At 43.4% G+C, this 71,725-nt stretch overlaps 2 protein-coding genes across 4 annotated transcripts; one reads left to right on the forward strand and one right to left on the reverse strand.

Moving 5' to 3' along the window:
* The first annotated feature begins 7,177 nt into the window (after positions 1-7,177).
* LOC309332012 (uncharacterized protein) lies at positions 7,178-43,405 on the forward strand. Of its 3 annotated transcripts, none has more exons than XM_081844650.1 (8): positions 7,178-8,246; positions 9,205-9,360; positions 22,979-23,054; positions 25,741-25,838; positions 33,106-33,198; positions 34,685-34,840; positions 40,086-40,179; positions 42,962-43,405. In XM_081844650.1, the coding sequence occupies exons 1-8, from the start codon at positions 8,111-8,113 to the stop codon at positions 43,104-43,106; spliced, it is 954 nt and encodes a 317-aa protein (XP_081700776.1). In that variant the 5' UTR covers positions 7,178-8,110; the 3' UTR covers positions 43,107-43,405. The 3 variants fall into 3 exon arrangements, with proteins under 3 accessions (XP_081700776.1, XP_081700777.1, XP_081700778.1); XM_081844652.1 differs by having other exon boundaries at positions 8,109-8,246; positions 9,153-9,360; XM_081844651.1 differs by lacking the exon at positions 33,106-33,198.
* Positions 43,406-50,010: 6,605 nt separating this feature from the next.
* Positions 50,011-56,370, reverse strand: LOC309332651 (lysozyme C, milk isozyme-like). The gene is made up of 4 exons (XM_081845778.1): positions 56,103-56,370; positions 52,895-53,050; positions 51,846-51,924; positions 50,011-50,494 (listed from the first exon to the last, which is right to left on the reverse strand). The coding sequence occupies exons 1-4, from the start codon at positions 56,236-56,238 to the stop codon at positions 50,425-50,427; spliced, it is 441 nt and encodes a 146-aa protein (XP_081701904.1). The 5' UTR covers positions 56,239-56,370; the 3' UTR covers positions 50,011-50,424.
* Positions 56,371-71,725: the final 15,355 nt, after the last annotated feature.

Consider the following 71,725-nt stretch of genomic DNA (forward strand, 5'->3'; position numbering starts at 1 on the left):
TCCAAATCTCTTTTGATTTCTGACCAACATTTCTCATAATTATCTTTAAACAAATTCAAATTTTTGGAGGTCAGATACACCCCTAGGTATTTTACTTTTTTAACCACATTTAATTCTGTTTCTTTCAGGAACTCATCTGTTTCTGTAGTTGTCAAATTTTTTGCTAAAACCTTAGTTTTTTGCTTATTCAGCTTAAATCCCGCCACCCGACCAAAGTCAGAAATTAATTCTAGCACTCTTTTAGTACTAGAGACTGGCTCCTGTAATGTTAATACCAAGTCATCTGCAAAAGCTTTCAGTTTGTATTGTTTCACTCCGACCTCTATTCCTTGTACAGACCGGTCCTTTCTAATCATGTTCAATAGCACCTCCAGAACTGAAATGAACAATAGGGGGGATAGGGGGCACCCCTGTCGTGTCCCTTTTTCAATTTTAAACCCCTCTGTCACCACATTGTTTACTATCAGCTTAGCTTTTTGTTCTGAGTAAATTGCCTCTATTCCATTTTCAAACCCCCGCCCCACTCCCATCCCTTCCAAATTTTTCTTCATGAACATCCAAGAAATGTTGTCAAAGGCTTTCTCCGCATCAATAAAAATTAAAACCGCTCTAGTATTAAGATTTGTTTGTAGAAGTTCCAAAATGTCAATAATGTTTCTTGTATTATCAAACAAATGCCTACCGGGGAGAAAGCCAGCCTGGTCCTTATGGATCACTTCATTGAGTACTTTTTTGAACCTACTTGCCAAAATATCCGCAAAAATTTTGTAATCCACGTTTAGGAGTGAGATGGGTCGGTAGTTCTTAAGCTGGGTCTTTTCAGATTCTTGTTTGGGTATCAATGTGATGAAAGCTTCTTTCCACGTCTCCGGTGCCTTCCTCCCCTCCATAATCTGATTGCAGACCTCCAACAGAGGTTGTATCAAATAGTCCCTCAAAACCTTATAGTATTTGGAGGTAAGTCCATCAGGGCCTGGAGATTTGCCTAATTGAAGGTTCTGAATGGCACTTTCTATTTCTTGCGGGGTAATATTACTATTCAGGGTAGTTCTCATTTCCTGGGTTATTTTTTGTAATCCATTAGTTTTAAGGAATTGATCCACCTCAAAGTCTTTCTGTGGCCCTTGTGAATAAAGTTCTTTGAAATATCTCTGGAAACACTTTCTAATTTCCTCGGGTTTCTGAATCATTCTCCCTTCAATCTCTAGATTTGTAACTGTATTAAGTTTTTGTCTCTTTTTCAACTGCCATGCTAGCAGTTTCCCACACTTGTTTGCTGATTCAAAGGATCTTTGTTTCATTTGTTTAATTTTCCATTCCACCTCTTGATTTATCAATTTCGAATATTGTGCCTGGAAAAATTTCACTTCTCTCAGCACTTCCTTCGACTTGGGCCTAGATCTTAATTTTTTCTCTCCTTCTCTTATTTTCTCCAATATCTTCTCCTTCTTTTCATTCCAGAACTTTTTCTTGATCGTATTTTGTTGTATAAGAAACCCTCTCATAACTGCTTTACTTGCGTCCCAGATTGTTCTTTTTTCCACAGTGGTGTTTAAATTTATCTCAAAATAGTCCTTTAAAGTTTTTTGGGCCTTCTTAACAATCTCCTGATCCCTTAATAGGGTGTCATTCATTTTCCATCTATAGGATCCGGTTATGTTTAATCTCAGTTCCACTTTCAATGCGTTATGGTCGGAGCAGGTTTTTGGGCAGATTTCCACTTTTCTAGTCTTAGGTGCCAGTCCTCTAGTTACCCATATTTGGTCGATTCGTGTCCATGTCAGATGAGCTTCAGAAAAGAAAGTTCCTTCTTTTCCCAGGGGGTTCTTAACCCTCCATATGTCAATTAAGTCCATGTTGTCAGTCATTTCAAAAAAAGTTTTAGGTAGTCTGCCATCTTTCGTTATGTTAGCACTTTGCGACTTATCCATGTTTACAGATACGACCCCATTCATATCACCCAACATAATGATGTTGTTATAGTCTAAATAGTCCAGCATAATCTCGTGCAGCTTCCTAAAGAATTCCGATTTTCCTTCATTTGGAGCATATATTCCTAATATCAAAAAATTTTCTCCTTGTGTCTGAATTTCAATCGCCAAAATTCTGCCATGTTCATCTTTAAATAAGAATTTCGGTGACAGGCTCTCCTTTGCATATATCACCACTCCTCTTAACTTTGTCCGAAGAAATAAATTCTTGGCCTAATCTTTTATTAATTAACACTTTTCTGTGGAGCCTTGTCACATGTGTTTCTTGCAAGCAAATAATGTCCAATTGTTCTTTTTTCAAAATATGAAATACTTTTTTTCTTTTTTCCGGAGAGTTTCCGCCATTTATATTCCAGCTGAGAAGCTGCAGAGACATCCTGGTTTAATTGGTGGGTCCTACAATGGGGTGTCTAGGTTTTCCTCCGATCCCAGAGGTGGTGGTGCTGGTCCAGATCCAGACGGTGTAGGTTTTGGTGGTGGTCCCGATGGTGGTGGTGGCCAAGAAGCTGCAGCTCCTTTTTGTAGGTCCTCCTCGTGGTCGTGTAGGAACTTCTGTTGATCCTCAGGTGTTTTGATTCTTACCTTCCTTCCTTTATAGGAAAATGATAGTCCTTGTGGAAACTCCCACCTATAAGGAATTGCGTTGTGTCTTAACAATTTGGTCAGGTCTGTGTAAGTGGTCCTAAGATCCAATAGATGTTTGGGTATGTCTCTGTAGATTTCAGCCTTTTTACCTTCTATCTCCAAAGATTATTTAAAATGTAGGCCTAATATCTTATCTCTTTCCTCTCTTGATCTCAAAATAACCAAACAGTCTCTGGCCTTATCTTTCTTTACCGATCTTCCCAGTCTAAAGGCCGTCACGATTTTGAAATCTTTGTCTTCCTCAATTCCCCAGAATTTGGAAAATAAAAGTGTCAGAAATCCCTCTAAATTACCTACCTCCAATTCTGGGATGGCCCTTAACCTGAGATTATTTTCCTTACTTTTCAATTCAACCAGTGACAGGTAGGCTTGTTGTTCCCCTACCTGTCTTTTCAGAGGCCTTACTTCCCCCTTAATCTCATCAACTTTTTTGTTTGCCTGTTCTGCTTTTTGATTGGCTTCCACAGCTAGTTTATAATTTTCAGCCGTAGCTCCTTGCAAATTCTCTATTGCCTGAGTATGCTGGGAAACCTGATCAGATAATTTACTAATAGAGGATGTAGCTTGGTCAATTTTTAATGATTGATTGTCCACCTTTTGGTTTAAAATTGCCAGTCGCTCCAAAATTTGTTTCAGGACTGTTTCAGATCCTCCAGTTGCCATATCTTCTGTAACAGGCTGCTCAGTTTCCACCTCCTGTGCTGTTAGCACAGTTGGAACAGATGATCTGCGTTGATGAGTTAAAGTTGTTTGAACAAGTTGCACAGATTTCTTTTCTTTTTCTTTTTCTTTAGCTTTGGCTGCTCTTGTTTTCCCTGAGCCGCTCATTCCACACCTGCCTCAGTTCAAGGTCAAATTGTCTTTTATTCCATAAGAGAGACAAGTCCAAAATATAAACAATTAAACCACAAGAAGTCTCAATAAAGTACAGTTCCCAGGCCACTATGTCTCCACAATCCTCTGGGGGGGTATTTCAAAGTTTCAAGGAAGGAGAGAACTCTTTCCCGCCATTAAAGTTCCTATATTCCCCGTATTAAGTCTTTGTAATTTCAGAGTACAAAAGGAAGGTTCCCAAGGCTTTCTATTTCTTGAATAAAAGCCACAAGGTGTCAAGAATGGTCCCAGCAACAATGTTTAAACGTTAGTATCTCAGTCTATGTAACAGTTTAAACTTCAGCAACAGTATCAGCAGTTTGACAGTTCTCTATTGCGCTCTGGCAGCCCGACGACTAGGTTGTCCCTTTTAGCTCCATATAACTCAAAGATAGGAAGAAAGTTCCGAAGATAGAATCCACAGGTTTAACAAAGATTTCCCTTTTGACTTCTAAAAACAGAGTCAATCAATGCGCCTTTGTTCTGCTTTTACGATCCTTTTTGAACGCTACAGCGCTCTTCAGAGCCCTTGCTTTGATCTAGTTAGCAGGATCGGAAGACGGACTTCCTGTTACTCGCCTCCCGTTTTCAGTCAAAATCCTCAAATTTAGTCCAAATTTAGTCCAAAATTTAGTACCCCTTACTCACGGGTATGTAGCTGTCAAATTCAGTGTTTTCAAGAAGAAAGGTCAGCGCTCATCGGCAGCAGCAGCGCGGCTTTGCATCCACGAAAAGAGCGATGAACTCACAGCGCCGCTCCCCCTTTCACGTTCCGGAGCCCCTTACAAGGTTCCTTCTTCGTTTCTGGGGGGGCTTTTGGCGCCCGCCGAGTCCCACGGCCACAGGCTCGCTCTGCCTGTGGTTTTTCTTAGTGGGTCTCCGCTTTGCCGCAGCGGACGACCCTTTTTCGCGGAGCCCCTCTTCACAGAGTAAAGAGGACCGCCATTGCCGTTTTGCGCCGCCTCCGGAAGTCCTTGCCTGTACATTTGAACTTGGCACACGCGCCCAGCCGGTAGCCTTCCTCCTGACCGTTTCCCCGCTTCCTGATGTGGGCGTGACCAAACCTGACTCCTCTCCTCCCGCTGGTGGTGAGAGCACTGGTCCCGATTCCTGGGACTCCCCCTCCCCACTGCGCTCTGGTGGGGAAGCTGGTCCTGATTTCCAACTGCTGCTCAGGGACTCCCCGCTGGCCCCTTCCTCCTGGGGCTTCCCCCCTGGAACCCCCCTCGCTCTGGCCATCGGCGCTCCCTTCTGTGAGTCCTCCGATTCACTGGAGAGGCTTGTGGAATAACTCTTTCCACTGTCACTGCCTGCGCCCCCCTCGGACTCCTCCTCCTCACTCTCCATTTGCTCCCCCTCCTGTGTCTCTCCTTCTGAACCCCTGACAACATCCCAGACATATAACGCCACTCCTCCTCCTTTCTTGTCTGGTCTGTTTCTCTGAAATAGATTGTAACCCTCCATTATTACATTCCAGTTGTTGGGACTTATCCCACCAGGTTTCAGTGATGCCTATTATGTCATATTTAGTTTGCTGTACCAAGAGCTCAAGCTCATCTTGTTTATTACCCATGCTTTGCGCATTAGTGTACAGACATTGAAGTCCATGAATCATTCCCCCGTGTCTCTTATTTAAGGATTTTTTCCTCCCACCACCAAGTCTGCGTGCTGTTTGCTCCATTTGGTCTATGACATTTGGATGATCATCTTCATCAATTGATAGACTCCTACCTTCAGGAGCACTGTCTCCCTCCCCCACATTAGTCAGTTTAAAGCCCTCCTGATGAGGTTTCTGAGATTTTTGGCAAAAACATTCCTCCCAACCGTTGTGAGGTGCAGCCCATCTCTTGCCAGAAGTCCATCTTCAAGAAACTGCAGTCCGTGATCTAAGAATCCAAACCGTTCCTGTTTACACCATTTGCGAAGCCAGCTGTTCACTTCCACTATTTTTCTCTCTCTCCCTGGGCCACGTCGTTCAACTGGGAGGACAGATGAGATGACAATTTGTGCATTTAATTGCTTCAATTTCCTGCCCAGAGCCTCATAGTCTCTTTTGATCTTCTGGAGGCTATTGCTTGCAGTGTCATTGGTTCCCACATGAACCAAGAGGAAGGGGTATTTGTCAGTGGGTTTTATGATTCCTTGCAGTCGTTCAGTTACATCTTGGATCTTAGCCCCGGGGAGACAGCACACTTCCCGAGACATCTTGTCAGGCCCACAGATCACTGCTTCTGTTCCCCTCAGTAGGGAATCCCCTATCACCACTACACGCCTCCTCTTAGGTTTGGTCGGGGTTCTTCCGTGATCTGTCCGTTCCAAGGTCGCCTGCACATTCCCTGAGGACTGACTTTGTTGCTCGTCTTCATATACCTGATCAACTGTAACGAGGGAGAGATCCTCAAATGGAGTCTGCTCTTCGTCTTCCATTCTAGGGGAGAGGACCTCATAGTGGTTCATATTAACATAATTGGGTTTTTTTTACTTTAAACATTAGAGTTTTTCTCGCCAAAGCTCCTGTAGAGAAGCAGTCATGCCAAAAGTCCACGATGTGACTTTTAAGTGATCATTTCAAACCCAGGAACCACAACAGTATTCCATCTGATTGGCAGCACATCCTGTCTATCTTGAGTCTCTGCACAAATTATGCTGCTCTTAACACTAATCAGACAGAACATAAAGTGGCATCTCCTCCCAAATAATGCTGACGGCTCTAGATTAAATACTTCAGCTTAACTGATCTTGATTTGAAGATTCTGAAAAAAGATGAAAGGCCTCCTCTAATGAGAACAACCTGTGGGTCATCCCACAGAATACTCAGATAAATGGTGAAAGTATGCTGATAAGAGAATATGACAGCACCAGCTTGTTATTTTTAAATAGATGAAGTCAGCCGACATGGAGTGGGGAGAGCGAGAGCGAGCCCAAAATTATTGCCTGAAATAGCACAATGACGAAACCCCTTCAGAAAGTCTCCTGAATAAACATCTCAAAAAACTACAGTCTTCCAAATTACAAAACTTGAGAGCTTACCATAGACTCCTAACCTATGTGCTGTTTCTTTTTAAAACAAAACAAAACCAATTTTGCTCCTGATAATTTCAAAGGCTGCTAAGGTTGCTGGAAACTACCTGTTCTTGAGATCTCTCTCTCTCTCTCTCTCTCTCTCTGTGTGTGTGTGTGTGTGTGTGTGTTCTAAGGATGGGTGGATCCGTCTCTTTTGGTTTCTCTCTTTTTGTCATTTTTCCAAGCTTGGGTTCAGTTCTCCACATTTCCATATTAGTTTGCCATTAAAAACAGCCCTCATGATAATATACACATTTTTGCAAACCAATTTCCACTAGAGAAGAAGAAGAAGAGTTTGGATTTGATATCCCGCCTTTCACTCCCTTTTAAGGAGTCTCAAAGCGGCTAACATTCTCCTTTCCCTTCCTCCCCCACAACAAACACTCTGTGAAGTGAGTGGGGCTGAGAGACTTCAGAGAAGTGTGACTGGCCCAAGGTCACCCAGCAGATGCATGTGGAGGAGCGGAGACGCGAACCCGGTTCCCCAGATTACGAGACTACCGCTCTTAACCACTACACCACACTGGCCCTAACATGATGCTTTAAAAAACAAAACTAATTTATGCATTTCTAGGCACACCTTACCTTGGTATATGAATTTTGGTGCCCATTCTTTGGCTGGGAAGCTGCAATTCAGAGAAGGACGAATTTTGAAGGATGGATGTTTCAGTTTCTGTATTGTTTCAGCAAGTGCAGATTTGGTAGGTTTGCCTTTAAATGTGAACTGAACTGAATTTCTCCCCTAATCCCTAGTGTATTCCTAATCTCAATTAATAATAACTTAATGACATAGTCAATCTCTCCCTATAGAGTTGGCAAAGTGGGATATAACTTGAATAAGTGAATGAATGAATCATAGGGGCTGTTTTGGCAAAGAGGATTTGCTTCTTTTATTTCTCTAACTACTGAGAGAAATAAATTAAAAATTTTAAAAAATGTCCAGTAGCACCTTAGAGACCAACTAAGTTTGTTCTGGGTATACCTGAAGAAGGGTCTGGTGACTTCTGTTTCTGTGTATCTGAAGAAGTGTGCATGCACACAAAAACTACTCAGTTGGTCTCTAAGGTGCTACATTATAATTTTTAAATTCTTTTGGAAGGATTCTTTTAAACTTTCTTAGATCATATAACTTTTTTGAAGACTTGATTCTTTTAAGGGAATTTTTAGGTTTTTAAGAAGAGTCTTTTTAACTATCTTTTTAAAGAATTGTTTTAATTTATTTTGACTGTAAATGAGAAACATGCTTTGTCTCTAGTTCCAGGGATGTGACCACAAGGTATCAGATGCCTGAGAAGGGTTGGCTCATTTGTACATACTTTGAGATTTTTTTTTTAATTTGCTCATATTAAAAAGAAAAAAAGAAAAGAATCACAAACATCTGTGAGGGGGCCACTGAAAGTAATGATTTCAGAAGAGCTACTTGAATTAGGACTAACAGGAACCAACTCATGATGCAATTTAACATGGATTGGGCAGCCTACAGTCCAAAGGCAGGGGCCATAAAAAGCTGAGGTTCTGGACTTGAGAGACGTGTGGCAATGAAGACACTTCACCTTCTGTCATTCTGCCTGCTCATGGTAGCAAACGAGACAAGGAAGTTTGAGGATTGTGAATTGTTTTACAAGCTGAGAGATCTTGGGCTGGATGGCTTTCGCGGTATTGACGTAAAACAATGTGAGTCTTGTTTGTTGGACGTACAATGTCCAGCTGCTCTGTTAGGATAAATGTACACCCAATTTGTTGTGGATCCCAACCTCCCTTTGGTTTCTCATTTCTAGATGACATGTGTAGCAATTTATATGGATTTGCTTGGGTTTTTTGTTTACAGTATTATTGTTATTATCTTTGACCATTTTAAAATAATGTGGCATATCTGAAAAATGAGAACTGACAGAGCAGGCAAGATTGAAAATAAAGAGTCTTGTGGCACCTTAAAGGCTGACACATTTATGATATAATAAATTTTCATGAACATCAGTTGCAAGATTAAAGGTAAAGGTAAAGGTAAAGGGACCCCTGACCGTTAGGTCCAGTCGTGACCGACTCTGGGGTTACGGCACTCATCTTGCTTTATTGGCCAAGGCAGCCGACGTACAGCTTCCAGGTCATGTGGCCAGCATGACTAAGCCGCTTCTGGCAAACCAGAGCAGCGCACGGAAACGCCTTTTACCTTCCTGCTGGAGCGATACCTATTTATCTACTTGCACTTTGACGTGCTTTTGAACTGCTAGGTTGGCAGGAGCAGGGACCGAGCAACGGGAGCTCACCCCGTCTCAGGGATTCGAACCGCCGACCTTCTGATCGGCAAGTCGTAGGCTCTGTGGTTTAACCCACAGCGCCACCCGCGTCCCCAAGATTAAAGGTAGCACTGGATAATTCAGAATGTTTTAGGAAAATGTTAAAAGCTGTTAGAAACATTGCTATTTTAAGAATACTGAAATAGAAACAACAGCATTTCAAAACTCAGAATGTCAAAACCAAGAAAGTTTATGTCAATGTTTTGAAAGTGTTTAAACAGCAGGATTTTTGGAGAAGTTTTAAAAATGCTTTTCTGTTTCTGTGTTTGGGAACTGATTTTAGGAAAGAAAGGACACTCTGAGTCCCTGGTTTTTATACTTTGCTTCCCTACCAGATGTCTGTATGGCTGGATTCCCAGCTAATTACAACACTGAATACTACGAGGCAGAAGAGGGTGTTCCACACTACGGGCTATTCCATCTGAGCGGCCAGGAATGGTGCTTTAATGAGAGGCAGCCCTCACAGAACAAATGCAACATTTCCTGTGATTGTGAGTGACCCTTTTTTTCCTGCTTGTGCCATGTACTATATGTCTCAAGATGAGTGGCTTATTTCTAAAAAGAGACAGGCCATGGATATTTCCCCAAATTTTGCAATGCAATACTCCAGCCAGTAAACTTATGCAAAAGTGCATCTATTAGGGAGAAAGCATGCACAAACAGGCATTAATGATGAGCCATGCTAAAGCGGTGTGTGTGTGTGTGTGTGTGTGTGTGCTTGGCCTGAGGAAAGTCTTGAAAGCAGGATAAAGAGAGCTGGATTTGGCCTCTAGGCCCCTGGTTCCACACTTCCTACTCTAAAGCCTATACTCCAAGACAGCTTGGACGTCCTGAGCACATTAACCAACAGGTGCATGATTCACCAGACTGATGCAATCCCCACTTGATAACCTGAGCAGGTTTGAAGTTGCCTGGTGCAATTGGGGGGGGGGGGGAAGAACCTAAGCAGACTTCCAGAAGGGCAGGATGCAGGTTAGAGCATGAACTGTGAAACAAATGGTAATTATGTAATGAGACTTTATAGCCTATTATTTCATACATACATATATGTTGGAGACCTAGGCCAGGTTCTGAGAGGGACCTTCTGCTTCAGTGCCCTGTTCCAAAACTAAAAGCACCCCACCATGCATCCCTAAAGTTTTTTTTTTTTAATGTTATGCAATCTGCATAAAATTTGCATATGGCAGTTTATTTGTATATATGCAAATTTAGATATAATTGTTATGAAATTACTCATATAATTACAAGAAAACAAATTTAATTTAATTAATGTACATTTAATTTAAATTACTATTATTTAAATAGAAAAACATATTGCCACAGTGTGGAATACATCAAGTGACTCGTGCTCAGCAGACGCCAGGTCCTGATGGGCAACTTCAAGACCTCTTCAGTTCTTGCTTCTTAGGGTTGTTTATCTCTAAACTGAACTTAGACCAGGCAACACTTTAAGTACCCCTGGTTAGTGGGGTAGAAGTGGAAGGATCATTAGGCGCAAGTGATCATGCTCTTCTGAAGTTTACTATACAGCGGAAAGGAGCAGCCAAGCATACTAGGACTCAATTTCTTGACTTTAAGAAAGCCGACTTCATAAAACTTAGGGAAGTGCTGTCCTATGGACAGTAATACTAAAAGGAAAGGGAGTTCATGATGGCTGGGAGTTTGTTAAGAGGGAGATAGTAAAAGCACAACTTCAGGCAATACCAATGAGATGGAAACATGGAAGGTGCCTAAAGAAGCCAGGGTGGCTATCTAAAGAACTTTTAACTGAGTTAAGATTAAAAAAGGATGTGTACAAAAAATGGAAAAGGGGGGAAACCACCAAAGAGGAATTCAAACAAATAGCCAGCACGTGTAGACACAAAGTCAGAAATGCTAAAGCACAGAATGAACTCAGGCCTGCTAGAGAGGTTAAAAGCAACAAAAAAGGCTTTTATGGGTATGTTCGTAGCAAAAGGAAGAACAAAGAAACAGTGGGGTCACTCAGAAGAGAAGATGGTGAAATGCAAACAGGGGACACAGAAAGGGCTGAACTCCTCAATGCCTTCTTTGCCTCAGTCTTCTCCGATAAAGAAAACAATGCCCGACCTGAAGAATTTGGAGCAGAGGAAACACAGCCCAGAATAACTAAGGAGATAGTACAAGAATACTTGGCTAGTTTAGATGTATTCAAGTCTCCAGGGCCAGATGAACTGCATCCAAGAGTATTAAAAGAACTGGCAGATGTGATCTCAGAACCACTGGCAGTCATCTTTGAGAATTCCTGGAGAACAGGCGAAGTCCCGGCAGACTGGAGGAGGGCAAATGTTGTCCCTATTTTAAAAAAGGGGAAAAGAGAGGACCCAAATAATTACCGCCCAGTCAGTCTGACATCAATACCAGGGAAGATTCTGGAGCAGATCATTAAGCAAACAGTCTGTGAGCACCTAGAAAGGAATGCTGTGATCACCAATAGTCAGCATGGATTTCTGAAAAATAAGTCATGTCAGACTAACCTGATCTCATTTTTTGACAGAATTACAATCCTGGTAGATGAAGGGAACACAGTGGATGTAGCCTACCTTGATTTCAGCAAGGCATTTGACAAGGTGCCCCATGATATTCTTGTAAAGAAGCTGGTAAAATGCGGTCTTGACTATGCTACCACTCAGTGGATTTGTAACTGGCTGACTGACCAAACCCAAAGGGTGTTCATCAATGGTTCCTCTTCATCCTGGAGAAGAGTGACTAGTAGGGTGCCACAGGGTTCTGTCTTGGGCCCGGTCTTATTCAACATCTTTATCAACCACTTGGATGATGGACTCAAGGGCATCCTGATCAAATTTGCAGATGACACCAAACTGGGAGGGGTGGCTAACACCCCAGACGACAGGATCACACTTCAAAACGACCTTGACAGATTAGAGAACTGGGCCAAAACAAACAAGATGAATTTTAAGAGGGAGAAATGTAAAGTATTGCACTTGGGCAAAAAAAATGAGAGGCACAAATACAAGATGGGTGACACCTGGCTTGAGAGCAGTACATGTGAAAAGGATCTAGGAGTCTTGGTTGACCACAAACTTGACATGAGCCAACAGTGTGGCGCGGCAGCTAAAAAAGCCAATGCAATTCTGGGCTGCATCAATAGGAGTATTGCATCTAGATCAAGGGAAGTAATAGTGCCGCTGTATTCTGCTCTGGTCAGACCCCACCTGGAGTACTGTGTCCAGTTCTGGGCACCACAGTTCAAGAAGGACACAGACAAACTGGAACGTGTCCAGAGGAGGGCAACCAAAATGGTCAAAGGCCTGGAAACGATGCCTTATGAGGAACGGCTAAGGGAGCTGGGCATGTTTAGCCTGGAGAAGAGGAGGTTAAGGGGTGATATGATAGCCATGTTCAAATATATAAAAGGATGTCACATAGAGGAGGGAGAAAGGTTGTTTTCTGCTGCTCCAGAGAAGCGGACACGGAGCAATGGTTGCAAACTACAAGAAAAAAGATTCCACCTAAACATTAGGAAGAACTTCCTGACAGTAAGAGCTGTTTGACAGTGGAATTTGCTGCCAAGGAGTGTGGTGGAGTCTCCTTCTTTGGAGGTCTTTAAGCAGAGGCTTGACAACCATATGTCAGGAGTGCTCTGATGGTGTTTCCTGCTTGGCAGGGGGTTGGACTCGATGGCCCTTGTGGTCTCTTCCAACTCTATGATTCTATGATTCTAACAATGGTTGAATAAGCCAGTCTTTCAGTATCTTATAGTATTTTGCTGATAAACCATCTGGTCCTGGGGTCTTGCCAAGTTGCATTGAGTTTATTGCGTATTCCACTTCCTGTCTTGTAATTAGTCCATTTAGTAGGATCTTTTTACCCTCAGGAATCTTCTGCAAACCATTAGTTTTGATAAATTACTCAATTTTAGCACGATCTTCTTTCTCCTTTTTATACAGTTGTTTATAATACTTATGAAAACATCTTCTTATGCCACAGGGTTCTCCACAGACTTTCCTTCTGTCGCAGTAATTGTGATAGTATTTTGTTTTTGCCTCTTTTTTAATTGCCAAGGTAAAAGTTTCCCAAATTTATTTGCAGATTCAAAGTTCCATTGTCTCATCCTCCTTAGTTTCCATTCTATTTCTTGATTAATAATTTGTGAGTATTGAGTCTGTAAGGCTTTGATTTCCTTTTGTGTCTGCAAATTCTTTGGATTGCCTCTAAGGATCTTTTAGTTGTTCCAGAATTTTATCTTTTTTCTCATTCTGTATCTTTCTCCTAATTGAATTTTGTTGAATGAGAAATCCTCTCATTACTGCTTTGCTGGCGTCCCAAATAACCCTTGTTTCCATTCCCTGGTTCATATTAATTTCAAAATAGGGCTTTTTGGGCTTTATTTACAATTTGGGTACTCCTCAACAAATAACCATTCATTCTCCATCTGAAAGAACCCTGTAAGGACATTTTCAATTCCATAAAAACTGCATTATGATCTGAGCAAGTTTTAGGGCAAATTTCCGTTTTTGATACTTTAGGAACCAGGTCTCTGGATATCCATGAATAATCGATTCAAAAATGACAAATTTGCATCTAAATAGAATGTGAAGTCTTTTTCAGTTGGATTTCTAACTCTCCATATGTCTGACAGGTCGAATTTGTCAGTTATTTCAAATAAAGTTTTAGGTAGTCTGCCAGCATTTAATATTTTCTGCCTCTGAGTTCTGTCCATTAAGGTAGCTGCCACTCCATTCAAATCTCCCATTAAATTTAATTTGTAATCCAAGTGTTCCAAAAGACTTGTTTCCAAGTTTTTTAAGAATTCTGATTTGCCATCATTTGCTGCATAGATTCCCAGTAACAAATATTTTTCGCCTTGTGCTGTAATTTCCACTAGAATGTATCTTCCTTCCTCCTCTTTAAAGATCAATTTTGGGTTCCATTTTTCTTTGATATAGAAAACCACTCCTCTTTTTTTCACTTTATCTGAAGAAATAAATTCTTGATCGAGTTTTTTATTTGATAAAAAATTTCTATGTAGCCTTGTAATGTGTGTTTCCTGTAAACAAATTACATCCAAATTCTGCTTTTCCAAAACATAGTAAACCTGTCTCCTTTTCTGAGGAGATTAAGCCATTAACATTCCAAGAATAAATTCTCAAAGCCATGATGTTAGATTAAGGGGTCACCGCTCCTACCCCTGGCAGCTGCAGGCTTTCCGGTCCAAGCTCCACCGAGTACTTTTGCAGAAATCTGTCCTTCTCTCCAACAGTCTTAATTCTTTGCTTTCTTCCTCCAAATTTGAAGGAAAGACCCTCTGGGAATTCCCACCTGAAGAAGATATTTTTCCTCCTCAAGATGTTTGCCAATTCTGTGAAACTGGATCTCAGGTTCAAGAAGTGTCTAGGAATCTCTTTGAAAAGGACAATGGGTTTATCCTGAATTTTTAAAACTTTTTTGCAGTCCCAAAATGATATCTCTTTGTTCCTTGGTCTTGAAGACCACTATGCAGTCATAAGTTATTTTTGAATCCTTTTTTGGGCCAAACCTATAGGCTTTTTCTATCCACAGTTCAACTTCTTCCTTTTTCAAGTCCCACCACGCCACAAAATGGTCTGTCAAACACTCCTTGAGTGGCTCTTCTTCCAATTGAGGGACCCCTCTCAATCTTAGATGAGATTCCCATTCCTTCATCTGAAGAAATGCAATAGAATTTGAATTTTCATATTGTATTCATTCCAAATCTGAAACTCTAACTGTCTCAAACTGTGCCAACCAGGAGGATTCCCCTTAGTGAGTGCCTGAGGGTCCTGCTCTTGCCACTTACCATCTGGCCTGGGGCGGGGCCTGAAGCCTCATAAGGACTGCATGCGGCTTGCTGCCTGCTGCCCAGGAGGACTCCCCTGAGTGAGTGCCTGAGGGTCCTGCTCTTGCCACTTACCATCTGGCCTGGGGCGGGGCCTGAAGCCTCATAAGGACTGCGTGCTGCTTGCTGCCTGCTGCCCAGGAGGACTCCCCTGAGTGAGTGCCTGAGGGTCCTGCTCTTGCCACTTACCATCTGGCCTGGGGCGGGGCCTGAAGCCTCATAAGGACTGCGTGCTGCTTGCTGCCTGCTGCCCAGGAGGACTCCCCTGAGTGAGTGCCTGAGGGTCCTGCTCCTTCCTGCCACTTACCACCTGGCCTGGGGCGGGGCCTGACAGGCCTCACTAGGACAGTTGTTACTGCAAGAGGGGCACAGAGTGGTTTTAAAATGTTTTTTAAAATTTTCTTTTGGATTTTTTGTATGTGGGGGGTGGGGGTGGGATGGATGTTTGGTTGGTTTTGGGGAATTATTTTTTTATTTTGATGTTTTTGTAATTTATACATTTTTGTTGTTGTATTGTTTTATTGGTTTTGTTTGTTTAAGGTGTTATTTTGTTCTTAGGGGGAGGGGTCAGGGCTGCCGGGGAGTGGGCCCCAGCCCACAAAATGGCTGGGGCATGTTCCACAGGGGGGGATGCACTGGGACAACCGATCTCAGTGATCATGGGTAGGAGGAGGAGTTACGCTAAGACTAGACCATGTCATTACAGAGGGGGCAGGTTTAGTCGTTATCTGAGGACTATTCCTGCCTCCGGATCTGGTCCTGACCGGATGGATACTAGAATCAGCAAGGGATACCCACATGACCTGAAGGTGCTGCTGTGCAATGCCAGGTCAATGATTCATAAGACTACTGCCATCCATGACTTGATCATGGATGGAGGACTTGATCTGGCATGTGTAACAGAGACTTGGTTGGATGAAGCAGATGGGCCTGTCCTTGCCGCTGCTTGTCCACCAGGTTTCTCTTACGCACAGCAACCCAGGTCATGTGGGCGGGGAGGGGGGGTTGCAGTGATTTTTAGGAAGTCATTAGTTTGCACCAGGCGTCCTATTGGGAAGACCCAGTTCTCTGAGTGCATGTTCTGGAAGTTGGGCAATAGGGGCAGTACAGGATTCCTTTTGGTGTACCGACCTCCACGCTGCACCAAGGATTCCCTGCCCGAGCTGCTTCAGGTCGTGGCGGATGTTCTCCTGGAGACACCCAGCTTGGTTGTCCTAGGGGATTTTAACATCCATGCCGACACGACCTTACAAGGGGCCGCTCGGGACTTTGTGGAAAGCATGGCCTCCATGGGGCTGTCCCTGAATAAGTCTGGCCCAACCCATAGCCACGGACATGCCTTGCACCTGGTGTTTACCTCTATGGATGTTGGTGATCTGACACTAACTAAAAGCGAAACAAAAGAAGTGCCATGGTCAGATCACTTCCTGGTGCAACTGGACTTCTCTGCGACCCATCCCCTCTGCAGGGAGGTGGGACCAATTCGGATGGTCCGCCCCCGCCACTTAATGGATCCAAATGGTTTCCAGAGAGTGGTAGGGGATGCTTTATCCCATGTTGATGGCCTTTCAGCTGATTCCCTGGTGGCCCGCTGGAATGTGGAGTTAACCAGGGCTATTGACTGTTTGGCTCCGAAGCGCCCTCTCCGATTGCATGGAGCCCGGACAGCCCCGTGGTTTTCCACGGATCTGAGGGCAATGAAACAATCGTTGAGACGGCTAGAGCGCCGGTGGCGGATAACTCATTCCGAATCTGACCGGACACAGGTTAGAGCTCAACGTCGAGCCTACCAAGTGGCGATAGCGACGGCGAAGAAGAATTTCTTCACCGCCTCTATTGCATCTGCAGAAAACAGCAGCAGGAGACTTTTTCAGGTGGTTCACAATTTAGCGGAACCACCTGCAACATCGGGGCCCAGTACGGGCCACATGTTCTCCTGCAATGATTTTGCAAAGTTTTTTGCAGATAAAATCGCTCAGATTCAGGAAGAAGTAGACTCCACCGTGGGAGCAGGACCGGGGCGGGAGAGTGCTAGAGTTCTGTCTGGTCAAGTTGAGTGGGATCAATTCCAATCTGTTACCTCCAAGGATGTGGACAGGCTGCTTGGACGAGTGAAACCAACCACCTGTCTCCTGGATCCTTGCCCATCCTGGCTTATAAAAGCTAGCCGGGAAGGACTGGGCGATGGGCTTCGTGGGTGGTGAATGCTTCTCTCTGTGAGGGAGCCTTCCCAGACCCACTGAAAGAGGCGGTTATTAAACCGCTTCTTAAAAAACCATCTTTAGATGCGGCCACGATGGCCAACTATCGCCCAGTCTCAAATCTTCCATTCTTGGGCAAGGTGATTGAGTGAGCGGTTGCCGAACAACTCCAGGCACGCCTGGAAGAAGCGGACCATTTGGATCCCTTCCAGTCGGGATTCAGGCCTCATCATGGGACTGAAACTGCCTTGGTCGCACTGGTTGATGATCTCCGGCGGGCTAGGGACAAAGGTGAGAGCTGTTTCCTAGTTCTGCTGGATCTCTCAGCGGCGTTTGATACCATCGACCATAACATCCTTCTGGACCGTCTTGAGGGGCTGGGAGCTGGGGGCACTGTCATACAGTGGTTCCGCTCCTTCCTCCTGGGCCGTGTTCAGAAAGTGGTGGTGGGGGATGAGTGTTCAGACCCCTGGGCTCTCACTTGTGGGGTGCCTCAGGGTTCTGTCCTCTCCCCCATGCTTTTCAACATTTACATGCAGCCGCTGGGAGAGATCATCAGGAGGTTTGGGCTGGGTGTTCATCAGTATGCGGATGATACCCAGCTCCACCTCTCTTTTAAATCAGAACCAGTGAGGGCGGTGAAGGTCCTGTGTGAGTGTCTGGAGGCGGTTGGAGGATGGATGGCGGCTAACGGATTGAGGTTGAATCCTGACAAGACAGAAGTACTGTTTTTGGGGGACAGGAGGCGGGTAGGTGTGGAGGATTCCCTGGTCCTGAATGGGGTAACTGTGCCCCTGAAGGACCAGGTGTGCAGCCTGGGAGTCATTTTGGACTCACAGCTGTCCATGGAGGCACAGGTTAAATCTGTGTCCAGGGCAGCTGTGTACCAGCTCCATCTGGTACGCAGGCTGAGACCCTATCTGCCTGCGGACTGCCTCGCCAGAGTGGTACATGCTCTGGTTATCTCCCGCTTGGACTACTGCAATGCACTCTACGTGGGGCTACCTTTGAAGGTGACTCGGAAACTACAACTAATCCAGAATGCAGCAGCTAGACTGGTGACTGGGAGAGGCCGCCAAGACCATATAACACCGGTCTTGAAAGACCTACATTGGCTCCCAGTATGTTTCCGAGCACAATTCAAAGTGTTGGTGCTGACCTTTAAAGCCCTAAACGGCCTCGGTCCAGTATACCTGAAGGAGCGTCTCCACCCCCATCATTCTGCCCGGACGCTGAGGTCCAGCGCCGAGGGCCTTCTGGCGGTTCCCTCATTGCGAGAAGCAATGCTACAGGGAACCAGGCAGAGGGCCTTCTCGGTAGTGGCGCCCGCCCTGTGGAACGCCCTTCCAGCAGATGTCAAAGCGATAAACAACTACCTGACATTCAGAAGACATCTTAAGGCAGCCCTGTTCAGGGAAGTTTTTAACGTGTGATATTTTACTGTATTTTTGGTTTTTATGGAAGCCGCCCAGAGTGGCTGGGGAGGCCCAGCCAGATGGGCGGGGTATAAATAATAAATTATTATTATTATTATTATTATTATTATTATTATTATTATTATCATGTGTTGTAATCTCATTCTTCGCCTCTTTCAGTTCAACACTTAAATCTTCAAACTTTTTATTCAATTTTTCTATACCCTCTGTATTATGATTTGTATTGTCTCTGATTTTCATTACTGATTCCTCAAAGGCTGCACTTTTAGAGCCATGTCTTCCAGTTCCCTTATCTGGTTAGTCAGCACTCAAGAATTTCAAGTTCAGTCCCACAGTTTAGTGGAGTGAGAGAGAAAAACAGATTCCCACCACCAGTCCCACAGGTGCCAGCCCAGGCAGCCCGCAGCCCCCCTGTTCCTTGTTGTTAAAAGCCAGGCTGTAAAAGAAATTTTCCAAGTCCCTTTTGGAATTTAACAGACAATCCTGGAGGTAACAGATACTTTTAGCTACTTTAAAATGTGTCCAGACAGCAGCAGGATACAAAATAACAGAGTCAATGGAAACGAAAATCAAATGTTTCACCTTCCATTGTGATGTCACAATGGAGTCTAGCCTTTCCATCCCGGGGGTCCGCAGCAGAATGAAGGAGCTTCTTTACTTTAATCACAGTCTCTCAGGGTTTTTAAAACTTAAAGTAATCCCCCCCTTCCCCCTGCAGAAGGGGGGCATTAGATTTGACTTGCAAACTTTCTTCTTCTTTTTTTAATAAATTATTTATTAAGATTTTACATAACAAAACAAGTATCACAATAAAAAAAAAACAAATAAGAAAGACAATCAAAAACAACACAGTCCAAAAACGAAGAAAAAGTAAAAATAATCAGAAAAAGCAAAAAACAGAGAAGAAATAAAAATCTAGTTTCTTGCTTACTGTCTTTATAACCCTCTTTCCTGACTTCCTCACATCTCCCTTTTCTGTGTTCCCCTTTACACAATCAAGTTCAGCAATTCCTTACCCTCTTTCCAATCTTATTCAATATTATACATTTCAACCTATTATGCCTTTGGTTTCCTTTCCTTTTAAGACCATTTATCACATGTTCTTTATGACTTAATCCCTTATATCATTTGTTTAGTTTTGGCATAATAATAATCTGGTCTTACCCTTTTTTTCTTAAAACATTTTTACATATTTCTTTTTACCATGTCACTGATGCCATATTATCTTTATATCCAACATCATTTTAACATTCAAACATTTTACAATGTTTTTGAAGTTATTCTTTAAACTTCTTCCAGTCCTCTTCCACCGACTCTTCTCCCAGGTCTCGTTGACTTGCAAACTTTCAAACAGTCTTTTTACTATTGAGGCTTTGGTCCTCGTTTACCGACTCTACTTTAGTTCAACGAAAGGGATCAACCTCCGTTTTTAAATCCCCTGTTTCCTGCTAATCTTGATCAAATTTAAACTTTATCCTTTACTTACAGTTCCAAATTTTAAGTCCCTTTTTTTTTGGAAGGAATTGGCCACTCACGAACCCCAGACTCGGAGCTTCGCGCTGTGAAGGAAGCAGTCGTTTCCGCTGTGCCGCGTCTCCGACCCCACTCGCTCTTGGGGCTCCTATGAGCTTACCGGGGAGTGGGGGAGTCACCAGAAGGCACCCACCGGATCACCAGGTCCTCAGAATGCCAGATCTGAGGTTTTCCCCAGGGGAACGCTTCGCTCTTGCGGTCTCTCCTTGCTTCACTGCGCTGGGGCTCTTTCAGCCGAAAGAGCTCCCGTCTGCCATTACCGGGCGACCAACCGGAAGTCTAGCTGCCACATTTTGGATTAATTGCAGTTTCTGGGTAACCTTTAAAGGTAGGTAGCCTCACGTAGAGCGCATTGCAGTAGTCGAAGCTTGCAACACTCTGGTGAGACAGTCCTTGGGCAGGTAGGGTCTCAGCCTGTGTACCAGATGGAGCTGGTAAACAGCTGCCCTGGACACAGAATTGACCTGCGTCTCCATGGACAGCTGTGAGTCCAAAATGACTCCCAGGCTGCGCACCTGGTCCTTCAGAGGCACAGTTACCCCATTCATGACCAGGGAGTCGTCCATACCAGCCCACCCCCTGTACCCCAAAAACAGTACTTCTGTCTTGTCAGGATTCAACCTCAATCCATTAGCCGCCATCCATCCTCCAACCGCCTCCAGACACTCACACAGGACCTTCACCGCCTTCACTGGTCTGATTTGAAAGAGAGGTAGAGCTGGGTATCATCCACATATTGATGGACACCCAGCCCAAACCCCCTGATGGTCTCTCCCAGCGGCATCATGTAGATGTTAAAAAGCATGGGGGAGAGGACAGAACCCTGAGGCACCCCACAAGTGAGGGCCCCGGGGTCTGAACACTCATCCCCTCCCATTTCCTGGAGGAAAGAGTGGAACCACTGTAATAACAGTTCCCTCTAGATGGTCCAGAAGGATGTTATGATCGATTGTAACAAAAGCCACTGAGAGATCCAGCAGAACTAGAAAACAGCTTTCACCTTTGTCCATAGCCCACCGGAGATCATCGACCAGCACGACCAAGGCAGTTTCAGTCCCATGGTGAGGCCTGAATCCCGATTGGAAGGGATCCAAATGGTCTGCATTCTCCAGGCGTGCCTGGAGTTGTTCAGCATCCACCCTCTCAATCACCTTCCCAAGAATGGAATATTTGAGACTGGGCGATAGTTGGCCATACTGGCAGGGTCAAAAGATGTTTTTTTAAGAAGCGGTTTAATGACCGCCTCTTTCAGCGGGTCTGGGGAAGCTCCCTCACAGAGGGAAGCATTCACCACCCTGCAGAACCCATCGCCCAGCCCTTCCCAGCTTGCTTTTATCAGCCAGGATGGGCAAGGATCAAGGAGACAGGTGGTTAGTTTCATGCGTCCAAGCACCCTGTACACATCCTCGGGGGTAACGGATTGAAATTGATTCCATGCAACTTGACCAGACAGGGCTCTAGCACTCTCCCGCCCCAGCCCTGCTCCCACGGTGGTATCTAGCTCCTTCCGAATATGAGTGATTTTATCTGCAAAAAACTTTGCAAAATCGTTGCAGGAGATCTTGGGGTCTTTACAAGGCCCCGGTGGTAAAGGTGGTTCTCTTAAATTGTGGACCACCTGAAATAGTCTCCTGCTACTATTTTCTGCAGATGCAATAGAGGCAGTGAAGAAAGTCTTCTTCACCGTGGCTATCGCCGCTTGGTAGGCTCGACGTTGAGCTCTAACCCGTGTCTGGTCTGGTTCAGAATGAGTTCTCTGCCACTGGCGCTCTAGTCATCTCAGCAATTGTTTCCTTGCCCTCATCTCTGGGGGAAACCACAGGGCTGTCCGGGCTCCATGCAATCAGAGAGGGTGCTTGGGAGACAGACAGTCGATAGCCCTAGTTAACTCCACATTCCAGCGGGCCACCAGGGAATCAGATGAAAATTAGTCCCCAACCAGATATCCATCCCACCCACCCCAACAGAGCAAAAAAGGGGAGGGAGAGAAGAAACAACTTAAAGTGCCACCGACTGCTTAAGGACATTTTAAAACACATTAGACACTTGGAACAGGAAAGCAATAGCAGAACAACTCTGCACTTTTGTAGCTGGGAGTGTGAGGGCCTGGGCCCCACCCCCTGGGCCAGTTGGAAAAGGCCTTGGAAGGGAGCAACATTCCTTTGTAAGAAAATATGAAATAAAGTCAAACCATTTTTACAGGCAAAATTAAAATAAAATAAATCAATGTGGGGTGGGGGTGACAAGAAATTTTCCACACTGGGTACCACCTGACCTTCCTACGCCACTGCCCTCATCTTCAAGTAAGAGAATTGTCCTCTAGAATAGGGGTAGGCAACCTAAGCCCGCAGACTGTCCAGCAACCAGCGTGTTTTTACATGAGTAGAATGTGTGCTTTTATTTAAAATGCATCTCTAGGGTATTTGTTGGGCATAGGAATTCGTTCATCCCCCCCCCCCCAAAAAATATAGTCTGGCCCACCACATGGTCTGAGGGATGGTGGACCAGCCCACGGCTGAAAAAGGTTGTTGACCACCCTAGAGGGCCCCTATGTTTGTTGACATGCAAGGTGGTTTCTTGCTGCATATTAATCTGTTTGTCATTCTTATGATATTTGTTCATACCTTGCAAGTGTCCCAGGACATCCCATTTTTTCGCACAAGCATGGCGGCCATTTTGAGTGCTGCAATATCATCCTGAAAAAAGCACTTTTTCGGGGTCACAATCTCTTGCAGCACCATGACACACATGTTTTTGCATGCCAGGAGAGCACAGCACTGGAAAAAATGAGTCTTTTGGGTTCTGTGATCTCGTGCAGGTGATGTAACTGCACGGCCAGGAAGAAACACATCCTGGTTTGGGGGCTCAACATGTTGGAGGTTATGTTCATTGTTATTATGAAGCATCATGCCTTATCATGTCAACCAGGAGGAAACAAACTGGGAGGAGATAAGCCTACCAAGAGCTTTCTCTGAATCACTGCATGTCTATGACCCCCTATCACCAGAGATACAATTCTTGTGCCTTTAAGGCCTCAGTTGGGATATATATCTGGGCTCAGGTTTGGTCTTGGTTAACTTGTCTTCATTATTCTCCTCTACAGATCTCCTCGATGATGATATTGCAGATGATGTAAGGTGCCTTAAGAAGGTTATCACCGAGAAAGGGCTGGAATATTGGTGAGTGACATCAGCTTTCCTGCTTTATCAGAATGAGCAGCTGGGGAAAATGATGTAATCAAGTCAAGGCAGAAAACAAAAAACTGTTTTTAAAGGCCCTTTATTAAGGGATGAAAGTAAGAGACACAAATCATTCTTTTTGTAGTAAGTAAATATAGTTTTAAGACATATATGCAAGATCTTTCATGATAAAGCAAATCTGCAATCTTTTCACTTCAAAATCCTCATATGCTTAAGGAAGGTACACCAACACATAGAAGTTCCTTTGGGTCATTCTGTTATGAAAAGGGTTGCTGAAATACGATACACGATGAATATTAAGGGAATTTCCATACAGGGTAGTTTGTTTTGGAATAGGTGCTGCTCATGCAAGATGAGGGTGTTTATTGTCCGGCCTCAAATACACAGGCAAAGGTTCCTCCATGTAAGTGAGGAAAAGTCAGTTGAAGTCAGGGTGTTCCTCCAGCCCAGGTTTCCTTTCCCCCTGTGTTTCGTCCCTCCTCGGTGTCAGATCCTGCCAACCCAAGCCTGATCCCACTGTGAGGCTTGTGACAATTATTTTGCTAAGTGTAAAATAAATATGGATACTCATTTCTTTGCTATTAAATCTCTTGCACCTGCCTTCTTTGCAGAGTTTTAGTTCTGAGTGCAAAATATAAATTTCCCTCAGTGAGTTTTGGCATACTATCCAGTCAGTAGGTTCAAGCTTTGGGGAGATAATAATTTGAGGTTATTGTTCTGCTAAATTCACCTTTCACATCACCAGGCACTCACAAATCAACCCCAATGTGTTTTGTTCTGCTAGGACAAGCCTGGACCTGTCCTGATTTATGGTTTTACATCAGGGCTGGCCCACAGAAGATAAGAGGACTGTCAATGGCTACTAGTCATGACAACTACAGTATCAGAGGCAGCATGCCTGCACGTGGGGAGCATGTCCCAATTTATTGTTCGACCTCTAGTTTTGTGCTGCAGCACTGAAAAGTTCACAGCCCAGTTTTTACTGCGTCATCAATATTCTTTTCTTGTTTGTAATGTTCCCGTGTGTACATTGGCCACATCCTGCTAATAAAGAATGCTGATGTGCAACCCCTCCCCTCTTTTTCTGTGCCTTTAGGACACATTATCAAGTAAACTGCAGCAGAGGAGCCCTCAGCATTCTGCATCTCTCATGCTCTTATTTTTTGGAATATCAGTCCTGGTTCAAAAACTTAGTATTGTACGGGAAGAAAAAGGAAGTCCACATACATTTTAATTAAAAAACTAACTGGGAATTCTTTCATTGTGTTTTAAGTCTCTTCCAACAAGAAATAAAAGCCAATCAATGATAAAAGTGCTCGATGACTTCTTTCGTCTTTGTAAACTCGGGCTTTTATGCTAAGGATGTCTAGCACAGCTTGACCTCACATCTTCGCTATTCTTCTAAAGATGGAAGCCTCTGTGGTTTCCAGTGCTTTGTGAATAAGATCGAGGCCATTATTAATCAAAATAAATTCCATCCAGCTACTTGTATTTTTTCCTCACAATTGGCAGCTGCAGCATCCTAGGTGGGATAATTTTGCCTCCATGCCTAAGAAGGGATGAAACAGGTACACAAAGATATCCAGCTGTTTTACATTCAATAGTTCATCCAATCAGGGTTGTGTATGCTGGTGCCTGTTTAAGGGGGTCTTGCTTCATTCATGCAGTTCTCAGTCATGACTGGACACCAAAGAGCAGGGCTGTGGTGGTCTGGGGTTGCAGGGGGTCAAAGACTCATTTCTATTTCAGCAGCAGGGATCTAGCAAGGTCCTTGTCTTCAGCATGAGAGGAAAGCTTTCTAGCCACAGAGAAATAAGTCTTCTCACTCTTTGTGCTAGTTGGAGCCAATCAGAGTGAAAGGAAGTGAGTCAGTCACCGAGGATTGGCTCCTAGGGTTACTATGGAGAAGGCCCTTGGGAAGGAACGGAGGATGAGTTGTTTTGTATGCTCCAAAGCTAAGCATTGTAATGGCTTGGCTCTCCCACAGAAGCGAGACACTGGCAGTAATTATCTCAGGTTTATTGCTCAAACACATAAATCACTCCGGAGCTCCTTCACTCCGTGTCTGACTCCAAGTTTGCAGTTGCCGAGTCTAAACTCCGCCCCTTCCTCTTCTTCCAACATGGGAAAAAACCCTTCCACTTCCGCTCTTTCCCCCTCCTCTCACTGACCCTCTCGCGCCTTCGAGTTTTTGGGCTAGCTATTCCTGGCCTCTCCCCTTCTGTCTCTGAGCTAAGATTGGTATCTGCTGCCTGCTCTCTGTTCTCTGAAGCTATGCCACTCGGCTGCCCCTCCTGCCTCTCACATTCCACCTCACATCCCAGTGTCCTTATCTCTCTCTTTTTTTTTTTATAAATATTAATTAAAGTTTTTAAATATAAATGCACAAATAATAAACGATCTTACTTCTATCACAACAATTTCATCACTTCTTTGGACTCCCTCACGTCTCCCGCTCCCATTTACATCGTTAAAAATTTTTTCCAAACAAATTATCAACTTGTTTACAATCTCATGTCCACTCATTCAAATATAATCTAGCACTTCTTCCAAAAATTTTTATATTTTCTTTAGTCTCACTTATCATCAAATTTAAATCTAGTTTAGTGGTGGCCAATTTTTTATAATCTAGCATCCTTCTCTCTCTGCCTGCTTTGATTCCCAGCCGCTGTTTGGGAAAACTGAAAACACAAGATGCTTCCATTTCAACAGAAGGGTGTCCAACATATGTTATGTACAATGGCTCTTTGAAGAAAACAAAACTTAAGTCACTCAGAAAGAAGATAGTAGAGTATACTCCAGATCATTTGCCCATGCACGTGGCGCAGAAAATAGCAGCTGAAAGGCAACACATGGTTATATGCATTGATCATCACATTGCACACTTTATTATTGTATAACTATAAGATTTTGTACCATCCTGGAAGATTGTATAAACTTATGTTCTCTGAGTATATTTCACTTAGAAGGGGTGTTGCTGTGAGGGCACATTGCTGGGACTATCAAGAAGATAGCACTTCTAAATTTGGCACTACACTGCTGCCTAAAAGAAGTGTTGCCCAAATCAGAACTCAATTACAACTACTAAGCTGAAATGCACCCACCACCCATTATTTGAAGGCAATAACATAAGGTTACCAGACGTCCCCATTTCCCGGGTACAGCCCCCAGATTTACAAATCAGTCCCCATACAAAATCCATTGAAGTTGAAAAGTGTCCCCAGATTCATTGAAAAAAATCTGGTATTTATTTATTTATTTAATATAAATAAATAAATAAATAAGCAACTAATTATATGCAGAATTATATGCAATCCCCCATAATCATACACATAATATATGTAAAAGAATCAAGCCCCATCTGGTACTATATTTCTCCAACACAAGGAGGCATAACTAATACATAAGTGTTTCTACAATTATATGCGTTGCTGCACATATCTGTTTATGTTGCTGGTTACATTAGGAAACCTGGAGTGTACATGCATATGTTGTCGTTCTGTCATGTCCGACTCTTCGTGACCCCATGGACCAGAGCATGCCAGGCACTCCTGTCTTCCACTGCCTCCCGCAGTTTGGTCAAACTCATGCTGGTAGCTTCGAGAACACTATCCAACCATCTCGTCCTCTGACGTCCCCTTCTCCTTGTGCCCTCCATCTTTCCCAATATCAAGGTCTTTTCCAGGGAGTCTTCTCTTCTCATGAGGTGGCCAAAGTATTGGAGTCTCAGCTTCAGGATTTGTTCTTCCATTGAGCACTCAGGGCTGATTTCCTTCAGAATGGATGTGTTTGATCTTCTTGCAGTCCATGGGACTCTCAAGAGTCTCCTCCAGCACCATAATTCAAAAACACCAATTCTTCAGCGATCAGCCTTCTTTATGGTCCAGCTGTCCCTTCCACACATCACTACTGGGAAAACCATAGCTTTAACTATACGGACCTTTGTTGGCAAGGTGATGTCTCTGCTTTTTAAGATGCTGTCTAGGTTTGTCATTGCTTTTCTCCCAAGGTACATGCATATAATATTCATGTAATAATGATGTGTACAATATGCAAGAACTGTAAATGAGAAGCTCAACATTTTCAGAAAATTCTATCTGTACTGTGAGCAGCTGCTAGTAGCTTGAAGCATCAGGTAGTACATAAGTCAGAGACGGGCACCTTATGACCGCCCTTCAGATGTTGCTGGATGTTCCGTGTCAGATGTTCTTAGCTCAGAAGGGGAGAGGCCAGGAATAGCTAGCCCAAAAACTCGAAGGCATGAAAAGGTCAGTGAAAGGAGGGGGAAAGAGCGGAAGCGGAAGGGTTTTTTCCCATGTGGGAAGAAGAGTAAGGGGCGGAGTTTAGACTCGGCAACTGCAAACTTGGAGTCAGACACGGAACATCTGACACGGAACATCCAGCAACTCCCATAAACTGTTACCATTATCCACACTGGCTTGAGGTTAATGGGAGTTGGAGTCCAACAACATCCAAGAATCCCTGTGTTCCCCACCCATGAGTTTGGTAATAATGTAAGTTGCAATCTAAGTGCAGTTTTATTTTCTTTTAAGTTTTTTTAAAAACCTCAAAATAGAAATGGATCTGGAATGCAATGAGATGTGTAAAAAAAAGGAGATGGACCAGAAATGGAGTGAAATAGTCTGATCTTTCCATTCCTAGTGTCCAGCAGGTGGTAAACTTGTTTTTCTTTTCTGAATTTCTGCACCAGAAGTCCCTAGTGCCCAGAGGGGCAGCCATTTCATTTTCTATACATTCCTCCTTGAAAAAGAATCTGTGCTGCTGTATCATGAACTACAATTTCCCAAGGGCATTGGAGGATTACATTCATGGTACACTGCAGCTGTGAGCTGCTGGCCTGCCAAAAGTACCACCCCAACATGTCATACAAAATGACTGCACCAAACTGGACCTCTTAAGGCAGTTAATTCTGATCAGCTGTTTGCATGGATTGTTCACTTCTTTTCACCAGGTTTCTGTTGTAAGACCAGATGCTCCAGCTATCCCATCTTAGTGTGAAGGCTTCTAGTATTAGTGTATAAATACTTCTATACAATGCCTCTCTCCAGAGAACTTGTTCTTTGCTGGAGGCAGCAACCTTGAATAGATTGATTGATCTATTCAGTCATTCCCTTTTGTACTATGAATTTGAAAATGAACCAATCAGTCATCCAATATTTTTTTTCACATGGCAGAAATAAAGGTAAAGGACCCCCTGACAATTAAGTCCAGTTGCAGACGACTCTGGGGTTGTGGCGCTCATCTCACTTTACAGGCCAAGGGATCCGGCTTTTGTCCACAGACAGTTTATCTGGGTCATGTGGCCAGGATGACTAAGCCACTTCTAGTGAAACCAGAGCAACAGACGGAAACGCTGTTTACCTTCCCAGTGGAGCAGCACCTATTTATCTACTTGCACTTTTTTTTTTTTTTTTTTTTTTTTTGGCGTGCTTACGAACTGTTAGGTTGGCAGGAGCTGGGACCGAGCAACGGGAGCTCACCCCGTCGCTCGCAGGGATTCGAACCACCAACCTTCTGATCGGGAAGCCCTGGGCTCAGTGGTTTAGACCACAGCACCACCCACATCCCTTATGGCAGAAATACATTGGCACGAAAAAGGGGGGATTTCAAGCTGTCAAACACAAATTCATGTTTACTGCAAATACATTTAAAAATAAAACAAATTCCTTCCAGTAGCACCTTAAAGACCAACTAAGTCAGTTCTTGGTATGAGCTTTCGTGTGCATGCACACTTCTTCAGATACACTGCTTCAGATACACTGTTCAGATACACTTTCGTGTGCATGCACACTTCTTCAGATACACTTCTTCAGATACACTGTCCAGTGTATCTGAAGAAGTGTGCATGCACACGAAAGCTCATACCAAGAACTGACTTAGTTGGTCTTTAAGGTGCTACTGGAAGGAATTTGTTTTATTTAAAAATAAATTAGCTTGAGAGTTATTTCAGCAGATGCACACACGACCATTTTCTTTGTAAAATACACAGTTAAAACATTCCAATAAAAGGGGGGCTTAATCACACATGTGGCATCACACTGAGTGGAGGAACATGCCTGTCAAATGTATAATATGCCCAGAAGAATTTCTACAATCCAAGATAGTAGGTGAAAAATGTCCACAGAGTGCTAAACTGTCCTTCCCTGATGCCTATGTGAAGGAAGTGAGAGAACATGACATGCTTCTACTGGACTGAGAAATCAAGATAGTGAAATAGATGGTTTTGTCTTTAAGGTACCACAAGACTCATTATTTTTGCTACAACTGAAAGGCAGCATTCAGGGAAGGTAACAGCATGTAAATATTTTTTGATGGCTCAGCTATGTGTACGCTATATGTAAAAAAAAGAAGATGCATATATTTCTGTGGACAATGAAATGGAAGAAATACTTGCACAAGTAAATCAATTACATCAGAATTTAAAATAAATAATAATAATAATAATAATATAATTTATTATTTATACCCCGCCCATCTGGCTGGGCCTCCCCAGCCACTCTGGGCAGCTTCCATAGAAAGCAAAAATACAATAAAATATCACACGTTAAAAACTTCCCTGAACAGGGCTGCCTTAAGATGTCTTCTGAATGTCAGGTAGTTGTTTATCGCTTTGACATCTGCTGGAAGGGCGTTCCACAGGGCGGGCGCCACTACCGAGAAGGCCCTCTGCCTGGTTCCCTGTAGCTTTACTTCTCGCAATGAGGGAACCGCCAGAAGGCCCTCAGCGCTGGACCTCAGCGTCCGGGCAGAATGATGGGGGTGGAGACGCTCCTTCAGGTATACTGGACCGAGGCCATTTAGGGCTTTAAAGGTCAGATGAGTATGCAAAGGAATGTTGGCATGTTCACATATCCCTGACTGTAGTCCAGCAGCATCAGAAGTGCTCAGAAGTTTCAACTAGAAAAAGGGAAAACAGCCCGGAGGGAGAGGAGTAAGGCAGTAGGGAGGTTGGAATTGTGCAGATATGCAGGCAGGAGACCAGATGGCATCTACTGCACACCTGCACAGCCCCAACTTCTCTGCCAACTTGCCCCTTTCCCATCCCGTAAATGGTAGCAGTGCTACTCACGAGGAGACCAGGTGTGCAGGAACTGAAAAAAGTGGCAGCAAGGAAGTTAGGTGGAGCCAGAGAAGGTGCAAACAGTATCCCATTTCTGAAGGAATTTGGGAAGAGGGCTAGCTCTATTTTGTTGTGACATTCTCCTTGTTGGTTACTGCTATGTAATTTTTATATATATTGGCTGTGATTTTTTGATTTTTAAAAATTATGTTCGTCATTTTTAATTGCTGTTGTTGCCAACTGCTTTCAAAGCCTGCTAAGCAGAAAGCAGGATACAAATATTTTCAAAACACTGAAGTAAATATGTAAAATTACTATATTTGAGTGACACCAGGGGTACCATCTTAAATAAAATAATGATTCACATGGTGTGGTGCATGCACACCATTTGAATGGCAATGTCTATTAGCTTGGGGGGTGGCTGGCCCACTCAGAATTTTTTATGGGGGGGGGGGGTAAATAACCATCAGCCCCTAGGAGGTGGCTCCTGTGAGTGACATCAAGCAGAGGGTTGAAGATTAAATGCTTCCAGTTAAGAAATAGATTATTTCTTTTTTTTTTAAATAATATTTATTAAGATTTTCAGAAGTACAGAAAGAAAAGATTAAAATACATTCAAAGCCTTATTTTCATACACCCACTTTCCGGGACTCCCTCTTTCCCCCACCCCTACCATATTCCCCTATCATATTGTTGGCTCCACAAGCTCTCAATTCTAATTAAAACTTAGTTTGTTTAAACCATTAATCGAATTTAAATTTAAATTTGTACAATCCTCATCAATACCCTTACTAACAAAACAAAAGTTCTTTCCCCAGGGCCCACCCCCTTTCCATTCCGCAATTTCCCTTTTTTTTTAATGATCAAAAACACCCCACACAATAGAAATATAAGAAAATAAGAAGTAAAAAGTGTAGTAAGTAAAAGAAACCCATTTCAGAAGATAGTTGACAAGCCTTTGGATTCTATTTCTCCCCCCCCCTCCCGTCCCCGGTTTAGTTTCCCCCTGACCACCAATCCATGTTGTCTGCCTGGAATTTTTAAAGTCCATAAATCACATTTTTCCCCCAACTCCTTGCTGGCTTTTCCTTTTTATAATTATTTTTAGAATTATTTTTAAACCATTTAGCATCAAATCTATAATAACGCTCCCCCTATTGTTCTTTCCAAATTGTAGTCCAGTTTCCTCTTGTTCCGCTACTAAAACGTTCTAGTTCAGAAATTTAGTAAGTCTGCAGGGGTTATTGTTGTTCAGGAACAAAAACTTGCGTTCAGTCCCTTCCTTTCTTCAATAGAAAATTCTATTGTCTCCTTTAGCTGAACACCCTGTAGACACAATATTGTTTCCGTTTTGCAGCTTTCCCAGAAGATAACCAGTCCTGTAAAATTCCGATGGTATTTTTCCACTTACGACCTTCTTTGTAATGTCCCGAAGCTCCTCTAGGGGGATTATTGTAACTTTGTTTTCTCTAGTCCAAAAGTCCGATTGTTATCCATGTTTTCGCCATTTTGTATCCAAATTTTAACGGGTTGTAACAAATTATAACAAAATTTAACCAGCAAAGTCCTCGTATTAAAGCCCTCTTTGAATTTCCGACTTTGACAGCTACTTTGACAGCTGTCAAAGTCTCCTTCGCTTTTCGCCAGGCTCTCTCCTCAATCACCCCGGTTCCCGGGGGGGGGGGTTACGTTTTCCTTCTCCCTCAATTCTTCCTCCAGCACAGTTCTTGTAATTTCCCATCGTGGAATTCTTAATTTTTATCAGCAATACAATTCTTTTTGGACCTTGGTTTCCCAGTCCTTGTTTTGGAAGGTTTACAATAGGGAGGGGGACTGACTTCCTTTTTGGATCCCCCCCGCTCGTATCAAATCCGAAAAAAATTTCTTGTTTTTCCTTTTAAACCCGGTTTCCAAATTACTCACGGGTTGTTGTTGAAAGTCCGAATTCTCAATGGAAGAAGTCAGCGCTCTCCGCCGGATGGCATGCGGCTTCGCTCGGCAGGGATAGCAGAGGACTCAAAGCACCACGCTTCTCCCCGGCACCCGATCCGTAGCCTTTAAAAAGGCTCCTTCACGAGTCGGGAGGGCGCTAGCGGTGCCAGCCGAGTCTCCATGTCCACGGCCTCCGTGGCCGTGGTTTTTAAGGGTCCCCGCATCGCCGGTGCGGTAGGACCCAGCCCCTGCCGAGCCGGCTCCCTCCGGAGCTCGGAGGGAGTCCGCCATTCAGCGATGGCGCCAACCCGGAAGTAAGAAATAGATTATTTCTTGATGCCAAAAGGCATTAAGAAAGGCATCATACTACCATTGCTGAAATGAACACCAGGCTTGCCTTGTGGTGTCCCTCAGAAAATATATCATGTCTGCTTCCCACTCACTGTCACACACGCATTGAATGCCCATGTACAGCTATTTTGGAACGAGGCTCAGCTAAGTTTCCCAGACCTGTAGGACCAGTTGCATGAGTATTTTGAAGGTGGGTGTAGGCACGGGTCTGATGGCAGCTGTAAACCCAGTGCTTCCTTTAACAGTTTTTAGAAGTGGAATTGGCTCCAGGTAATGTGGGAAAGGCTAGGCTGTTGCTACAGCCATTAGCTGCCCGATAAGAGCGGGCCATATAGCTCAGCATCAGGGCATCTGCCTTGCATGCCAAAGGGCCCAGATTCAATCCCCAGCATCTCCAGGAAGGACTGGAACCCTGTCTGCAACCCTGGAGAGCCACTGCCAGTCACTGTAAGCAGTACTGAGCTGGATGGGCCCATGCACCTGACTCCATATAAGGCAGATTTTGATGTTCCAATGAGATGGCACAAGAAGAAGAACACTTGCAGATGGAATGGACAGCCTACAGCCAGGGACTATAAAACCTGGGCTCTGGAGGACACACTGTTCTGCAAAGATCAGCAGCAATGAAGGCCTTTCTCCTTTCCGTATTCTACCTGCTCATTGTAGGCCATGAGACCAAAGTGTTTGATGCCTGTGAACTGTTTTATCTACTGAGAAGTTATGGAATGGACTCCTCTACATGGACTGGTTTACATCAATGTGAGTTCATGGGGTATACAACTTCCACCCTACTGGTATGATTAACTTAGATGCATTTTGCAGTATGTGATTTCACTTTCCTCCCGTTTCGCTTTTCTGAAGAAAGTGTGTGTCATGCATTGCCATGCATATATTTTTTTTGTTTAAAAGTAATTATCCTTATTAACACTTACGATCCTTGGCAGGGGGTTGGACTCGATGGCCCTTGTGGTCTCTTCCAACTCTATGATTCTATGATTCTATGAAATAGTGTGGTGAAATTGGAAATTGGAAACTAATAACCTATAGAACTTGCAAGAACCATGAGAAAGAAATTTGTAATATCATAGCAAAGTCTTAAAAGCCGTTAGAAATGTTGTGGTGTGTACTCCCTATTATTTTACAAGGTTACAACAGGAAATGCAGAATTTTGAATTGCTAGCTCTCAAAACTGTGAATTGTCAACTAGCAAGATTCAAAGGAGGCATCACGACATTTGAAAAGTTTTAGAAGTTGTTAGAAATGTTTATAGTCACCCTGTGAGCCCTTTGAAAGGCAGAATATAAACCAAATAGAATAAAATGATATATACTACTTGCTATTTTATAATGTTACAACAAGAAAGATTGAATGAATCACATATGTTAAGGCAGAATTGTTAATATCTGTCAGGGGCTCAGGAGCAGAGGCACAGGGGAGAGAGGAAATGGAGAACGAAGGGGAAGAATCTGAGGGCAGCGTAGGGGAGTATGACAGTGGCCCGAGAGATTCCATGAGCTTCTCCAGCGAATCAGAAGATTCCCAGAGGGGGGCGCCGATGGCCAGGGCAAGGGGGGTCCCAGGGGGGACGCACCAGAAGCAAGGGGCCAACGGGGACTCCCAAAGCAGCAGCGGGGGATCAGGACCAGCTCCCCCACCAGAGCATAGTGGGGGGGAAGAGTCCCATGTATCAGGGCCAGCGTCTCCTCCAGCAGGGAGAGAAGATGAGTCAGGGCTGACCACGCCTCTATTGGAGAGTGAGGGAACGGAGGGGGAGTCAGGTCCAGCTAGCCCCCCCGAAGGGGGAAGCAGTGACAGGAGCAGTGTAACGGTCAGGAGGAAGGTTGCCGGCTGGGCGCGCGCGCCAAGTTCGAATGTACAGGCGCGCGGGAGAGCAGAAAACCCGGATTGGGAACCAGGTCCTAAAGCCCGCCGGAGGCAGGGGGAAGACTCAGGGGACTCAGCGGTCTAGAGTTTGAGACGTAGAGCTGCGCGCCGCGGCTTTAAAATCGAAACTGGACTTCAATAAAGACTTTTGTATATAACAACGAACTGGTGTTGGTCCTTTGTGAGCTGGGACCTCGGGCAGCTCTGACAATATCAGTTATTTTAAAGCTTTTAAACTGAATCTGGAGCTGAAATTGGAGTTATTTTTAAAACCCCATCCTATATCAATGTTTTGGAGCTGGTTTTATTATTTAAAATATATTCCACATTTCTGATTTTTATACCATGCTTCTATAACCAGTTGTCTGTTTGGCTACATTTGCAAGTAACTTGACTACCACCTACTTTACAAGTGAAGGCGACCATCCATACTATGGATTATTCCGACTGAATGGTGCCAAATGGTGCAGTAATGGGAAGCAAGCCTCGAAGAACAAATGCAGCATTGCCTGCGATAGTAAGTGACTCGTTATAAACCTTTGCCATGTGTGACTCAAGATCACCAGGTTATTTCTTATTATTAAGAAGTGTTAAAGGCTTAAGCTAGTTGGAATGTAACCAGAATGGACCCTATGGGAGGAATTTAACATAGTGCAATTGTTCCATCAGTGCATGCATTTCAGCTTGCCAGGGGGAATGATTCCCCTTCTCCTAACCTCATGCATTGTCCTGGGGTTTCTCCTGATCTCTTCAAGCCAATTCGGGAGCACACAGGGGGGAGCCGGTTGTGCTGGTGGGACTCATTAGCTTTTGGTGTTGTTGTTGTTTAGTCGTTTAGTCGTGTCCGACTCTTCGTGACCCCATGGACCAGAGCATACCAGGCACTCCTGTCTTCCACTGCCTCCCGCAATTTGGTCAGACTCATGTTTGTAGCTTCGAGAACACTGTCTAACCATCTCGTCCTCTGTCGTCCCCTTCTCCTTGTGCCCTCCATCTTTCCCAATATCAGGGTCTTTTCCAGGGAGTCTTCTCTTCCCATGAGGTGGCCAAAGTATTGGAGTCTCAGCTTCAGGATCTGTCCTTCCAGTGAGCACTCAGGGTTGATTTCCTTCAGAATGGAGAGATTTGATCTTCTTGCAGTCCATGGGACTCTCAAGAGTCTCCTCCAGCACCATAATTCAAAAGCATCAATTCTTTGGTGATCAGCCTTCTTTATGGTCCAGCTCTCACTTCCATACATCACTACTGGGAAAACCATGGCTTTAACTATACGGACCTTTGTTGGCAAGGTGATGTCTCTGCTTTTTAAGATGCTGTCTAGGTTTGCCATCGCCTTTCTCCCAAGGAGCAGGCGTCTTTTAATTTTGTGACTGCTGTCACCCTCTGCAGTGATCATGGAGCCCAAGAAAGTAAAATCTCTCACTGCCTCCATTTCCTCCCCTTCTATTTGCCAGGAGGTGATGGGCCCAGTGGCCATGATCTTCGTTTTTTTGAGCTTCAGACCATATTTTGCGCTCTCCTCTTTCACCCTCATTAAAAGGTTCTTTAATTCCTCCTCACTTTCTGCCATCAAGGTTGTGTCATCTGCATATCTGAGGTTGTTGATATTTCTTCCAGTGTTCTTAATTCCGGCTTGGGATTCATCCAGCCTAGCTTTTCGCATGATGAATTCTGCATATAAGTTAAATAAGCAGGGAGACAATATGCAGCCTTGCCGTACTCCTTTCCCAATTTTGAACCAATCAGTTGTTCCATACCCAGTTCTAACTGTAGCTTCTTGTCCCACATAGAGATTTCTCAGGAGACAGATTAGCTTTACTAACTAGCTTTACTAATACTATTTTAATAATATTTTAACCCCACCCACTCTGGGTGGCTTCCAATGCATATAAAAACACAATCAAACATCAAACATAAAAAACTTCCCAATACAGGGCTGCCTTCAAATGTCTTCTAAAAGTTGTATAATTATTTATCTCTTTGACATCTGGCAGGTGCCACTACCGAGAAGGCCCTCTGCCTGGTTCCCTGTAACATCACTTCCCATAGTGAGGGAACCACCAAAAGACTTCTGTGTCTGGGCTGAATGAGGGGGTTGGAGACGCTCCTTCGGGTATACAGGGCAACACTGTTGAGGGCTTTAAAGTTCAGTACCAGCACTTTGAATTGTGCTCTGAAACGTAAGCTAGTGAAGACCCTTTAGCTGCCAAATTTTGGATTGGTTTTAGTTTCCAAGTCACCTTCAGATGTAGCCTTACAGAAGTCCAAGTGGGAGCATGGACCACTCTGGCAAGACAGTCTGCGGGCGGGTAGGGTCTTAGCCTCCATCCACCCCCTATCCCCTCAAAATAGTACTTACCAGGATTCAGCCTCAATCTGTTAACCACCATCCATCCTCCAACCACCTCCAGACACTCACAGCCAGTTGAAATTAATTAATATGACTAAGTAAGGTCCATTAATTCCAGTTCCCCATGATCCTTCCTTCCTTCCCCTCTCTTTGTGTGGAAGGCTTTCAGACTTCTTTATCATCTGGGTGGCTCTTCCTTTTTCTTTCATATGTTATTTTATTAGTTTCTCTATATTAATCCAATTATACAAATTATACAAATACCAATTGATTCCAAATTAATTCCAATTAATTCCAAATTATGTAATGCGATTTAATCAATCAATCAGTCAATCAATCAATCAATCTTTATTACGGTCCAGAGACCCAACAAATCGTTACAAAGCAATGCACAATTCAGACAGGCGATCTGGTTGCGACATCTGTCACCCATTGATCGCCAGGGTTGATTCGGCTGATCTGGCTGGCTAGGCAGGTGTCCCCTTCCTCCCTCACTGCTCCATGTGTGTCCCTTCCGAAGTTGCGCGCTCGGTGGAAGAGGACGACCATCCCAGATAGAAGGAGTGTACCGTTCTTCGGTCAAGGGTATACGATAGCTGTGCTCCTCTGCTTAGAACCTCCAAACAAGCTCAATTTAATTGAAGTGGTTTGCCGTGCTTCATAGTGCATTATATTACTGCGATTCATATTCTTATTAGCTTCTAATTACATTCCAATTGATATTATAATCACTTAGATAGCAGTTGCATTCTTAAAGATTTCTGTTCCTGTTATTATGTTATTTAACTTTTCAAAGAATTTCAAGTGAGGAGCTCTGACTTTTTTCTTTTCAGTCAGCATGTGCCAGTCTAATATGTCCAACTGTTTGTACCCTTGGCTTTGTTTGCTGCCCCGTCCTTGAGGTTCGTCTGCTGCTCTTGGGTGGAGCTATAATCCCAGAGTTTCTCGAGGTTTCTCAGTTTAGCTCCATCCCACAATGCTCCCATACTGCTTGGCTTCTCCAGACAAACAACAGTCTACAGCAGTCTACTCCTTCCCGCTGATCAGTCTTGAAGCTTTGCCATTTCCTCCTCAGCCTGTTTCAAGCATAGCCGCAGGTAGTCTGGCAGCCCTTTCCTTTTGATTCACCACCATCCTTAAAGCCTCTGTTTGTCCACAGCCACCAAATTCCTTTCATCTTTATGACTGCGTTTTCTGGCCAATGTCCTTCCTCTAAGGCTGTATATCAACTCCTCTTGGTCTCTTGGTCTCTTTTCTTTTTCCATTGTTTTTGAGGGGTGGGTGGGGATCAGCTCTGATTTCACAAGATGATCCATTCAAACAATAGAACTCCCCCCACTTCCATCACTTTAAACTACACACAGCTTCAGCTGTTCTTTTAATCTCAATATTACTCCATACAATAATCCATCCTCACTTGTATATCTTTAAAACTTGCATTTGATGGCGTCTCCTCTGGTGTATGCCTTACTTTATGCCAATTAAAATCCAATTAATAGGAGAACCTCTGCTTCCGAATAGCAGCATGGGGGTTTGCGTCAGGCGAAAAGCTTTTGCACCCAGTGCCTCAGTCTGCCCCCATATTGCATGCAGGAGCAGGAGCCAGGCATCAAGGTGATCTGTGGGTGAAGTCTGTTCCTCCCATGCCCTGGGATTTCCATGCCCTGGGAATTTTTTCAAAGAGGGCCAGATTTGATGACGTGAAGGGCCCCAACCTTTGAAGTTGTTGTTGAGCTTTTTTTAGGGTTGGAGTTTTTGAGGTTTTTTACAATTTTACCCCAGGAAATAAACTGCCACAGGGGCCAGATTAAACCAACCAGCGGGCTGGATTAGGCCCCCGAAATGGACTTTGGACATGCCTGATTTAACCCCTTTCATTCCCTTCTTCTTCATCTGCATCTCTCTGCAGTGTTGAGAGAGCCTCCTCCATTTGGGCAGACAGGAACAAGAAACCTCTGGGTGGCTCTTCCTGGCATGAAGAACTTTCCCTAAAGGGGACTTGATTAAGAGTTTCCCACAGGCCTCTGGTTGGCCACTGTGAAGATGGGCCATTGGCCTGATCCAGCAGGCTTGTCTTATGTTCTTATGGACTGGCCATATCCATGCACGCACCAGAAAATGAATTAGAGGGAGAACATGCTGTCTCACTCCCAGTTTAAACTGGAGAATTGTTAATCAGATTCACACTTGGCATTTGTGACTGTTGTGCCCACATACTAGGCTTGCTTGGGCCAAAGGCTTAGACTCCGAGACAACCTGGAAGCTTTTACGCTATGCACACTAAATAACCACAAGGTAGTGTTACACCTGATACTGAATTGAAGATGCCTAGTGGAGGTTTTAGGCTCAGGTTCTTCTATCTTCATCACAGATTTGGAACATGTTTCAACAAATCATAATACCCCTGAGCATAACACTGAAACATAATACTATGAAGAGATATTTGGAAAGAACAAATAAGCTTATTCATATCTTTTATAGATGCTCAAAGTAGTTTCTTACTTCAAATATTTATCATTCTTTGCAAAATTGCAGTTGCTTTTGCAGCAGCTATTAGAGGAACAATCCTATAAGATACACCAGGATGAGCACAGTTAGGAGCCAATGGATCTCTGGCAGAGCTGGGAAATTCCCAGTGCAGCTGGGCTCCCTGTCCTTGGCCCAGCTGGAGATACTACAGCATATTTTCCACAGCCACGATGCAGCCAGCTTAGCCAAATTTGGCAGATCTTAAGACAGAGTAAGCCCTGAAAAAGGGGCATTCTGGGGATGTGGTGGGCGCAGGACCAGAGGGGACTTTAGCTGAATCCTAAGCCTGTTCAGCTCTACCATGGGACCTGGCAACTTGGTGTTAGTTAAGGTGGCGGGAAGGGTGATGTACGGTAGTGTAACTCTAAAGTCTGTTTTGAAGGCTTGTTTCTCCTCTGCCAGGCTTAGGCTGGCTCAGCAAGCGGTAGCCCTGCTCCTGATTCAGATGGTTCAGCATGACTCTTAATCTCAGGATTTTGGGTTCTAGCCCCACTTTGGGCAAAAGATTTTGCAGGTGGTTGGACTAGATGACCCTCGTGGTCTCTTCCAACCCTACAATTCTATAATTACCTAGAGTTTAGATCTGATACTTTACACCAGCTTGCTTAACATCAGCTTCTTACATGTAGAATTGCTCCCTTAAACATATATATTGCAACACGAAAGAGTTATATTCATATTTGCTATGGAGCATTACCACCTATCACATCCAACAGTTCCTCAAACATGGAAAGCTAACTGGAAAGAGTAAAGGTGGTTGCTTTGAGTTAAGGTAAAAGCTCACATTCCACATATACACAGCCTCCAGAATCAAAGATCCAGGAAGTCTACCTGGACCAGGATTTGTTCTTCCTTGACTTGCTTTTATTAACATCCTCCACAGAGTTCCTAGATGAGGATATTAAAGATGACACCGAGTGTGTGAAGAAAGTTATTGGAGACAAGGAGATAGTCAGTTCAAAACAGTTCTCTGAATGGTGAGTAATTGCATCAGCTTCCCTGCATGTAAGAATGTTTTAATAAGAAAAAACCAAGGAGCTAAAAAGTACCTGAAGTCCTGCTGTCTGAAGTCCCACATCCCAGCTCAGCTGGAGATACATTGCTGTAAGTCATCCACCCTGATTCAGACACCTCAGCCAAGGTTTCACCCCCTGAGCTGAAACAGGCTGAGTACCAAAACAGGCTGAGTACCAAAAAAGAGTGAGGTAGGTTGCCATGCCCATGTTATATAACTCGTCTTCCAAAGAGGATGTGGCCAAAGATGCTCTCAAGCTCTCAGAAACTGGCAGCACTCAGGAACAGCCCAAAGCAACAGTTGAGGAGGTGTCAGGACTCTTGGAAGAGATTGGTGATGGTTCCTAGTTGCAGAGAGGTTGCTCTGTCAGGGCCAGTCCAATACATATTGGCACCTGAGGTGAACCACAAATTGACCCTCCCCTCCCTGGCTCTGAAGAAGGGGTAAGTGAAGATCTACATCAAGAACAAGGGGAAAATAAAGATTTACCTTGGGATCTGCTGCCCTTGTGGACCCTGCTGCCTGAGGTGATCTCCTCACTTTGCCTCATGCCTCTCTGGAGTGGAAACAGAACAACCCCATAGCCCCTGGGAGCAATGGTGGTTCAAGAGGCAGGCTGAGACTATCTTACTCAAGATGCAGTGGTGGACTCCTCATGAGTAAAGGGCTACTCTGAGTAGGGCCTCCTCACAATGAGGGTTTTCTGCATCAACCTGGGCTTTAGCTGAGCTCTGCTATGAGGTTCCGGCCTGGGGTCCCTTCCAATTCTACAGTGCTATGATTCTATGTCTCAGTATGAGGCTGCAAGAGCAGCTGAAGCAACATCTTCTGACTGTCTCTGTGTGCCCAGACTGTGGACTGCATCCTGTGTTCTTGCCCAACCCGCTAGCTATGTGCCTAATCCCACAAGCTGTGGATTGCAGCTTGTGGGTCTTGCTGTGGATCCTGGTGAGCCTGATACTTACCACTATTTCAAATTTCATTCAGCACAGGCATGTGACCTAGCAACCCAGCAGGACTTAGCCTTTGGCCATCTCATGTAGCAATTAGGAAATGTAGCAATTAGTGTTACCGGGTAATCAGGGGCACCAACTATAGGGGGCTTTGGGTGCCCAAGCACTCACAAAAAGTTTGTTGTGGGTGCTTGGCACCCACACCACAGGGCTCCAACCACAACTTCCGGTGCCTCGCAAATCACCAGAAGTCATGTCTTGCGAGACCTGGGAGATGCTTTCAGAGGTCTTTCGAACTCTTGGAACCTGACTTCCGGTGGCACTGGAGGTCAGGTTCTGAGGCCGGGACACACGCGTTACATCATATCTATAACCTGAGGCCCAAGACAGCTCCCCTGCTGTTAATGTCTTGTTGACTGTTATAAACATTTGATTGACTGACGTGACATGAAGATTGCAGGTAAATAGTAATAATAATAATAATAATAATAATAATAATAATAATAATAATAATAATATACTGCCCATCTGGCTGGGTTTCCCCAGCCACTCTGCGTGGCTTCCAGAAAAATACAAAAAAGGTAAAAAAATAAAAACTTCCTGATACAGATGTCTTCTAAAAGTTGTGTAGTTCTTTACCTCCTTGACATCTGATAGGAGGGCGTTCCACGGGGTGGGTGCAACTACCCTCTGCCTGGTTCCCTGTAACTTTGCTTCTCGCAATGAGGGAACCACCAAAAGACCCTCGGAGGAGGACCTAGGCTAAGTGATGGGGGTGGAGACGCTCCTTCAGGTATACAGGGCCGAGGCCATTTAGAGCTTTAAAGGTCAGCACCAACACTTCAAATTGTGCTTGGAAACGTAATGGGAGCCAGTGAAGATCCTTTAGGACTCACCAGTCCTATATGGACTGGTGCTATATGGTCGCAGTGGTCACTCCTGGTCACCAGTTGCCCCATTCTGGATTAGTTGTAGTTTCCAAGTCCCCTTCTAAGGTAACCCCACATAGAGCACATTGGAGTAGTCCAAGCAGGAGATAACCAGAACATGCACCACTCTGTCAAGACAGGGCGTAGGCAGGGAGGGTCTCAGCCGGGGTACCAGATGGAGTTGGTAGACAGCTGCCCTGGACACAGAATTGACCTGTACCTCCATGGACAGCTGCGAGTCCAAAATGACTGGTTGCACCTGGTCCTTCAGGGGCACAGTTACTCCATTCAGGACTAGGGAGTCCTCCACACCTGCCCGTCCCCTCTCCCTCCAGTCACTCACACAGGACCTTCACTGCTTTCACTGCCCTGATGATCTCTCCCAGTTTCTCTGAGATAGGGATGAACATAACTTTCTTGAACCAAATAAAAAAATTTAAAAATTGTCCAGTGGCACCTTAAAGACCAACTATGTTTGTTCTGGGTATCTTTCGTGTGCATGCACACTTCTTCAGATAATAATAATAATAATAATAATAATAATAATAATAATAATTCTGACTGTGTCAGTCCAACACGGCTACCTACCTGTTTCTTGAACCAGTTATCTAGGGTGGACCATGACGTGTCTTTCCAGCCCTGAGTGATTACTGGCTGACAAGGAGAAATACAGTAAACTATAAGCACTGTGTTACTTTTATCAAAAGTTTAGGATTCAGAGAAGCAAACTTGATATGATTGTACAAATGGTTTTATCAAGAGTCTGTGTTTTTTTGAGACTGTACATGTGTACATGTGCACAAAAAGAATCTTAATGTGTTGCTCACCAGCTCTTTCTCTCCACCACCCCTTGCACTTTTAGGCCACTCTATGAGAAGCACTGTGGTGTGGAAGCAATCACCATAATTGCTTTACGGTGTGTAATGTTTTTCCCAATGAGTGAATGGTTCCAACAACTGCTGAAGAAAAAGAAAGAGAACCCATTACACATAAAGGTTCATAAATGATGGTCAATACTTCTTGTTTTCATATGTTTTTTAAAATCAGTTACACTTGATGATTACAGTAGACCAATTGTAAAATGTTAGGTCTTTAACAGACACTGAAACATTCATAGAATTGAGGATCATCTGCAGTGCAGGTATATGCAGATGTCCCATACAGAGATCAAAGCTGTAACTTTGGCATTATCAGCACCATACTCTAACCAGCTACTCTAATCCAGACTGATAACTCTTGATTCTTGGTCACTTCTTGTATTTTTATGTTACAATTCTTTATTCATAAACTTGTCATAGAACAATAATTTTGTTTCCAATATTTTGTTGCTAAGATCACAGCCATTATTCCCCTCACAGTTTTGCTCAGAATCCACCTGCTATATTGTGTGCTTATAATTTTCCCGGCATCACTTAGAACAGGGATGAGGGTTCTATGGTTCTCCAGATGTTTGGGGGGCTATAGCTCCCATCATCCCTGATGACTGACCATGATTGCTGGGGCTGATTGCAGTCCCACAACATCTGAAGGGCCATGGGTTCCCCACCCCTGCATGAAAACAGATGACAAATCCGTGAAGATACTGTCAATCAGCTGGGGTTTCTGGACAAGTTTCAAAGACCCTGTAATTAATATATAGATCATGATGTAATAAAATTTGTTATTTGTTATTTATACCCCGTCCATCTGGCTGGGTTTCCCCAGCCACTCTGGGTGGCTTACAGCGTTAAAAACCTCCCGGTACTAAAGTGTTTATCACCATGGCTAGATCACCATGGCTTAGCTGGGACATCCAAGGCACTTTTGGATATGGCCATTATCTAGATATCAGTGTTCAAAGCCAGGTCGAGGAGAATCCCCAGATGCCAGCCTTCACAAGGCAAAGAACATTTGTTTCCCCACTTGCCGCCCACAGAATGGCTTCTAGGTACAATTATGTTTAGATTATATCAGATATCTTCAGCCAAAATTACTATTTGGGGGAACATGGTGTTCCAAAGTTCTTCCCACCTCAAAAGGCTGAAATGCATCTCCACAAGAACCTATGTCTTGTGACATTCTTGAAAAATCCAAATTTGCCCTTGAGAACTGATGCTTTTGAATTATGGTGCTGGAGGAGACTCTTGAGAGTCCCATGGACTGCAAGAAGATCAAACGCATCCATTCTTAAGGAAATCAGCCCTGACTGGAAGGACAGGTCCTGAAGCTGAGGCTCCAAGACTTTGGCCACCTCATGAGAAGAGAAGATGCCCTGGAAAAAACTCTGATGTTGGGAAAGATGGAGGGCACAAGGAGAAGGGGACAAAAGAGGATGAGATGGTTGGACAGTGTTCAAGCTACCAGCATGAGTTTGACCAAACTGCGGGAGGCAGTGGAAGACAGGAGTGCCTGGCGTGCTCTGGCGTGCTCTGGTCCATGGGGTCACGAAGAGTCAGAAATGACTAAACGATTAAACATAAGCATAACAACAAAAACTAGAGACCAGAGGATCCTAGAATGCAACAACTGATTAGCCTGCTCCAGGAGGGAAGCAGAATCAGCCAATCAGCCAGGACTCATTGTGTAAAGAATGTATATAAAAGCCTGAGGTTTTGGGGCGGGGAATCAATCACTGTTTTACAAGCTGCAATAAGGAGCATGAAATCACTGCAGGGCTCCAAGTATATTTCAGGTACAATAACCAAATAAACCTACAAGTAGGAATTGACATGAGCAGCAGTAAATAACAATTAGGATAAAGAACAGAATGAAAGTGGGTGGCAAAAGAGGATAGGCAGTATAAATGGAACATTCTCTTAATCAGGAGTGAAACATTACAAATATGAAACCTTTAAACATTTGAAACACAAGATGAATTTTAATAGGGAGAAATGTAAAGTATTGCACTTGGGCAAAAAAAATGAGAGGCACAAATACAAGATGGGTGACACCTGGCTTGAGAGCAGTACATGTGAAAAGCATCTAAGAGTCTTGGTTGACCACAAACTTGACATGGGCCAACAGTGTGACGCGGCAGCTAAAAAAGCCAACGCAATTCTGGGTTGCATCAATAGGAGTATTGCATCTAGATCAAGGGAAGTAATAGTGCCACTGTATTCTGCTCTGGTCAGACCTCACCTGGAGTACTGTGTCCAGTTCTGGGCACCACAGTTCAAGAAGGACACTGACAGGGACTTCCGGGTTGACGCGATCGGTCTAATGGCGGATTCCCTCCGAGCTCCGGAGGGAATCGGCTCCGCTGAAGATGGGTCTTGCTGCGCCGGCGACGCGGGGACCCTTAGAAACCACAGGTGCTGATACCTGTGGACTTGGTGACTCAGTGGGCACCTTAAGCGCCCTCCTCGACAATCGAAGAGCCTTTTTAAAGGCTGCGGAGAGGGTACGAGGAATGGCGTGGTGCTGGGAGTAGACCGCTACTTCAGTGGAGTGAAGCCGCAAGCCATTACCGGAGAGCGTCAACTTTCTTCCCGACATTTGGACTGGAAATAAATACCCCGTGAGTAGAAGGAAATTTGGACTTTAAAAGAAATTTATACCTTTAATTTGGAACGAATGGGGGGATGTGCTAAAGGGAAGTCCGCACCCCCCTACATACAGACAATTTAAAGCAAGGAGAAAAAACCTAAGATCGGAATAAAAAATTTCGTGTCTTTTGGGACTGATAAGAGATTCCATTAATTTGTGAGAACAAGCTTTTATTTATTTTTATGTTGCGCTGGAGGGAAGAGGTGAACTTTAAAAACTTTTGTGTACCCCCCCCCCCCTGGACCCGGGAGCGTCCTGCATCAACCTAGCGTGAAAGAACAGGAGTTTGACAGCTGTTAATTGAGCTGTCAAACGGCTGGATCAAGATAAGAACTGCATTACTTTATATCTCTCTGATTTAAAGGTGTTACATTTAACTAGAAGTGGTTGGAAACAAAGTAAATAACAAGGTATAAGACTGTTGGCAAAGAACTCTAACAATGGCAATCCCCCTAGGGGGAACCAGTGACACTACAATGGCTGCAGAAGGAAAATTACTAGCACAAATAGAAAGAGCCTTTTTTCTTGTGGGAACTTTACAAGAGCAAGCTATGGCTATGGACAAACAACTCACGACCTTGATCGCTAAAACAAGCAACCTTGCTGATAGAACTAAGGATCTGACTCTGAAAGATTCTGCAGCTGAAACAGAAAAGATATCTTTGGAGCTGGTGGAAAAGGAGGCTGGAGGGGGAAAAGTACAGATAAAAAATTTCGAACAGGACCTTTTGCAGTCAGGGAACAGAGAAGTTTTTTGGATTACAAACTATGAGAAGAGAAAAGCAAAGGAGGAAGCCATTGGACACTATGGAACATGGGAAGTTAAAAGAGTAAAGAAACATAACTGGGACTTCCTCCTCTTTTCTGGCTTGGATGACTTTGAAATTCGGGGACCCCTGGCAGAACCCTGGCAGCAAGCTTTTCCAATTAGGTTTGATTCGAGAAAAGATGAAGTGACTGTGACAGACATCCCTCGAGATCTGAAGACCAACAAAAAAGACTACCAACAGAACAGACAGAGAGAGACTGAAAGAGACTTAAAGGCCTCTGATGTGAGGAATCCGGGCTAGGAGTTTCATGGGAGGACAGTTATTTGGGAAGGGACAGATACCTGGGCAGGGAGGAAGGGGGAAAAACAGAATTCAAAAATTTTATGATTTGGGGGTTTTATAATTTTGATTTATATTTCAATATAAAAAAGGGAAATTTATGGTATAAGAACCTTGATCGATCTTAGATAAAGGATCTAATGTATATAAGTGAATGGGACAATAAATTGGGCCTAACAGAAAGAATTAAGTCTAAACATAATAAGAATAGGGTTAAGGAGAGAAACAAGAACTTGCTGAATTAAATATGGAAATTGGGATGTATGGGGGGGTGGGGGGAAGTCAGGGAAAGAGGGTTATGAAAGTAAGGATATGAAAATATTCATGTGTTTTTTGTTTTTTTTTTGTATGTGTTGTTATAAAATGTGAAAATCCAATAAAAATTAAAAAAAAAACAAAAAACAAGAAGGACACTGACAAACTGGAACGTGTCCAGAGGAGGGCAACCAAAATGGTCAAAGGCCTGGAAACGATGCCTTATGAAGAACGGCTAAGGGAGCTGGGCATGTTTAGCCTGGAGAAGAGGAGGTTAAGGGGTGATATGATAGCCATGTTCAAATATATAAAAGGATGTCACATAGACGAGGGAGAAAGGTTGTTTTCTGCTGCTCCAGAGAAGCGGACACGGAGCAATGGTTCCAAACTACAAGAAAAAAGATTCCACCTAAACATTAGGAAGAACTTCCTGACAGTAAGAGCTGTTCGACAGTGGAATTTGCTGCCAAGGAGTGTGGTGGAGTCTCCTTCTTTGGAGGTCTTTAAGCAGAGGCTTGACAACCATATGTCAGGAGTGCTCTGATGGTGTTTCCTGCTTGGCAAGGGGTTGGGCTCGATGGCCCTTGTGGTCTCTTCCAACTCTATGATTCTATGATTCTATGATTCTATGAAACACAGAAAACATAAATCAAAGCAAGAAGTATATACATATACAGGCAGGCAGGCAGCTAGACCTCAATTTATTAATTTTATTCATTATATAGTAAGAGCAGTGGGGTCCTAACAGCAAAGGGAAGGCTTCCAGGCACCCCACTTTTGTGTTTGATTAAACTTCCTCTGATGGGGAAGGGTTGGGTTTGGCAACCATTTTTCCACATTGGGAGTCTTTAAAGCAGGGTCAGCAAACTTTTTCAGCACTGTCCCTCAGACCTTGTGGGGGGCCAGACTGTATTTTTTGGGGGAGGGAATGAACCAATTCCTATGCCCCACAAATAACCCAGAGATGCATTTTAAATAAAAGGACACATTCTACTTATGTAAAAACACGCTGATTCCCAGACAGTCTGCAGGCCGGATTTAGAAGGTGATTGTGCCGCATCCGGCCCCCAGGCCTTAGTTTGCCTACCCATGCTTTAGAGGGTCTGAGTAAATGGCCAGCTTTGACCACTGAGAAAAAAGCAATGAGCAAATGGTCTAAGGTTAAGGCTGCTGAGCAGCAGGTTCATTCTAAACATCGAGCAGCAGAGCTGTTCTGAATATGACAATGGTAGATCTGGCATATCTAGCATCACAGCCATAGTGTCTATGGATCCTAGTTCAGGTGATGATGCATATAGAGACCTTCAGACAAGCAGAGCAGCTTTGTTTCTATTGTTTCTATGAAGTGCCTAATACACACTCCAAAGTGCCTGCATAAGAGAGGGAGACGTGCTGTACTACATGTGTCCTAACTCCAATATAAGGAAAGGAATGCAAAGAGATCACGTGCAGCGAGGTGCTGCTTAGAGAGAGTACTTTGTGTGCTTGCTTTATGTATGTGAGTCTTAAAAAGGTGTGAGTCCTGCATCATTCACCAGTCTGTTAATGATGCCATTCCTGATTAGCTTTGTATCATGTGCTACACATCTTTTGACATGGCTGGCAAAATGGTACTGATGCTGGCAGGCTGGACTCAGATCCAGCTTGCTGCTCAGAATCTCATGTCCTCTGATGTTTTATTGGGCCTTAGAGTACTTTTTCCAGTGCTGAGGCTCATTTATATCATACCATAGCTCTGAGAACATTTGGATTGTGGGGACTTTTGGGTGCAGGGGTGCCAACTTGAATAAAATAATGGGAGACCCAAGTAAGCCTTGCCTTGCATAATTGATCACATGACATGGTGCAAGCATGCCATTTGAATGGCAATGTTCATCAACTTGGGGGGCAGCCCCCTCAAATATTTTATTGGGGCGGCCCCAGGAGTTGGCTCTTGTGTTAGTGTGGGTCTTCCATGTTCCATACCCTGTCTTCAGCATACTCTCTACATTGCTCTGATTGCCCTAACTGCCTTATATGTATAGAAATATAGAGTATATTTCATTATAGCCATACTTGGAAATACTTGTGGATGACTGTAAGATGATTGCTGATGATGTTGCTAACTAATATTTTCTTCTATGCTGTTCTGGAGGGGCCCCCAAACCTCAGAAACACATTTTCAGGGTGCTGGGGGGGAGCTGAAAACCCTCTTCTCTTGTGTTATCAGATACGTCTATTCAACCAAAAGCCATTTTGCAAGCAGAATGGGAGCACTGGATTTGACTGTTAGTCACATTTAGCATCTTGCAGACTGTAAATAAGAGAATCTGAAGGTACTACACTAGAATGGGGCTGGGACAGGGGCAGAGGACAGGGCTATCCAACAGAGGAGGGGTAAGAGGGGATTGAGGTGCAGATGAGAGGTGCAGATTATAAATATAGAATTTAGTCAGGGAAAGATGATGCTGTAAAGGCTAAGGAGGAGGCAGGAAGAAAAAGGAATTGGTGCCTGGCTGCAGTGTGTGGAGGCTGCTGCAGGTTGGCTGTGGACCAAGCAAGAGGTAGAGATAGTTGAGGCAGTAACCTGTTTTTCCTGGCTGGAAGCCATGGCAGAAACTAGATGGCATGGAATCATAGAAGATGTGAGTTCATCTAACTCAGAGGTTGACTACCCAGCACAATTCAGAACCTAGGGCAGGCTTCCTCAAACACGGCCCTCCAGATGTTTTTGGCCTACAACTACCATGATCCCTAGCTAGCAAGACCAGTGGTCAGGGATGATGGGAATTGTAGTCTCAAAACATCTGGAGGGCTGAGTTTGAGGAAGCCTGACCTAGGGAATCACATGGGATGGGCAGCAGAGAGAAAGGAACCTTGCACCATTGAATGTCCTGGGTAAAACAAACAGGTAAAGGCCCTCTGCTCTGTGGTCCTGGCCTGTGTCTGCAGAGGGGGAGGCTGGAGTGGAACCCGCTTATGCAGAGCTGCCCCCAGCTAACCTAGCTGAAACAGTCACATTGAAATCAGTGCAAGACGTTAGTCATGGCTAACTGAAGTCACATTTATTTCAGTGGGAAGTAAGTGTAACTAACCTAACCTGGATCCATCCCAATGGTTTTTTTCCCCAAGTTCAGAAGAGTACTCGATGCTATCTATATTGACTTGATTCTGATGTAATATTTTCATATAATTTTTGTCTGAATGGAATCAATTGACACACGTTTATAGGATTCATCCAAGTTGTGGGTTTCAGGAAGATTCTCTCTCTCTCTCTTTTTTTTAAAGGTGTTTGTTAATTTTGAAGATTATCCTGTCATTTGATCAAATGGTCCTCCAGTTTTAGGCCTGCCGCCTTCATCAGTTAGCTGATGCAGGATGTAGTACCACCAACTACCCTATCCAATCAGAACAGCTTGTGGTGAAAATACGGTAATAATAAATGGATGCCTGTATTTCAAGGCTTATTGCATTCCCAATAGAGTATGGAAGGCATAGGATGTAGGCAGTATTCTTCAAAGGGCTTCCTAAAAGAGAAGAGAGAAAGAAACAACATTTATGAGAGACAGGTTGGGGCAGTTGGCATTTGCCTTAATAATCTATGTTACCAGCTGGAGGACCAGATCCAGAAATGGTCACCCCTACAAGGGTGACTTTGGACAGAACCACACCTGTCAATCACCTGATGTCACATAATTGTTAGGATTTCACCCCTCCCTATGCTGCAGATAGAGACCACTTGTTGGAGCACATGTCTGTATGTAATGCATTTCAGCTGCTGATTGTTAGAGCTATATAAGCAGAAAGGGAGATACACTGTTTGTTCTCTCACAGTGATGTTTTGTTTCAGTGTTCTCTTTGAGGAAGAGAGAGAAAGAGGAGCCATATTTACTTTGAACTGTTATGTTTGATTTCGTTGCAATAAATTAGGATTAGATGTTACACCTCAAGGCTAACGCTTCTATTTTGGACTCTGCTGGTTGTGTGCTCGTGTCCCATCAGTGTGACAGTGTGAAGAATCCCGGGCGATGCTACACTGGGCACAAGGCCTTGGCATTATCTCACAACAATTATATCAGGTGATATTAAATTTCAGCCACAGTTTCAAAAAAAGATTCTTTCTTTGCAGATGCATTTTGAATTCAAAAATTATTCCAGCACTGCAAGGTGCTTGGGATTTGGCACCAAGTTCAGCAGAGGCCGAAAAGGAAGAATTGAGAGCTCCAGGTTCTTCCTTTTAAAAATAAGGCAGTGGCTTTACATGTCCCACAACTGATGTCATATTTCTATTTATGGTATCAAGAGATGAACAGGTGGGCATGACTTGGGACAAATGGCCTCTTAAGACAAATGGAGAGGCCTGGGGGGGGTGTCTAATTAGGCCTGTCAACTGGAGGCTCCCAACTGGAGTTTTTTTGTTTTCTAAAAAAGCACCAAAGTGTAGAACGAGCGTCACACTGTTCTCTTTCATTATTACATCATGTTTCTAATTTTATTCTGAATTTGCACCATTGGATGATATCCATGCACCCATTTACAGATACTCTGCTGATCCCCACAAGGAAAAACAACAACAGCCACCCCTAAACTCTTTAAGCAGAATCTCTGCCAGATATGTACTAGTTGAGCAGACCATCATGGTGATCAACTAGTTCTTCATTTTGTCTTGCATTATTTCTTCCACCATTTTTCATAATAGACTGTTCTATTGTAAAGGACTCTTGAAATGTACTTAATAAACAAAGAGTATGGGGCTGAAAGCAGTTCTCTTTTCTCTGCCTTGTAATCATAAAACAGAAAAGTTTGTGCTCAATTTGATTATATGATATTGTCATTTATATTTTCATTCTTAGACACTGGTGAGCTGATGCCACTTACCAAGCTAACATCCCATTCTTGCTTGCAGAAACTTTCTTTGCACACTCAACATCATCTGCGATATTGTCATCCAGAAACTCTGCCAGGAAAGTTATTGAAGTTGGCATTGAAGGACAAATCAGGATAGAATAGGGGCTTCTGTTGGTGTATTCTCCACATTGCTACCTCTGCTTGGTCTTTGAAAAATGCCTCTTTTTATCTTTTGAAGGCTTCATTGTGATCAATGGTTTTAATGATGTGAACGAGTCTAGGCACGAGTCTAAGCTCAACAACTTGGCCCCCCCAAAAAAGAACCTCAACAACTTTTGTGTCCGGATTTCACTTTCTGAAATATGGCAACTTTACATTAGTCACATTGCAAAGAACAAGAAACTGCAGTAATAATGGGGAGGGATTAAGTATTTGGGCCAAAGTTCCCTAAGTCTCCTCCACAAAACCCCTTTTCGAATACCAAGACTCAGTCCTGAAAGATATAAATGACAAAAAAGGGGTGCCACTGAGCATGCAAAGAGTGCTTGACACTCATAATTGAGCAGGCATAATTAAGCCACAGCTTGCGAACCAAATTATGTTGCTAGCATTCAGGCTTAAGCTCTGCCACATTGTGGAGAACCTTTATGGCTCCACAGGCCAGATCCTTATCAGGATCATGCCCATGAGCCAAATTTGATGGGTGGGTGGGGACACTTATCTGTCAGTCATATGACATCATATGATATTGCATAAGCATATCCGCCCACTGGTCAAAATCCCTTGTGTGGGTTTACCACTTGGGAACCACACCTCAACAGACCAAAGTTGGTGCACTGGGAAGCTCTGAACATAGGGCTGACAAACTGCTTATTTCTCGGGTCCCTGCTGTTGATGGGGAGGGGAGAACGAAGACTGGAGTTTGCAAGTGACCGCAGTGTGGGGCTTCTGCAACCTTGTTTCAGAGGAAATCGATTGGCATGCCAAGCTGGAGACCCTGGTGGGGAGCAGATTCCCACCCCTGAAATAAACAGTTCTCCTTGAGTTGCAAAAGGCAAAAGCAAAGAGTCACCACTTACTCTCACAGTCAATACTGCATAGGTTTTTTGTGGGATGCTTTCCATTGTCACACCACAACAGACCACTCAAATAAAATATTCCATAGTATGGATGGCCATCTGTGTACTCATAGTGTTGCGTGTCAAACTGACTTGCGAACAGGACCAAACACAACCCTGGGAGGAAAGCACAGATTAGAAAGGTAGAATGCTTTTTGTTTCCTACATATGAAGTGAAAAACTTCAAAACAGGAAATTTCATATTATATGACTCAATATTTCAGCTAATTACATTACAGAATGTTACCATTACAGAGTTGCCATATTCCAAAGAGCCAAAACCCAGACAACCCACCACCACCATCGCACATCTTCATCAGGTGGCTGGCATGAGGATGGAAGGGACAGAGGGAGAGAACACACCAGGAAGGGAAGCGGCTGGCAGGAGCCAGCCCTGTGCTGAGAAAGAACTGTTCCCCTGACATTTTGCCAAGTTCTGAAAATTCCCCCTGAACACCATTTTCAGGAGCGGAATCCCGTATATGTCCGGGAAATCCAGGATGTATGGCAGCCCTAACCATTAACCATTCTCAAATTTGGCATTAACCATTCAAGATTCAGTCTTTCACCTAGCGCAGGTGAAAGGTTTGTTTTTCATAATATTTTTCTTTAGCATAAAACACATATACATACAAAATAGATATGCTAATGATGCTATTTGTTTTTTATTTTTATAAATGCTTTTTATAAAAGATTCAGCAGAGGAAACACAGCCCAGAATAACTAAGGAGATAGTACAAGAATACTTGGCTAGATTAGATGTATTCAAGTCTCCAGGGCCAGATGAACTGCACCCAAGAGTATTAAAAGAAGTGGCAGATGTGAACTCAGAACCACTGGCAGTCATCTTTGAGAATTCCTGGAGAACAGGCGAAGTCCCGGCAGACTGGAGGAGGGCAAATGTTGTCCCTATTTTCAAAAAGGGGAAAAGAGAGGACCCAAATAATTATCGCCCAGTCAGTCTGACATCAATACCAGGGAAGATTCTGGAGCAGATCATTAAGCAAACAGTCTGTGAGCACCTAGAAAGGAATGCTGTGATCACCAATAGTCAGCATGGATTTCTGAAAAATAAGTCATGTCAGACTAACCTGATCTCATTTTTTGACAGAATTACAACCCTGGTAGATGAAGGGAACGCAGTGGATGTAGCCTACCTTGATTTCAGCAAGGCATTTGACAAGGTGCCCCATGATATTCTTGTAAAGAAGCTGGTAAAATGCGGTCTTGACTATGCTACCACTCAGTGGATTTGTAACTGGCTGACTGACCGAACCCAAAGGGTGCTCATCAATGGTTCCTCTTCATCCTGGAGAAGAGTGACTAGTAGGGTGCCACAGGGTTCTGTCTTGGGCCCGGTCTTATTCAACATCTTTATCAACGACTTGGATGATGGACTCAAGGGCATCCTGATCAAATTTGCAGATGACACCAAACTGGGAGGGGTGGCTAACACCCCAGAGGACAGGATCACACTTCAAAACGACCTTGACAGATTAGAGAACTGGGCCAAAACAAACAAGATGAATTTTAAGAGGGAGAAATGTAAAGTATTGCACTTGGGCAAAAAAAATGAGAGGCACAAATACAAGATGGGTGACACCTGGCTTGAGAGCAGTACATGTGAAAAGGATCTAGGAGTCTTGGTTGACCACAAACTTGACATGAGCCAACAGTGTGGCACGGCAGCTAAAAAAGCCAATGCAATTCTGGGCTGCATCAATAGGAGTATTGCATCTAGATCAAGGGAAGTAATAGTGCTGCTGTATTCTGCTCTGGTCAGACCTCACCTGGAGTACTGTGTCCAGTTCTGGGCACCACAGTTCAAGAAGGACACAGACAAACTGGAACGTGTCCGGAGGAGGGCAACCAAAATGGTCAAAGGCCTGGAAACGGTGCCTTATGAGGAACGGCTAAGGGAGCTGGGCATGTTTAGCCTGGAGAAGAGGAGGTTAAGGGGTGATATGATAGCCATGTTCAAACATATAAAAGGATGTCACATAGACGAGGGAGAAAGGTTGTTTTCTGCTGCTCCAGAGAAGCGGACACGGAGCAATGGTTCCAAACTACAAGAAAAAAGATTCCACCTAAACATTAGGAAGAACTTCCTGACAGTAAGAGCTGTTCGACAGTGGAATTTGCTGCCAAGGAGTGTGGTGGAGTCTCCTTCTTTGGAGGTCTTTAAGCAGAGGCTTGACAACCATATGTCAGGAGTGCTCTGATGGTGTTTCCTGCTTGGCAGGGGGTTGGACTCGATGGCCCTTGTGGTCTCTTCCAACTCTATGATTCTATGATTCTATTATTCTAAAACCAGAAAACTTGATTATTTACACCAACGGAGCTTCCTCACAAACTGATCACAATTTTAAAGGAATAAATAATCTACTCTTAACCCTTCCAAATTCCTTTTTTATGTAACCTGTTACCATGCTTTATGTAATTCCTCATGATAATTTTCTCTATTTTTTAAGAATGATTGTTAATTTAATGAGGGCAGATTTGACGGAGTAGTCCCACCAGCGAATGCCTGAGCAAGGACTTTCCCTAGCACATCTGGGCTTCCCATCCCCCCCAAAAAATTTTTTGGGGCAAAACAATAACAACAACCCTTGCAGGCAAGTAGAAAGAACTGATAGAGCAATCTGCTTAGTGCTGCACTGAATTCCTCCCATCAGATTCAACTGTTTGCAGGTTTTTCTGAATAGAGACCTTTGCAAAACTGAATAAATGCACAATCTGAAACACATATTTGAGGATGTTCACCTTTAATAACACTTAATAAACAAACCACAATGGTAGAACCTGAAAACTCTCTTTTTTATCTCTTTTACCACATAGGACCAGAACTGTTTTGCTCTGTTACACTCCCACCCCAAGAAGTAAAAATCACAATTCTGAAAATAACAGGACATTTTTTGAATATTTTTTTTGAAAATGTTCTCAATTCCCAGTTTGGGCCCATTTTGAAAAAGTGGCACATCTGCAAATATTAAACAATGTCAGAGAAATCATAAACATTTTAAAGGACACTCTAAACATCAAGAAAATAATGAATTACAACAAACTCAATCCATAAAAAGCCTTTAACAAAACCATAGCAGGTGGCAGTTAAATTGGACCTAAATTAATTCAAAGAAGCTAAAGGGAGTCAAGCACCTAAATAACTCACAGTGTCCTACTCCAATGTCGTGGTAACCATCCAGTCCTCGTCTTATTAATTCATCTTGCAGCTCGCATTTTAGATACTTTTTGGACTCGGATGCTAAAATGAGTAGGCAGAGGAAGGCAAGGTTCAGGGCCTTCATTACCACAGATCTCTAAGAAGTAATATGTCCAGAGTCTTGAGAGTTTTTATAGCTGATGGATGTAGACTTGGCCGGGGTGTCCAAGTCTACACCTCTTTCTAGAGTGAGGGCTTAGACCAGGGGTCAGCAAACTTTTTCAGCACTGTCCACTGTCCCTCAGACCTTCTGGGTGGCCGGACTATATTTTTTGGGGGGGGGAAATGAACAAATTCCTATTCCCCACAATGCCCCAGAGATGCGTTTTAAATAAAAGGACACATTCTAACATTCTACTCATGTAAAAACACGCTGATTCCCGGACCATCCGCGGCTGGATTAAGAAGGCCCCCGGGCCTTAGTTTCCCTTAGAAGCTTAGCAGTTGCTGAGTTGGTGCAACAACAGGCTAGAATGTCCCTAAGCTGCCTGTGTGTGTGTGTGTGTGTGTGTGTGAGAGAGAGAGAGAGAGAGAGAGAGAGAGAGAGAGAGAGAGAGAGAGAGAGATGTTGTCTATGTTAAGTATAGGTTAACAATAGTGACTCAATACCCATTAAGTCAATCACCCATCTCCTACTACCCTTCTGAGAAAAACGCCACCCCACCAGATAAGGGTCTGGTGACTTCTGCTTCAGAGTATCTGAAGAAGTGTGCATGCACACAAAAGCTTATACCAGAACAAACTTAGTTGGTCTATAAGGTGCTACTATAATTTTTATTTTTAGTTTTTATAACACTAGTGCTTTACTTATCTTTCCTGCAGAAATTGTTATCAGGGGAGAGCTTCTTTTGACAAGAATGGATTTTCATGCAGCAGATTGCTCCCCACTATTAACTCCTATTTGCTGACCACTGTAATCCATTTAGCATAAATATGCTAAACAGTATACATAAATATTCTGACTAGATTGCTCTGCTGCAAGCTAGCAGCATAGCAATCTAACTTGGGGCATTCTGGCCCCAAGTATGGCACTTCTGGCCCACTTGGGGCATTCTGGCCCAGAAGTATGGCACTTCTGGCCCACGGACCTCATCAAGGCAGCCAGATCTCCTCACCTGGCCTGCAAGGCACCTTCAGTCATGCCACACCCAGCAGCCTGACACCTGGTGTTGTCATGGGTGTCATCAGCAATTGGGCAGGTAAAGACGCAGCTGGGTCAAAGGGAATTTGCAGGCACAGGCTGATCATCAGGGCTTGTGAAGTGCCTACTGGAAACATTTGTCTTTCAACAAGCCTTTTTAGTTTGAGATATATGCCAGTCTGAATCCATATTGTGTTTTAAAAGATTTTTTTAAATTGTTGTTTTCCTCCTTTGTGAGAGAAGGCAGGATATAAATTTATAAATAAAGAAATTATTATTATTTATTCTCCACTCATTGGGGGTTGCCCCAGCCACTCTGGGCAGCTTTCAACATAATATGAACACAAAACTAAATATAAAACATTAAAAACATCCTGACACAGAGCTGCCTTCAGGTGTCTACGGAAAGTCGTATAGTTGTTTATCTCATTGACATCTGAAGGGAGGGCATTCCACAGCACAGGTGCAACCACTGAGAAGGCTCTGCATGCTTCCCTGTAGCTTCACCTCTCACCTCTCACCCCGAGAAGGCCCTCAGAGCTGGACCCCCATGTCCTGGATGGGGGTGGAGATGCTCCTTCAGGTATACGTAGTTGAGGCTGTTTAGAGCATGGGTCGGCAAGCTAAGGCCCGGGGGCCAGATCCAGCCCCCTTCTGGTCCGGGAATTGCCACGTGGATCAGCGTGGGGATTCTGATTGTTTGGGCTGTGCCATTTCCCTCCCCTCTCCCTCACACACACCGCGTCTGCACCTCCTCCCTCCCTCCTCCTGGCTTCTTCCTGGCAGCCCCTCTCTGGAGCCAACCCTTTCACGCCGCTCGTCCTGCCGCCGGTAGCTGCCCGCAAGGCACAGATAAGCAGCTACTGGGGTTTACCTGTGCCTTCTCTGCTGTGGAGAAGGGAGAGGAGAGTTGGGGGGGGATTCCCCCCAAAAAACAATATAGTTCCCACAAGGTCTGAGGGACAATGGACCGGCCCCCTGCGGAAAAAGGTTTGCTGACTTTAAAGGTCAGACCAAAACCTTGAATTGCACTGGTCACTGTAATTTGCCCCTCACAGAGTTACAGTTCAGAGCAACCCTTAACAAACTACAGAAATCCTTGAGGGAAATAATACGCTTTTAATGCTTATGCACCTTGTGTCTAGTCTGCACCTGTAGAATGCACTTTGCACTTTTGAAAAACGGTTTGACCAGATATCAAATACCCAGTTCCTCATTTCTGGCAGCATGGTTTGAATTAAAGGAGGAATCAAGGCCACTGTGTTCATCCAAATAGTTTTCTTTCTCCAACGCAATAATCTCATTTCTTTCTTCTTTCTAAAGATAAAAGGCAGATACAATGATATTCCCTTATACATTTTCCTTCATCATTTCCCACGGAGTTTCCTGTGGGATGAAGAATGGTTTGTTCTCATTTTAAAAATCAGCTTTGATCCTCATCTGGGAATTAGGGTCAGCTAAAATGATGCATTTGATCTGAATCATTAAGAGTTTCTATTCTGGATGGAGATCAGAGAAGGTCAGGATAACAGAAACAATGTTCAAGATAACAAATCACAGGTCTGCACCTGCCTGAGTATATATTGAGTACTTTTGTGCCTACAAGCCAAATGTATTTAGGGAAACAAAATACTCCTCCCCCACAAACACCTGCTCACAAACACATTTAAAAGGGTATAAGATGTTAATCTTTGACTAAAGTGAGAGGGAAAGAGAAAGTGTAAGTGAGCAATTGTTAGGCTAATCTGCTTTTAGTTCTGGATGTCACTCGCTGCTCACAATAAACCACAATAAAAATTGCAAGAGGATTTTGAACACAGGGATGGAAGTAACACACAAAAAGCAGCTGGAAATTAATAGATATAAAGAAAATGAGTGACATGATAACAAAAAAATAAAGTAATGAATGTGATGTCAGTGAATCAATAACAACATTAACAAGTTTACAAATATCTATGTATATTACCGTATTTTTTGGCCCATAGGGTGCACTGGCCCATAGGACGCATCTAGGGTTTTTTTGGGGGGGGGATAAAGAAAAACATTTTTATTTCCCCCCCAGGCACGGGGCTGGGGAAGCCCGAGCTTCCCCCGACCCCAGCGCCCAGAACAGGCAGCTCTCCCACGGCTTGCGGATAGCTTCCTGAAGCCTGGAGAGCGAGAGGGGTCGGTGCACACCTGCATTCGCCCCATAGGACGCACACACATTTCCCCTTCATTTTTGGAGGGGAAAAAGTGCATCCTATAGGGCGAAAAATACGATATGTAAAAATATATATATCTTAGAATAAAAAGCTATTAAGATTTTAAATATTATTTATAGCATTTATATACCACTCTTTGGTTGCAATTGCACCACTCAGGCCAACTTACAACAATTCAAAAACATCAGCAAATTAATAATGATGATAATGATGATGATGATGATAATAATAATAATAATAATAATAATAAATATTTTTATACCCCACCCATCTGGCTATGGTATAAACACATAATAATAATAATAATAATAATAATAATAATAATAATAATAAATATTTTATTATACCCCACCCTATGGTATAAACACATATAAAAACATAGTAAAACATCAAACATTAAAAACTTCCCGATACATGGCTGCCTTCTAAAAGTTGTGTAATTCATACACACACATAATTTTCACCCCCCCAAAAAAAATCATTGCATAAAACAAAACAAAACAAAACATAAACCAAAACATTTAAAACAACTATATATACCGTAATCAATTTTAAATCCACATTCTGGGATTACTTGAATCCCCCAATTTCCCTCCACTACCTCCCTTGGTTGCTTTGTATTATCTTCATTTATGCATGTCAATAAAATCTTTATCTCTAATTACCTCCAAGTTTACACGTTATATATAACATTATAAGTGTTTTTAAAAATCCTGCTAATGTATTAAATTGCATACACTGCTTTTGTAAATATGCAATAAACGTTTCCCATTATTTTTTATATATGTTGTTGTCAGAGCTGCCCGAGGTCCCAGCTCACAAAGGACCAACGCCAGTTCTTGTTATATACAAAAGTCTTTATTGAAGTTCAGTTTCGATTTCAAAGCCGCGGCGCACAGCTCTACGTCTCAAACTCTAGACCGCTGAAGCTCCGTCTGAATCTCCTCCCCCCAGACACCAGTTTAAGACTCTAGCCTTGCTCCACCTCTTCCTTTGCTCTTTCCTCCTCTGGGTCCGCCTGTCCACTGGGGTCTTGCCCTTTCTAGACTCTTCTGACGCTGAGTCCCCTGAGTCTTCCCCCTGCCTCGGCGGGCTTTAGGACCTGGTTCCCAATCCGGGTTTTCTGCCGTCCCGCGCGCCTGTACCTTTGAACTTGGCGCGCGCGCCCAGCCGGCAACCTTTCTCCTGACCGTTACACTGCTCCTGTCACTGCTTCCCTCTTCGGGGGGGGGCTAGCTGGACCTGACTTCCCCTCCGTTCCCTCACTCTGCGATAGAGGCGTGGCCAGCCCTGACTCATCTTCTCTCCCTACTGGAGGAGACGCTGGCCCTGACACATGGGACTCTTCCCCCCCACTACGCTCTGGTGGGGGAACTGGTCCTGATCTTCCGCTGCTGCTTTGGGAGTCCCCGCTGGCCCCTTGCTTCTGGTGCGTCCCCCCGGGACCCCCCTTGCCCTGGCCATCGGCGCCCCCCTCTGGGAATCTTCTGAATCGCTGGAGAAACTCATGGAATCTCTCGGGCCACTGTCATACTCCCCTACGCTGCCCTCAGATTCTTCCCCTTCGCTCTCCGTTTCCTCTCTCCCCTGTGCCTCTGCTCCTGAGCCCCTGACATTTGTCATCTTGATTTTTAAGATTCCCAGTTAATTTAGCCATTTCCGCATTAACTTAATTTGCCAATCTTCCTTAGTGGAGACATCTTCTTTCCAGTGTTGGGCTAACAATATGTGCGGCCATTGTTGCATACATGAACAAATTCTTATATTCTTTACCCTAATAAAGGTAAAGCTTCTGGTTTTTTAACAAAGGTTATTTTTAACATTTTCTTCAATTTGTTATATATCATTTCACAAAATATTTTAATGACCTTACGTTGCTACCAAATATGATAAAACGTACCTTCTACTGCTTTACATTTCCAACACTTAATTTTTATTGTTTTATACATTTTTGCCAATTTAACCATTGTTAAATACCACCTATACATCATTTTCATGTAATTCTCTTTAAGTAAGGTACAGGCTGTGAATTTTATATCATTCTTCCATAGTCTTTCCCAATCTGTCATCTGTATATTACGTCCCACATATTTTGCCCTGGTTTCCCATTCTAATTAATATTATACATATTTGATAGTAATTTAGTATCACTTTCTATTATTTCTCTCTGGAAATTTGAAATTTCATCTTTTTATTATTTTTAATTGGAAATCTGTTATCTTTCCTTTTACTTCTTGAAATTCCTTCAATTTTAATTGATTATCTATTTCCGCTCTATAACAGCTCTCTATATGTTGCCCAATTATGTTTCATATTTACTTTTTTCATGGATATTGCTTCCAGCAGGGAAAGCCACCATAATGTTTTTTGTTCTAACAAATCTTTATAAGTTCTCCAAACTTAAAAAATCACATTATGACTGGAAGCTTTTATGTACTTTTGCCTTCTGGTACCACAAGTACGCATGCCAACCATGTCCTACTAGATCTAGTAATTCTGTGTTTTTTAATGTTATCCAATCCTGGATCCAGCAAATGCAAAAAGCTTCATAATATAATTTTTTATCTGGCTGATGTCCTGCCACCATGAAAGAGGAGAAGCTACCTCTTTCTTTAAGATCTGTTAATAATTTATATTTTATTCTTGGCTTATCACCTCTCCAGATAAATTCTGCCACTCTTTGAAGCAACTCACATTGCTTATCACTGGGATTGATTGAAACAAAAATAACATTTTTGGCAATACATTCATCTTGATTACCAATGTCCTTCCTAATAATGATAGATTCATTCATCCCCAAATCCCTAAATTCCTTTTTTATTTCCATTTTTTTTCATAATTATCTTTGAATATATTTATATATAATATATTCAAAAGTTGTGTAGTTCTTTATCTTCTTGACATCTGATGGGAGGGTGTTCCACAGGATGGGCACCACTACTGAGAAGGCCCTCTGGCTGGTTCCCTGTAACTTGGCTTCTTGCAGTGAGGGAACCACCAGAGGAGGACCTGTGTGTCCCGGCTGAGCAACGGGGGTGGAGACAGGTATACAGGGCCAACACTGTTCAGGGCTTTAAAGGTCAGCACCAACACTTTGTTTTTGTTTTTTTTAAATAATTTTTATTAGTTTTCTTTTCTAACAACAAATATCAAAATCATTTCCAAACATACATTCTACATTTCCCCCCCTTCCCGTTGACTTCCTTCAGCTTCCCCTCTGGTTTGTTACATTAAATGATACAATCTGCTATTCCTTATCTGTCAAAACGTTATTACAATGTTATTCATGCATTTTGTTAAGTAAAGTTGTGAATGTTTATTCAAATCCTGCTACCGAGTCCATTTCTTTCAGTTGTTTCTGCAGATAGTTTGTGAAAGGTTCCCATTCTTTTTTAAAATCACTGTCTTTTTCATGTAGCTTATCTGTTAGCTTTGCTAATTCCGCATGGTTCATCAATTTTTCCTGCCATTGTGCTTTTGAAGGTATTTCTCCAGTCTTCCAATTTTGTGCTATTAGGATTCTTGCCGCTGTTGTCGCATACATGAATATTTTCCATTTCTCTTCCGGGTTAGCACCTCCGGCAATGGCGGAATTCCTCTGATCAGGAGGAACCCGCTCTGTGGAATTTAGGGTCTGGCCGCCACGGCGAAGGCGGAGACCTACTAAAAACCACAGGCGGGAGAAGCCTGTGGACGTGGGATTTGGCTGGCACCTTTTGCGCCTCCCCTACTCGCGGGGAAACCCGGTTTCGGGGATCCGGAGCGACGTGGGGTGAGTGGCGCGGTGCTTTGAATCGACTGCTTTTTTCACGGAGTGAAGCCGCATTGCTGTTGCCGGAGAGCGCTGACTTTTTCCTGTGGACAATTTGATCTTGAAACAACTACCCGTGAGTAGAACGGAAAAATTTGGCATCGAAAGGGGAAGTTTTAAACAGGAAGTCCGTCCCCCCTTTTTGTAAATAGACTAAAGCAAAGAGGTTGCAAGCTAAAGTCTTGGAAAGTCTTCTGTAAAGAATTAAATTTCCATTGGCTAAAATTGTTAAACCCCCCTTGGAAGCAGGAGAAGAGGGGGGAAATTTAAAATGCTTCTGGTTTTTGAACAAACGTCATTTTAAATATTTTTTTTTTCAGTTTGGGATGTAGTATTATAAAAAAAAAGAGAGAGAGAGATGATATATAACGAGCACCAACACTTTGAATTGTGCTTGGAAATTTACTGGGGGCCAGTGGAGATCCTTTAGTGCTATATGGTCCCAGCCACCAGTCACCAGTCCCAGTCACCAGTCTAGCTGTCGCATTCTGAATTAGTTATAGTTTCCAAGTCATCTTCAAAGGTAGCCCTATGTGGAGCCCTGCAGTAAGCGGGGAATAAAAATGGGGTCCATTCAAGGGGTTCAGCTTCTTAAGTAAGACTGGACCTTAGGAGAGAGCGGTTCCTGCACAATGTTTGCCATCTTGCCAAAGGTTGCAGGCAGCTTTACCTGCAGCAATTGCATGTTGATTGCCCTCTTAAAAGACAAAGTCCAGCAACTGGAGGAACGTGTAGCTACGCTCCAAAGAATTAGAGAGCTGGAGCTCTTCTTGGAAGCAACAGAGCACAACGTCTCCACCAAGGAGGGACAGGGGACTCCCCTGAGAAGGAGGCTAGTTCACCAACACGTGAAAAAAACGTGACTCAAAGAAGTAGGAAGCCCAGGGTTTGCTCTGATTGTTTAGAAATACACAATCGCTTTGAGGTCCTCTCCCCTAGCATGGAAGACGAAGAGCAGACTCCATTTGAGGATCTCTCCCTCATTACAGTCGATCAGGTATATGAAGATAAGCAGCAAAGTCAGTCCTCAGGGAATGTGCAGGCGACCTTGGAACGGACAGATCACAGAAGAACCCCAACCAAACCTAAGAGGAGGTGTGTAGTGGTGATAGGGGATTCCCTACTGAGGGGAACAGAAGCAGTGATCTGTGGGCCTGACAAGATGTCTCGGGAAGTGTGCTGTCTCCCCGGGGCTAAGATCCAAGATGTAACTGAACGACTGCAAGGAATCATAAAACCCACTGACAAATACCCCTTCCTCTTGGTTCATGTGGGAACCAATGACACTGCAAGCAATAGCCTCCAGAAGATCAAAAGAGACTACGAGGCTCTGGGCAGGAAATTGAAGCAATTAAATGCACACATTGTCATCTCATCTGTCCTCCCAGTTGAACGACGTGGCCCAGGGAGAGAGAGAAAAATAGTGGAAGTGAACATCTGGCTTCACAAATGGTGTAAACAGGAACGGTTTGGATTCTTAGATCATGGACTGCAGTTTCTTGAAGATGGACTTCTGGCAAGCGATGGGCTGCACTTCACAACGGTTGGGAGGAATGTTTTTTGCCCCAAATCTCAGAAACCTCATCAGGAGGGCTTTAAACTGACTAATGTGGGGGAGGAAGACAGTGCTCCTGAAGGTAGGAGTCTATCAATTGATGAAGATGATCATCCAAATGTCATAGACCAAATGGAGCAAACAGCACGCAGACCTAGTGGTGGGAGGAAAAAATCCTTAAATAAGAGACACGGGGGAATGATTAATGGACTTCAATGTCTGTACACTAATGCGCAAAGCATGGGTAATAAACAAGATGAGCTTGAGCTCTTGCTACAGCAAACTAAATATGACATAACAGGCATCACTGAAACCTGGTGGGATAAGTCCCACGACTGGAATGTAATAATGGAGGGATACAATCTATTTCAGAGAAACAGACCAGACAAGAAAGGAGGAGGAGTGGCGTTATATGTCAGGGATGTGTATACCTGTGAAGGGATCCAAGATTTAGAACCTCAAAGCCAAAGTGAGAGCATTTGGGTCAAAATTAAGGGACCTCATTGTGGGAGTTTACTATAGATCCCCAAGCCAAACGGAGGACATAGATGATGCCTTCCTGGAACAGATGGCCAAGCATGCAAAAGGAAGGGAGATAGTAGTAATGGGGGACTTCAATTACCCGGATATTTGCTGGATGTCAAACTCAGCCAAGAGCATAAGATCAAACAGATTCCTCACTGCCCTTGCAGACAACTTCGTTGTCCAGAAAGTGGGAGAAGCAACAAGAGGAACAGCCATTTTAGATCTGGTCCTAACCAATGTTGATGACCTGGTTAGTGGGGTAGAAGTGGAAGGATCATTAGGCGTGAGTGATCATGCTCTTCTGAAGTTTACTATACAGCAGAAAGGAGCAGCCAAGCATACTAGGACTCAATTTCTTGACTTTAAGAAAGCCGACTTCATAAAACTTAGGGAAGTGCTGGGTGAGATCCCATGGACAGTAATACTAAAAGGAAAGGGAGTTCATGATGGCTGGGAGTTTGTTAAGAGGGAGATAGTAAAAGCACAACTTCAGGCAATACCAATGAGATGGAAACATGGGTGGCTATCTAAAGAACTTTTAACTGAGTTAAGATTAAAAAAGGATGTGTACAAAAAATGGAAAAGGGGGGAAACCACCAAAGAGGAATTCAAACAAATAGCCAGCACGTGTAGACACAAAGTCAGAAAAGCTAAAGCACAGAATGAACTCAGGCTTGCTAGAGAGGTTAAAAGCAACAAAAAAGGCTTTTATGGGTATGTTCGTAGCAAAAGGAAGAACAAAGAAACAGTGGGGTCACTCAGAGGAGAAGATGGTGAAATGCAAACAGGGGACACAGAAAGGGCTGAACTCCTCAATGCCTTCTTTGCCTCAGTCTTCTCCGATAAAGAAAACAATGCCCGACCTGAAGAATTTGGAGCAAATGATTCAGCAGAGGAAACACAGCCCAGAATAACTAAGGAGATAGTACAAGAATACTTGGCTAGTTTAGATGTATTCAAGTCTCCAGGGCCAGATGAACTGCATCCAAGAGTATTAAAAGAACTGGCAGGTGTGATCTCAGAACCACTGGCAGTCATCTTTGAGAATTCCTGGAGAACAGGCGAAGTCCCGGCAGACTGGAGGAGGGCAAATGTTGTCCCGGACTTCCGGAGGCGGCGCGAACGGCAATGGCGGTCCTCTTCTATCTGTGAGGAGGAGCTCCGTGGAAACTGGGTCGTCCGCTAGGGCGAAGCGGAGACCCATTCGGGAAACCCACAGGCAGCAAAAGCCTGTGGTCTCGGGACTCGGCGGGCGCCAGAAGCGGCCCCTGAAACGCTGAAGGAACCCCGTAAGGGGCTCCGGAACGTGGAGGGGGTAGCGGCGCTGTGAGTCGTTTCACAATCTGCGGAGTGAAGCCGCGCTGCTGCTGCCGGTGAGCGCTGACCTTTTTTCCTGGAAACTTCTGATTCGGAAAAGCAACAACCCATGAGTAAAGAAGGACTTTATAAAATTTGAGACTAAAAAATACTGAATTTGGCTGAAAGCGGAGCGACGTAAAACAGGAAGTCCGTCTTCCGCTGCTACTGAACTTCAAAGCAAAGAGCTGGAGGAGTGGGGGCATAGAAAGAACTTCTAACCTAACTGATCTGAGCACCCACTGAACTTTCTTTTAAACAAAATAAGGACTTTAAGCAATTGATTTTTTGCCCTTTATTTGCTTCGTGATACCTTTCTTCTATTGGAACTACAATTTGAGTGAGAAACCCAGGTGCTGGAGCTGCCTGAGTAACTGAGCTGTCAGTTTGCAAGATCTGGCTACTGTGTGTTAAAATTTGCAACAATCTGAGGGGGTTTGGACTTGCTACTTTGAAACATCATTTGAAACACCAGTATACACTGTTTGAAACAATGTGGTTGTCAACACTAACTCTAACTCTGCTTAAAACTTGTTATTGAAGGTTCTGGGACATTAAATTTGATTTTAATAATCTTACTAGAATTGGATTCTTCCCTGAAGACATTTTAAGCTCCCCCTAGAGGATTTGGGATTTACAGCAGTGACATTATTTTACTTTTCTTTTCCCGACCTCCTGTTTGACTGTTTTCCTCTGGGCTGCAGCTTTCTCATGGGAACAACTCAGCCTGACCTTGATTTTTAGATAACTCTGGAATGAGTGGCGCAAGAAAGAGGGGAAGAACTAGACAAACAACTTAAACCTCAGCCTTGCAGACACGTAGATCATCTGTACCTACTTTGCCTTCAGAGGAAGAAGCTGCTTCTCTGCCACAGGCAGGGGAGGGAGAAACTGAGCAGTCACAATTGGAAGATATGGCCTCAGGAGCAACTGCTTCTATTTTAGAGAAAATTTATGAAAAATTGGAATCTCTGGACAAGAGAGTGGAATCTTTGGACAAGAAAGCTGATGAGCAAACAGCTAAAATTGATCAAAATACAGAATGTCTAAATAGATTAACTGGACAAGTATCACAGAACGTACAAGCAATTGGGCAGTTGACGGAGGCCACAGTAGAAAATCGGAAATTGGTTGAGGACACTAGCCAAAAACTTGAAAATTTAGAACAAGAGGTAAGACCACTCTGCAAACAAGTAGGTGAACACCAGACCTATCTTTCTATGATAGAACTGCGAAACCGGGAGAGTAACTTAAGGATAAGGGCGATACCAGAAGTGGAAGAAGGCAACTTAGCTGAGTTTTTGACTAAAGAATTTTCCAAGTTTTGGAATTTAGAGGAAAAGGACTTTAAAATTGTATCAGCTTTCAGGCTTGGAAGATTTGCAAAGAAAGAGAAGCCCAGAGACTGTTTGATAACATTGAGATCAAAGGAGGAAAGGGATAAGATTTTGGGCCTACACTACAAAAAGTCACTGGACATTTTGGATAAAAGAATTGAAATTTACAAAGACATTCCTAAACAATTGTTGGACCTTAGATCTGCCTACCTTGAATTGGTTAGATTGCTGAGGAGCAACTCAATTATCTTTAGGTGGGAATTTCCCCAAGGACTATCCTTTACCTTCAGAGGGAAGAAGGTTAAAATTAGAACATTGGAAGATAGAGACAAATTTCTGACTGCATACGGAGAGAACCTTCAAAAAGGAATTGAATCACCCTTTGGGCCTGGAGCACCGGCGGTACCTGCACCCTTGGAACCTGAAGACCCAGTGAATAAGATACCACCCCCAGGAAAATAACCAGATTTATTCAGGATGTCTCTGCAACTCTTGAGCTGGAATATAAATGGCTGCAACATCCCGGAAAAAAGGAGGAAAATATTTCACATATTAAAAAAAGAACAATTGGACATTATCTGCCTGCAAGAAACACATGTGACCAGGCTCCACAGAAAAGTGTTAATAAACAAAAGACTTGGCCAGGAATTTATATCTTCGGACAGAGTAAAGAAGAGAGGTGTGGTGATATATGCAAAAGAGAGCCTGTCACCTAAATTCTTATTTAAAGACGAACATGGAAGAATTTTGGCAATTGAGATACAACATCAAGGAGAGAAGCTTTTGATATTAGGAATCTATGCACCAAATGAGGGGAAATCGGAATTTTACAAGAAGTTGCACGAGACCATGCTGGATTATCTGGACTACAACAACATCATCATGATGGGAGATATGAACGGGGTCGTATCAACTAACATGGATAAGTCACAAAGCCAAAATGTCACAAAAGACGGCAGACTACCAAAGACTTTTTTTGAAATGACAGACAATATGGACCTGATTGACATTTGGAGGATAAAGAACCCCTTGGGAAGAGAGGGAACATTTTTCTCTGAAGCCCAACTGACCTGGACAAGAATCGACCAAATATGGATATCTAGAGGTCTGGCACCTAAGGCCAGAAATGTGGAAATCTGTCCAAAGACCTGCTCCGACCATAATGCAGTTAAGATGGATATGACACTACTACCAACCGGCTCCTTTAGATGGAAGATGAATGACAATTTGTTTAGAGATCAGGAGATCACTAAGAAGGCCCAAAAAGTTTTGAAAGACTATTTTGAGATAAATTTGAACACTACGGTGGAAAAAAGAATCATCTGGGACGCAAGCAAGGCTGTGATGAGGGGGTTCTTGATACAACAGAATGCTGTAAAGAAAAGGACGCAAAATGAGAGGAAAGACAAAATCTTGGAGAAAATTAAAGAACTAGAGAAGAAGTTAAGATCAAATCCGAAGTCACAGCCGACTCTGAGAGAAATTAAACTTCATCAAGCACAATACTCTAAATTGATAAACCAGGAAACAGAGTGGAAGACTAAATTAATGAAACAAAAAACTTTTGAATCGGCGAATAAATGTGGAAAACTGCTAGCATGGCAGTTGAAGAGGAGACAAAAACTAAATACAGTTACAAATTTAGAGATTGAAGGAAGAAACATCCAGAACCCTGTGGATATTAGAAAGTGCTTCCAGAGATATTTCAAAAAATTATACACTCAAGGGCCGCAAGACGAGGTTGAGATGGACTACCAAAATTGCCACAAGAAAATAGATCAATCCTGAATTGCAAAATAACACGACAAGAGATTGAACAAGCCATTCAGAACATGCAATTGGGCAAATCTCCAGGGCCAGATGGGCTGACCTCCAAGTATTATAAGACATTAAAAGACTATTTGATACAACCACTGATGGAGGTTAGCAATGAAATTATGGAGGGGAAGAGGGCGCCGGAATCGTGGAAGGAAGCCTTTATCACATTGATACCAAAATCGGAAGCTGAAAAGACACAACTTAAGAACTATTGTCCCATCTCTCTCTTAAATGTGGATTACAAAATATTTGCAGACTTTTTGGCAAGTAGACTTAAAAAAGTTTTAAATGAAGTAATCCACAAGGACCAGGCAGGCTTTCTCCCAGGTAGACACTTGTTTGCTAATACAAGGAACATTATTGACATTTTGGAACATTTGCAAACAGATATAAATACAAAAGCAGTGTTAATTTTTATAGATGCGGAGAAGGCCTTTGATAATATCTCCTGGAAATTTATGAAGGGAAATTTAAAAGAAATGGGAGTGGGACGGGGTTTTGAGAACGGGATTGATGCAATATATTCAGAACAAAAGGCTAAATTGATAGTCAACAATGTGGTTACAGAAGAGTTTAAAATCGAAAAAGGAACACGACAAGGCTGCCCTATTTCCCCTCTGCTATTTATTTCAGTTCTGGAGGTGCTCTTGAATATGATTAGAGGGGACCGGTTGGTGGAAGGAATTCAGGTCGGAGCGAAACAATATAAACTTAAAGCTTTTGCAGATGACCTAGTTTTGACCCTGCAGGAGCCAGAATCTAGTACGAAAAGAGTATTACAATTGATTCATGACTTTGGTCGGGTGGCGGGATTTAAATTAAACAAACAGAAAACCAAGGTATTGGGAAAAAATTTGACAGATACAGAGTGAGGACGGTTTCAGAGAGAGACAGAATTAAATGTGGTTTAAAAAGTAAAGTACCTAGGGGTAAACATAACAGCAAAAAATTTGAGTCTATTTAAGGACAACTATGAAAAATGTTGGTCAGAAATCACGAGAGACTTAGACAGTTGGACAAAATTGAAACTTTCTTTGTTAGGCCGAATTGCTGCTATCAAGATGAATGTATTGCCAAAAATGTTGTTTTTGTTTCAAACACTACAGATTGTGGACAAGACGGAGTGCTTCCGGAAGTGGCAGAGAGACATCTCTAAATTTGTCTGGCAGGGCAAAAAGCCCAGAATTAAATTTAAGATATTAACTGATGCGAAAGAAAGAGGGGGCTTTGCCCTGCCAGACCTAAAGTTGTACTATGAGGCCGCAGCTTTCTGCTGGCTAAAAGATTGGCTACTTCTCGAAGACACTGATGTACTGGATCTGGAAGGCTTCAACAATGCTTTTGGTTGGCATGCATACTTATGGTATGACAAGGTTAAGATCAATAAGGCCTTTAAGAACCATATTGTCAGAAAAGCAGTGTTTAATGTCTGGACAAAATATAAAGACTTATTGGAAAACAAAACTCCAAGGTGGCTTTCACCTCTGGAAGCTAAGGCCCGAAAAAGACCCAATATGGAGGCCAAATGGCCAAAATATTGGGAAATACTAGAAAAAGATGGAGACAATTGGAAATTGCAGAGTTTGGAGAAAATGAAGGATAAAGTGCGAGACTGGTTACACTACGCTCAGATTAAAGAAGTTTTTAAAAATGATAGAAAGTTAGGGTTCCAGGTGGAGAAATCGAAATTGGAAACAGAACTGTTAGAACCTAAGACTAAGGTACTTTCAAGAATGTATAACTTGCTGTTAAAATGGAATACACAAGATGAAATGGTTAAATCGGCTATGATAAAGTGGGCACAGGATATTGGGTATAATATCAT

The sequence above is a fragment of the Podarcis erhardii genome, assembly GCF_964252035.2.
Source record: "Podarcis erhardii genome assembly, chromosome: 17".
In the NCBI taxonomy this organism is placed as follows: Eukaryota; Metazoa; Chordata; class Lepidosauria; order Squamata; family Lacertidae; genus Podarcis; species Podarcis erhardii.

What these genes read in the sequence shown, in the direction of transcription:
- LOC309332651 (XM_081845778.1), bottom strand. Translation starts at nt 56,238, where the DNA reads ATGAAGGCCCTGAACCTTGCCTTCCTCTGCCTACTCATTTTAGCATCC. An exon ending in ATGCAGTATTGACTGTGAGA is followed by an intron (nt 51,925 to 52,894) that starts GTAAGTGGTGAC and finishes CTTTCCTGGCAG; the next exon opens with AGTTTCTGGATGACAATATC. An exon ending in AAGAATGGGATGTTAGCTTG is followed by an intron (nt 50,495 to 51,845) that starts GTAAGTGGCATC and finishes CTTCTCTTTTAG; the next exon opens with GAAGCCCTTTGAAGAATACT.
- LOC309332012 (XM_081844650.1), top strand. Translation starts at nt 8,111, where the DNA reads ATGAAGACACTTCACCTTCTGTCATTCTGCCTGCTCATGGTAGCAAAC. An exon ending in CTCTTTGAAGAAAACAAAAC is followed by an intron (nt 25,839 to 33,105) that starts TTAAGTCACTCA and finishes TGCTCATTGTAG; the next exon opens with GCCATGAGACCAAAGTGTTT. An exon ending in ATGCAGCATTGCCTGCGATA is followed by an intron (nt 34,841 to 40,085) that starts GTAAGTGACTCG and finishes CATCCTCCACAG; the next exon opens with AGTTCCTAGATGAGGATATT.